We start from the raw sequence: 72,089 nt of genomic DNA, 5'->3' as shown, positions 1-72,089 counted from the left end.
TAACTCATTCCTGTCCCTCAGTGAGGGCCCTTGCATTTGGCTGTGGTGAGTTTTTACAATATAATTTGAAAATCAGGCATGAAAAGGTTTAGAAAAAGCAGTGAGACATATTTTACCTATTAACAGGATTTAGCAGTTAGGTATTAAAGCAATCAAGACTTTAATCTTTCATTTATATTATTATAATCTTTACAATGACCTTTTAGGTGGAAAAAAAAAAAAGAAAATAGTATATATGTTGGGTATTACCATTTCCCTTGAGTTATTTTCTGTCCTTGCAGTTTTCTTACACCTGCCATCCACCGTTTTTTTCTAATAGATAGAAGAGGAAATGCAAAATCATTCCTTAAAATGTCTTTTTCTTCAGGAAATAATTTGTTTTCCCTTGTGCATATGTTGTGAACAGCCTCCCTCCTGCTCATGATAGAGGGCTCACAGTTTTTGCCTCTGATGTATTTTAATGCCAGGAGAGTAGGCAGATTTTAAAAAATGCTGGGGATTTGGGGTGCTGAATTCCCTTGAAAATCTGACTTTAGTGTTTCTATAAAAGTGTTTATGGCCTCAGTTGAGACTCAGCTTATTTTTTGAGTTCCTGCCAACTACTAGAATGGAGTCATTGAAAACTCATTTTCTAAATTACCCCTTTTAAAGGCTGCCCAAACTGCCAGGAATTTTGTCTCAGTTATTGATTTATTCAAAATTAACTCAATGAGTCTAACTCTGGTGTTCAAAAGTAGTCATTAATTATCTAATGCTTTAACATAAAATGATCAATGGATTGAAGAGGATAGAAATACAATTAACTATTGATCCCTGGGATCAGGAGACGGTAAACCATGGGAGACTTCCAGCCTGCCTCCTGTTCAAAAGCCTGCCCTTGGCTTAGAGGAAACTTGAACAGATTATTACCAGAAGGCAGTCTGCCCAGGGGAAAGCACAGTCTCCTGGGAACCAGCACTGTGTCAGTTCTGGGTTTTTTTTTGTTTTTTTTTTTCATCTGGGCTAACATCCTTCATTATTATAGCTCATACCTCTTCATGATCTATAATGAGTGTATACGAGCACTTCTTCTTTCTCCATAAGAGGCGGTCTCAGGCTGACTGAAGCGCTGTCATTCCGACACCACAGGCCTTGTCATGCCGGCTCCCGCCTTCCCCGCCGGGCCGGCCGTGCCCGGGGCGGGCGTGTCCCGTGTGTGACGCCGGGGCGCGTTCCACGGTCGCTGTCCCCAGTGCCGGGCGCTGTCCGCCGCCAGTGCTGGTTCCCAGGGTCGCTGTCTGGGCCGGGCGCTGTCCAGTCCCCAGTGTCGGCTCCCCGGGTCGCTGTCCCCAGTGCCGGCTCCCAGGGTCTCCTTCTGGGCCGGGCGCTGCCCAGCTGCCACTGCCGGCTCCGTGCCGGCGGCATGGGCAGCGCGCCTCGGGCCCGCAGCGCCGGGACTGCGAGCGGCCTCCCGGACCTGGCCTCTCGGATCCGCGATTCCCGTCCCCACGGCCGCTTCCCCTCCCGGCCCGGGGCTGGGCAGAGGCGGCCGGGCCCCCGGTGTGTGTGCTGAGCCCAGCCCCGAGCCATGGTGCTGGTGGACCTGCACAGCGCGGCCGCCAGCGCCGACCTGGCCCGGCTGCGGCAGCACTGGTGGCTGAACAAGCGCCGCATCAATGGCTACAACAAGGACAAGCAGTAAGGACAAACAGCAGGCCCCCCGCCTGTTCAAAATAAGGGATTTGTCCAAATTATCTGACTCTGGGTGGAGTTTTTTATGTATGCTTTCAAGCCTAAGCAGCAAGAAAGGAGACAATCAGTGGAACAGCAGCAGCCAGCATCCCTCAGCCAAGGACATCCTGGAACTTACAAGTGTTAAGGATGTAGTAAATCAAGATATTGTTGTTTCAGTAGAACAGACAGCAGAAGCATCCCTTAGTGAAGGACATCTACAAAGGTTGCTATAAATCAAGATGTTGATGTATTTCTATGTATATACATTGCCAGTTTGGCAGAAGACTCAAGGTCCATGTATAGTCTAGCTGTATTTTCTTCATTATAATACTGAAAATCACACCTGCAGGTTAAAAAGACCCCTGCCCAGGGTGAAGACCCCTCCCCTAAGCATGCATAGAAGTTAGTTGTGGTTACATAACTTGTATGGAAACTATTAACCAGTCATATTAGAGGGGCTGTACTTGGGAAGCTGTTAATTCTGAACTTCTATGTATAAATAATAGCATGGAAAGTCTGGTGGGGTGTGCTTTATCTATGAAATACCATTGAGCACCCAAGCACATGTAACTCTGAAACACACAATCTGTGCCTCTCACAAGTGTGTAATTATTGGCTTGCTGCGCACCCTGTGACAAACCCAGTTTTGCAGAGAACACACCCACCCCGTCTGGAAGAGCCAGCAAAGCCCGGAGTTGTGTCTGGCAGCAGGGCCAGCCCCAGAGCACCAGCCTTACAGGAGCCCTGCCTGAGCTGTAATAGGAGACAGTGAAAGCTCCACTCTGCTCTGGCTTGCCCTGCCCTGCTCTGGAGCCTGGGCCCTGTACTTGATCTTCTTTTTGTCCCATCCCTGTTTATCCAAGTGGTCAGGCTGGATGGGGCTCTGAGCAACTTGGTTCAGTGGAAGGTGTCCCTGCCCATGGCAGGGGTTGGAATCAGATGGTCTTTAAGGTCCCTTCCAACCCAAACCATACTAAGATTTGATGATTCTGTGCAGCTCATCAGTCCTTCATTCAAGCAGAGACAGCTCCTTTCCAGGTGCCAGACTGAGCAGCGTGGTTCAGCAGGGCATGGATTTGCAGAAAGCCTGCACAGCGTTCCTAGTGCTGTCAGAAGTCCCATCCCATCACTCTTTGGGACAAAACTGATGCAGGGCTAATGTGGGGGAGCGGGGGTTCTCAGGGGCTCACACACTTGTTCTGCACTGTCTGTAGATTTACACAGCCTCCATTGCTAAGCAGTGTTTACCCTAAGTCAAGGACATTTTCAGTGTCTCATGCTCTGCCAGTGAGAAAGTACACAAAAAGCTGGAGGGAGCTTAGTCAGGTCAACATTCTGAAATGGGATTTGGCATCAGTCAGTGGGTTGTGGGCCAATGTATTGTACATCACAGTTTTTTCTTGGGATTTTTTATTTGTTTTTATTATTATTATATTTATTTTATTTCCTTTTTTATTTATCAATCTGTTATAATTTAATTGTTATTTAAAGTTTTAATTTTGATTCTCCTCCGTGTTCCACTGGAGCCGGGAGGGAGAGGATGTGAGTGAGTGGCTGCATGGTGCTTATTTGCCATCTGGACTTAAACCAGGACAATCACATATGTTTAATTTCTAGGACTCCTCTGCATCTTGCTTGCATAAAAGGCCATGCAGATGTTGTTCAGTTTCTGGTAGAAAATAAGTGCAAGCTAAACCCTTGTGACAAATTGAATAAATCACCACTAATAAAGGTATGCAGAAGAGGCATATGTTCTCTAATCTTTGATGGCATTCATACTTTCCAGTGTTGGGAAGGTGCGGGAGTTCTGACAGTGAGAAACATAGATGTTGGAAGTTATTCCTCCTTTGTGTCTTGTTTCCAGGCAGTAGAGCACCAGCACAGGGACTGTGCAGCTATTCTGCTGGAACATGGTGCCAACCACGACCACAGAGGTGTAAATGGTAACACCGCCCTTCACTTTGCTGTCAGGGTTTCTAGCAAACCTCTAGTGGAGCTCTTACTTGAGTATGGTGCAGATATTGATGCTAAGAATAAAGTAAGCTTGAACTTTGGGTAAAGCTGCTCTTGCCATGTCAGCTTGCTCGACTTCTCTCTGTTATTCTAAGAGAGATGATTTCTCCTTTCAGTGGGGATACACTCCGCTGACTCTTGCAATCACTGAAAACCGTGAAGAAATGGTCAAGTTCCTTCTTCAAAAAGGAGCTGACGTGAATGCTCAGGATGAAGTTTTTAGGTAACGGGTTTGCCAAAAGTGCAGGTGGGGCTTCTTAGTACTGTTCGAGTTGGATTGATGGGAGGCATAAGAATGAGCTTTGAAAAAGGACCAGGAGTCGCCCAGAAGGATCTCCCATGTGACTTGTGAAAGCAGACCCCGGCTCGGGTGTCGCTTTCTTCAGGGGGTGATTTCCACACTGGGGACTGCAAGAAAGCACTGTTTGCCATGCAAAATGTCCACATGTGCATGCACATGCAGGCACACAGGCCCTGAGTCTGCTCTGGGCAGGTGGTTGTCCAGGAGTCCTCCTGAGGTCCCACATGCCTGAATTCTCCAACATTTGTAGGCATTTGGCTGTGCCTTCACTCTGCCTGTAGGAGAGGGGAAATGAATTGTTTAAGGAGCAAGGAGGAATTAAAGTATTGGCTAGGCAATGTTTTCAAAAGCTGATGTATTTACTCTAATCTCTTGGATGCCCTAGGACCCCTCTTACAGTTGCTACTTTTTCTGGAAATGACAAAATAATACAACTTCTTCTTCAACATGGTGCTTTTCTTCCTGAGTCAGACAAGGAACTCAACCTATGCCAACCCTTCACCAAAATGGTTCAAGATTATGTGTAAGTCTTTTACATTATTGTTAGAACAACTGCATTCTCCTAATATCTGTGCTGATGTACCTCCCTTTTTGGTAACAGCAGTAGGGTTTAATGAGGTGCTTAGAGCTTTGTAGAAGCTAAGCTTAGGGATGTCTTCTGATGTATCTCTTTCCATGTCAAGAGTAGATTTAGAAGTTGAGGAAAACTTTGTCCCTTCGCCCCAGTTGTGTCTGAGAATTCACCTGTGTGCTTCCAAGTTACATTGCATTGGCAGCAACTACTTGCCTTTTGTTTCAGAGGGGATCTAACTGATGTCCCCTGTGTGCTTTACTAGACTGAGGAAAAAAGAGCCCTCTTTCACAGTGATGGTAGCCAAGGGGTGGGTGAATGTAGTGCATTATTCCTATAAGCGTGCCTTTTCTAGCTATAAACAATTGCCCATGAACTCATGCCACTGGATTTTGACTTCATTTCTTCTACCTCTGCCCCTTCTGGCAACCTGTATTGATTGGAAGCAGGAGAGAAGGGAGCTTCTGTAAACTGTGGTGTAAAAACCTCTTTAGGAATAAAGCATGCTTGAAGATTGCTCTTACAATATGTGGTGTTCATTCCTTCCCTCTGGGCTTCTGGCACAGTACAAATGTCGTGATAATGCACCATTCTGCACAGCAGCCTTGATCTGGAGAACATATTTAATTTCTTTTGTTGTTTGATTGTTTTGGGGTTTTTTGTTTGTTTTGGTTTTTTTTTGTTGTTGTTGTTTTTTCTGCTTATTAAACAAACCCAAGCCCCAGTCAATTCAGAGTTGTTACAAGACAAGACAGGTCTTGGAATGCAAGCACAATACTTTGTTGGTCTCTTGATAACCCACTTGAGAGCTCTCTAAACTCTGAGGTCCTCAGGCTAACCCCAGGAATTTCTGAAGCCCTTCAAAGTGAGGACCAGGACTGAAGGGGCTTTAAACCATCTTGATGTGGAGAGTAGCTGCACCATTAGCCTAACAGCTAGCTGAAGTAGAGGCTTTGGTGATGGCAGTCTTCCAGGAGGCTGGTTAAATGCATTGGCACTTGAAATGGAGAGGGGATTTACCAGATGAGCCAGACTATAGCAGGGGTGAGTTACTCCACAGATAAGACTAGGCACCTGTACTGTCAGTATGCCTGTAATGAGGATTTCAGTCTCCATTTCTGTGGGACTGCAGTAAGTTCTGTGTATGTGTGTGTGACCCTTTTGCAGCTGTCTATGAATATGAATAGAATGGAGCATGCATGGCTTTTGCTCTTCCTGCAGAGTGCATGGAAATCTGGGGGGATTTTACCTTATGCATCTTTTTCCTTTCTATATTTAGTACTGCTGATGAAAAATTTGGGAGCTCCTGCTATAAGACAGCTCCTGTCATTCCCTTGGAAACAGCTGCATTGGCAGAGTCGTGTAAGATACTTTTCTTTCAAAGAGCTGATGAGGAAAATCACTGGGGCTTGTAACAGAATGATACCCCATCAATGGGAAGCTGGTCTGGAGGGATGGGCCAAAGGACTGGAAAATAAACACTCAAGGCAACAACGTGCTTCTTATCTTATTTCTTAGGTGATGCACCCAAAGAAGAAGCAGCTAAAAAGAAAGACAATGGTCCAGCTGCAGACCAAAATAAAGTGTCTGTGTGCTCTATTAGAGTGCAGTCCTACAAAGGTAATTTCAGAGGGACTAGATGGTTAGCTTTGCAAGTCTCCCTGGAGTGAAGCAGGTAGAGAAAAGCAGAGTGACATAAGCACTTACAGAAATGACACACTTCTTATCTTTTTTTTTAGGAAAATACAAAGCAGAAGGAGCAGAGAAAAAGGAAGACAAATGCTCCCTCTGCAATCCTGAGGTACCTTCTCTGAGGGAGGCAGTGGGGTTTCCCTCACTCCCTGGATTCTGTTGTTTTTTTTCCTTTGCTGCTTCTGTCACAGACTCATAACTTGGACCTTGACATGCTGCTGCATCAGACAAGCTGTTCAGTAGGGACCAAGACAAACTGGGGTCCAGCTAATGTCCTGGGCCTCCTGGCAGCTGGCCCTCAAGCGGGATTTCTAGTATAGCACAGAGCAGTGAAGCTCACTGTGCAGTGAGCTGCACAGTGCACTGGTTACAGTGCACTGAAAACTGAAAGGCTTGCATTGTGAGGATTGCTGCTTTTCCATTACACAGCTCACTTCCCTAGATACATGCAGTATCAGCTGGTTCCCATATGATCTACAGTCTAGAGATTAATTTCTTTTGCCTAATACTCTCCAGACTGAGCAGGTGGACTTGATCCTGTTTTGAAAGCAATGCACAGCAGTGATCCAAACGCACTGGGTGTGCTTGCCCTTTCCATCACCTGATCCTCTCCTTAGGCCTGTTGGCTGGAGGAGAGGTTTTGAGCAGGGAAGTGGGTGTGGAAGCAGCCTGTGCCAGTTCTCATGTGTGTCTTTTAAATGGCACAGACTGATCCTAAAGGTCGAAGGAAGGTGCGGGCCAGTGAGTGGCTTCCTGCTGCAACCAGCACCAGGCCGTGTGCGCGCTCTGCTGCAGTGGAGCGTGGCAAAGGTAATTTCAGGGGGACTACATGGTTGCCTTTGTAAGCCTCTCTGAAGCGAAGCAGGTGGAGAAAAGCAGAGTGAAATAAGCACTCACAGAAATGACACACCTCTTACCTTTCTTAGGTGTCTTGCCAGGCGCAGCATCAGTAGAAGCTGAAAAGGAAGACAGTGATTCCTCCTGGGGTTCAAAGGTACTTTCTCTGAGGGAGGCAGTGGGGTCCCTCTGGCTCACCTGCATCTGAACTCATTTTGCTTTAATGCTGCTTCTGCCACAGCCTCCTTACTTGGACCTTAAGCAGTTGCTGCTTCAGAGAATCTTTTCAGTTGGGACTGGGACAAAGTGAGGTCCAGCTAAACTCTGGGCCCTCCTTGTGGCTGATTGCCAAGCTGGATTTCTAGGACAAAGAAGTAACTCCTTCTTCTGCTTACAGTCCTCTGAAGTCCTAGAAGGCTGGCATTGTGAGACTGGCTTTTTTCCATCTCACAGGTCTCTTCTGTGGGTCCAGCCAATATTGAATGGTTGTGTATGACCCAAAATTTAGGGATTTATTTCTTCTGCCTAGGTTTTCTCAAGCTCGGGCAGGGGGACCTTATCCTGGTTTGAAAAATCTGCTCAAGAGAGACGCCAAATGCACTGGCTGTGTTTGCCCTTTTTGTTCTTTCCTTGACCTGACCTGATCTCTCTCTTATTAGGCATGTTGGCTGAAGCAGAAGTTTTGTGTGTGGAAGTGTGTGCACAAGGAGCCTGTGCCAGTTCTCACATGTGTCTTTTAAATTACACAGCATCTCAGTAATCTTAGAGACAAAGCAATTAACCCCGTGCAGCGTCCTGCTGGAAAACACAGTAGAGTGGGCATGCACTCTCTTCTTGAGAAGCGTGACAAAGGTAATTTCAGAGGCACTAAATGGTTATGTTTGTATGTTTCTCTGGGGTGAAAAGAATTTGGAAAAAGAGAGTGAAACAAGCACTCAGATCTATGATGAACTTCTTATGTGTTCTTAGGGGTCTTGCAACCAGCAGGAGCAGCAGCGAAAAAGGAAGATACTGATTCTCCCAGGGATCCTGAGGTACCTTTGCTGAGGGAGACAGTGGGGTCCCTCTGACTCACTGGCTTCTGGGCTCATTTTCCTTTGCTGCTGCCTCTGCCACAAACTTGTAACTTGGACCTTAACCAGACAATGCTTCAGATAATCAGTTCAGTTAGGACTGGGACAAAGTGAGGTCCAGCCAATGTCATGAGCCTCCTGTGGCTGACCTCCAAGCTAATTTCTAGAATAGCACAGAGCAGTAATGCTCCTTGGAAACCAGTGAAAGGCTGGCATTGTGAAGATTGCTGTTTTGCCATCACTCAGATTACCCCTTGTCCCATCCTGCTGTAAAAGGGGAGTTGGGGATGTTTCTTTTTGATAGATTTCTCGCATGAAAATAAAACACGGGTGCAGCAATATTATGTCTTAGAACTGTTTATTTATAAAGAAAGCTAAGTGCTTCTACTGAAGGGGGATAGAAAAGAGAGCAAAGAGAGGAAAAGAGAGATGGGGAGAGAAAGAGAAGACAGGGACAGATCATTACCCTGTACCCCGGGCAGCCTGTTGGCACCAGCTTGGCAGATGGAGTGTGAGTGCTGCAAGCTGCAAGGAGTCTGCGTGGCTCCTGGGGTGGCCAGGAGTGATTCTCAAACCACAGCTGGCCGTGTGTCCCTTCCATGGGTGAACAGACTGCCATGGTACAGACACACTCATGCAGCTGCTGCAGGTTCTCTGGGCTGGAGTGTGGCAGCCGTGTCCAGCGGTGGCCGCTCTGTCGGGGCACACAGTGGAGCACTGGGTTTCCACAGCATTGAGCTGCATTGGGGGAACTGTGAAAGGGGGCAGGTGTAGAAAGGGAAACAGGACTGCAGGAAGGGAAAAAAAAGAGTCAGGGGGCAGCAAGCGAGCTGACCCTCTGGGAGAGCCCCTGCTGCCTCCAAGAAACCCAAAGAAAATGTTGTGGTGTGGTTCACTGCTTTCATGTGCTCATCTCATGGCCCAATTTCCCAGGCACTTTTTTCCTGGGTATGCAGGGGTCTGCCCCACTGGCTAGTGGTGGGAATTACTTGTAGCCCAGACATGGAAGTTTTCTCTTTCCTGATTGGCTGCCAGGTGAAGGCTCACCAGGGACAGGGTTCCCAGCAGGTGTACAACCCCTAAAGCTGTTTTTCACCTTGTGTATAACATATGCTCAGGCATTAATAAAAAACAGATTGGTTTCTCTCACTTCTCTAGGTGTGGTCAATGTCAAACTGTTTCCATATGACCTACACTTTAGACAATACATACTTTTGCCTAGGTTATCTCTAGGTCAGAAGGGTGTCCTTGACCATATTTTGAAAACTCAGATCAATAGGATGCTGAACATGCTGGCTGTGTTGGCTCCTTTTGTTCTTTCATCACCTGATTCTCTCCTTAGGCCTGCTGGCTGGAGGAGAGGTTTTGAGCAGGGAAGTGGGTGTGGAAGCAGCCTGTGCCAGTTCTCATGTGTGTCTTTTAAATGGCACAGACTGATCCTAAAGGTCGAAGGAAGGTGCGGGCCAGTGAGTGGCTTCCTGCTGCAACCAGCACCAGGCCGTGTGCGCGCTCTGCTGCAGTGGAGCGTGGCAAAGGTAATTTCAGGGGGACTACATGGTTGCCTTTGTAAGCCTCTCTGAAGCGAAGCAGGTGGAGAAAAGCAGAGTGAAATAAGCACTCACAGAAATGACACACCTCTTACCTTTCTTAGGTGTCTTGCCAGGCACAGCATCAGTAGAAGCTGAAAAGGAAGACAGTGATTCCTCCTGGGGTTCAAAGGTACTTTCTCTGAGGGAGGCAGTGGGGTCCCTCTGGCTCACCTGCATCTGAACTCATTTTGCTTTAATGCTGCTTCTGCCACAGCCTCCTTACTTGGACCTTAAGCAGTTGCTGCTTCAGAGAATCTTTTCAGTTGGGACTGGGACAAAGTGAGGTCCAGCTAAACTCTGGGCCCTCCTTGTGGCTGATTGCCAAGCTGGATTTCTAGGACAAAGAAGTAACTCCTCCTTCTGCTTACAGTCCTCTGAAGTCCTAGAAGGCTGGCATTGTGAGACTGGCTTTTTTCCATCTCACAGGTCTCTTCTGTGGGTCCAGCCAATATTGAATGGTTGTGTATGACCCAAAATTTAGGGATTTATTTCTTCTGCCTAGGTTCTCTCAAGCTCGGGCAGGTGGACTTTGTCTGGTTTCAAAAATCCTGCTCAAAAACAAGGATGTTTGTTTGGCTTTGTTTGCCCTTTTTGCTCTTTCCTTGACCTGATCTCTCTCTTATTAGGCATGTTGGCTGAATCAGAAGCTTTGAGCATGGAAGTGGGGGCAGAAGCCTCCTGTGCCACTTCTTACGTGTGTTTTTTAAATCACACAGCCTTTTTCTGCAATTGTAGAAAAAGTGTTTGCTGGTGGGTGGCGTCCTGCTGCAGACCACACACAAGGGGGAGTGCTCTCTGGTCCAGCGGAGAGCAGCAAAGGTAATTTCAAAAGGACTACATGGTTACCTTTGTAAACCTTAGTGAAGAGAACCAGATTTGGAAAAGGAGAGTGACACAAGTACTCAGAGATGTGACAAGTCTCTTATCTGTTCTTAGGGGTCTTTCAAGCAGCAGGAAGATCAAGAAAAAATGATAATTCTTGGGATTCTGAGGTACCTTTCCTGAGGGAGACAGTGAGATTCCTCTAAATAACTGGCTTTGGGGCTCATTTTCCTTTGATGCTGCTTCTGCCACACACTCATACCTTAGACTTTGATGGCATTCTGCTGCTGCAGACACACTGTTCAGATAGGACTAGGACAAAGTGAGGTCCAGCTAATGTCCTGGGCATTCTTGCAGCTGATGTCCAATGCAGATTTCCAGTAAGATAATGTAGCAAAGATCCATGTTTGTTACAATCCTGTGGAAACTGTGCAAGGCTGGCATTGTGAGGATTCATTTTTCCATCAAACATCTCTCTTCTGTACATGCAGTTAACATCAACTGAGTTCCCATATGACCTACAGTCTACAGATTAATTTCTTTTGCCTACATTCTCTGTGGCATGGGGTGGTGTGCTTGGTCCCATTTTGCAAACAATGCTCAATAGAGATGCTGAATGTGCTTGCTGTGTTTGCCCTTTTTGTTCTTTCCATCACCTGACCCCTCTTGTTAGGCCTCTTGGCTGGAGCACAGCCTTTGAGTGTGGAAGAGGGTGGAGAAGCAGCCTGTGCCAGTTCTCATGTGTGCCTTTTAAATTACGCAGACTGAGTCTGAAGGTGAAGGGAAGGCATCGGCTGCTGCCCAGCTGCCTGCTGCAAACAGCAACAGGTTGGATGCGTGCTCTGCTGCAGTGGAAAGTGGAAAAGGTAGTTTCAGAGGGACTAAATGCTTACCTTTGTAGGCCTCTCTGGAGTGAATCAGATGCAGAAAAGCAGAGTAAAAGAAACACTCATAGCTGTTGTGTGCTTATCTTTTCTTAGAAGTCTTGAAACAAACATGGAGAGAAGGGAAAAAGGAAGAGAGAGTCTTGCAGCCAGCAGTGGGTGAAGCAAAACAGGAATACAATGATTCTCCCTGGGATTCTGAGGTACATTACAGTGGAGGTCCCTCTGGACTGACCAGCTTCAGGGCTCATTTTCCTTTGCTGCTGCTTCTGCCACACGTTCATAACTTGGACCTTGACGTGCTGTTGCTTCAGACAAGAAGTTCTGATGGGACTGGGAAAAAACTGAGGTCCAGCTAATGTCCTGGGCCTCCTTACAGCTGATGTCCATGTAGGATTTCTAAGGCAAATAAGTTAACCTTCATTCTGGTTACAGTCCTCTCAAGTCCTAGAAGGCTGGTATTGTAAGAATCTTTTTTTCCCCACCTCACAGATCTCTTCTGTGGATCCAGTCAATGTCAAATGGTTGTGGATGACCCACAATTTAGAGATCTATTTCTTCTGCCTAGGTTCTCTCAAACTTGGGCAGGAGGACTTTGTCCTGTTTTGAAAGATCTACTCAAGAGAGAGATGCCAAACGTTCTATTTCCATCACCTGATCCCTCTCCTGTTAGGCCTCTTGGCTGAAGCAGAAGACTTGAGGGTGGAAGAGGGCGTGGAAGCAACCTCTGGCAGTTCTCATATGTGTCTTTTAAAATATGCAGACTGATTCTGAAGGTGGAAGCAAAGTGTCGGCCGATGTGCAGCTTCCTGCTGCAGACCAAAACAGAGTGGGTGTGAGCTCTGCTGCAGTGAAGCGTGGCAAAGGTAATTTCAGAGGGTCTACATGGTTGCCTTTGTGGGCCTCTCTGGAGTGGATCAGTTTTTTGGAAAAGCAAAGAGAAAGAAGCACTCACAGCAGCAACACTCTTACCTTATTTTTTAATCTCTATTATCAGCTGCAAGAGCAGAACAGAAAGAACATTTTATGTCCTCTTCTGAGAATAAGGTACTTTCTGAGCTCTTACACTACCCTTGGCAGAAGTCATGTTTCTTTGTGCTCTCTGCTCGAAGGCAGTACTGTTGAGGATTCTTTTCCCAGCTGTTTATCTTTTTTCTTGTTTGCTTAGCTTCCTACATTACAGGGAGAAGATCATAAGCTAAAGGTTGATTCTTCAACTCAAACAAATTCTGAGCAGGACAAACAGGTGACTCTTAGAGATAGATGCAAATATCCCTAAATAGAACCTATCAGTGTAAACACATGTACTCTTGCTGGTAAGTACATTTTGAAATAGTGCTGAGAGGAAGTAATTAATCTGGACATGAGCTGTATTTTGGACCTAATTTCATATGTATTTGAAGCAGAAGAGCTGCAAAAAGACGCTGCTTGAGGTTCAAAATGAGCTTCATTTTGAACATGTCCAGGGATGAGCACAACTCCCCTGGACAGCTTGGTCCAGTGTTCTGTCACAATACTTGGAAAATTTTCCTCCTGACATCTAATCCAGATCTACTGTCTTTTAATTTTAAATTATTGCCCCTTGACCTGTCACTACAATCCTTGGTAAAAATATCTCTCCTTGTTTTTATGTTAAAAGGCTGCAATCATATCTGCCCAGAGCCTGCTTTTCCCCAAACTGAAAAATCCCAGGTCCCTCACCCTTTTTCCATGGGAGAGGTGTTCCAGGCCCATTAACGTCTTTGTGGCCCTCCTCTGGCCTCTTTTCATCAGGTCCATGTCTGCCTTGTGCTGCGGGCCTCAAAGGGTGACACAGCACTTTAGGTGGGATCTCACAAGAGCAGAGTGGAAAGGGAGAATTGCCTCCCTCAACCTGCTGTCCAACCTCTCCCTCAACCTGCAGACCAATCTAATAATGTAATTTCATCAGTAAAAGCATCACTTTTGTTGTCATGTTCACACTGATTTTGCCATGCTTATGAAACACCATTTCCTTAGCCATTGGCCAGGCAGAAGCTTGACAAAATTCTCAGAAAGGACTCCCTGGAAGGAGCTCCTCTTGGAACTGTGAAGATCAACAGCAGGAAGGAACAGAAACTGCTGTTGGAGAAACTGGAGAGGTGTAAAACTAGGGTGTGGAAAATGCCTGTTTCTTGGCAGAGTCCCAAGACTTCTTTGTAGTAAACAGAGCAGGGAACTGATCATTCCTTAAGACTCTTGTGTAACATGGAGCTGTTCAGGGGAAGGAACAGCACTGCTGCCTTTGATCTTTGCCCGTTGTCACCTCTTGAAGTAACAGTGGAGGGCTGCACTGAGGTGATCTTAGTACACTACACAACTTTGCAACAGGAGTAAGTTGAGTGACACGTCACTGACCCAACTGATTTTATAAGTGACTACAATTAGAAAAATCACTAGTTGTGATGTCACTTTTTCCTTAATGGGAGAAGGGAAGGACGTGTATTCCTTTCAAAAAGCTGCTTCCCAAGCATCATGGAGCACACAGTATTTGCCTCTCCTGTGTGGTTTTTCAAAGAGGACGGTGTGTTGGCAGAGAAAGAATAGGCCTGTTGGAGGGTTGCACTGATGTTTTGCAGTATTTCTTCCCCCCATCACCATTGTTATGGAATTGTAAAGTCACTTTAGGAAGAGGAGGAGTTTCTAATCACAGTAGCCAGGAGGGGGCATGGCTAGGGCCCTGAGGTTACTCTATACCACCTCAAGTCATTGCTGAGGATGGAGGAAGCAGGGCAGGGTGGAGGGACAAGGAGAGAATGTGGTGCATGGGGAAGGGGAAAGAAGAGGGAGTCTATTCCCTTGTGGTTGAATAAGTGAGGCAGAGGGAGTGGTTGGGTAACGCCGGTCCTGAGTATTTTGCATATGAATCTCTTACTTATTCTGGAACACTTTTCTTATGAATATCATTGCTCTTACAGTTTTCTTATCTCATTGCTGTTTCCAGTAAATTGTTCTTAACTTAGCCCATGACCTTTACGTTTTGTGTCCCCAGTTCTCCTCTCCTTCCTGTTGCAGGGGTGAGAGAGAAGAGAAGGAGGGAGCAAGGGAGCATCAGTGTGGTTGGGAGAGTCTCAGTGGGAGCACAAATTAGGGGAATACCATTCCTAAACCATGACACCAGAACAGGCTACAAAGTGTGTTCAGAGTCCTTGAGAGAAAAGAGGAGAGGAAAAGTGTTGTGCCAATCTCTAGGAAACACTCCAGGAAATCAGTGTAGGAGAGGTCCTACTATAAAAGATGAAGAAGTAACACAGATTTTGAAAGTTAACATCAGAACTAAAAGATCAAAGCACTCTACTATTTTCTAATATATAAAAGCTTTCTACTGGGGTTTGTTCTTGTGGTTTGACAGCTCAAAGACCTGAAAGAACCTCTTAACAAGAATGAATATTATGCTGACTCAGGGAAGAATGCCCAAAAGGAGAAGGTAATAACAATTTTGAGGAACATGCAAGGCATCCTGGTTGATTCTTTTGATTCTTCAGCTGCAACTATCGCCCTGCTGGAAGAACGCATTCAACGGTAAGACAGTGGAGCAAGGCTTCACTTTGTGTGATTTTGTGAAAACAACAGAACTGTCATCTTGTATCCCAGTGAGATATTAACACATGATTTTCAAAGATGCTTTTTAGATGAGGTTCTTTTGTGCTGTTCTTTTGGGATTTGTTCTCTTGTGGACTTCTGTGATAAGGCCTGTACTTTTTTCAGGCTCCAAATGCAAACGGCAAGGCTGGAAGCCACAATCCAGCAACAAGCCAAGACTATTGAAGTCTTTGAGACAATCCAGCAATCTCTTACCTCAGTAAGCTACTCAGAGCCTTCCCTCTTCATGACCCATAGAGCCTAGTTCCATATTCATGTGGGAAAATTTTAAAGTTTTCAGGTTTTCCTAGAGGGAGTCTAGGAGAGATCAGACCATATACCTAGATAACCTGAAAGACCCAGTCATATTCTAGAAGCATGGGTGTGGGGGTACATGTTGGAAGGAAGACAGGTAGTAGGTGGTTTGGGAAGTTTGTGAATTCTTAGTGCCTCAGCCAATGGGGAAAGGAGGAGGGCAACATGTGGTTGGGAGTTTAGGATAAAAGGAGGCTGGATCCTCCAAAAACTCAAGAGACCCCACAGGGACATGGCCCACTAGACTCTCCCTTTATTGAAATAAAGTTGATTTTTGCAGGGCTCTTCTGTGGACACCAGTCTTTGGCACCGTGATTTTCCACACGCTATCAAAAGCTGTTTTGGAGTGAAGTGTGCAAAGTGAGCCAATCCCTGGGGCTGGGTCACCCTGCAGGTGTTTCCACCCTTTTGGGTGTCTCTTTGTTCCCACGAGATTTGTGAAATTTAGCAATTTTGTATCTAGTGATCACTATCTAGTGATTACTTGCTGTTATTTTTTGCCTGTTGTTGTTTCACTTGTCAATAAATTGTTATCTATTCTTTTATATCTTCTTGTGTTTGTTCCTTATTTTTGGAAAGGGACTGGATGGAACTAAGGGGAGGTAACTCATTTTAGATTGTTCACCTCTTTAAACTGTCTTAAACCAAGACATATTTTTTAGAACTACTCTGAGATGATGGTTATGGATGCTGTTCTTGGTGGATAGCTTTTCTAGATGGCCAGAAACCTTTGTCTGTTGCACCAACAAAACTCTAGAAGTAACAGAAATTTTCTTAAAGGAAATTATACCCAGATTTGGGGTACCACTGGATTTGTCTTCAGACAGAGAATTTCATTCTGTGGCTGAAACAGTTCGAAGTTTATGCAGAGTACTTGGGAGTTACATGGAATCTCCACTCTCCTTAAAAACCTCAGTCCAGTGGAAAAGTAGAAAGGATGACCAAAAACTTGAAATGGCAAATGAGTAAGATTTGTCAAGAAACTTCACTAAGATGGCCTCAGGCTTTTTCTTTGGCCTTATTAAGAATTAGAATACAGCCTAGATCTAAAGAAAGATTAAGTCCTTATGAAATTATTTAAGGCACGCTGTATCAAACTAACTATCTCAGGAGAAAGCCATGTGATAGGAAATGGTAATTTAAAAGAGCATGTATTATCTTTGGGAAAAGAGCTCTCAGTTTTGCATAGGTTTGTTGTTTAGCTTCTTCAACAACCTTGGACATTCCGGTACATCCTCATTAACCCAGGGATTAGGTATATGTCCACATGTGGAATGATGAAACATTTAAGGAAAAGTGGAAAGGACCATTCCAAGTTCTCCTGGCTACCCACGTGGCCATGAAAACTGTTGACTGAGACTCCTGAGACTCCTGAATTCACTACACCTGGACCAAGCCAGCCCCAAACCGGGAAACGCTTCACTGGGCTGTTCAGCAGACAGTAAATCCCTTACAGATAAGATTGAAATGAAATATTTAATAAATTGCACTCAGGATAAAGTGATTTTTTTTGATGGTTATAGAGTGCATGATAGTGTTTGTCTGAAATGAAATGGTTAATGAAGATCATATTTCTATACTTTGTCCAATAGTAGCTCAAAGGGATATAGCTTCTTCTGGAGAAACTGGGAACCTCATACTAGATTTAGTTCGAGGGTTTAGTGAGATGTGCAATTTGAGTAATATCACCACCTGTATACCTTTCACTGAGTCAGCGAGCCAGACAATTCCCCGAGGAATTACAACAGGCTGCAGAGACTAATCAGCTAAACAAAATTCTGCAGGAAATTGGGAATTAGTCACTGCAGGGTTGGCTACACTACTTGAGACCTTAATCCATATTATAATTATCACAGTCATTGTCGGAATTTGTTTAGGATAAATTCAGTGTCAGATATCAATTGAAAGTAATATATGGAAGTAGAGAGAGAAAACCTCTCTCCTTCCCAAAAGGGGAAATGGGCATAAATGCTCAAGAGCCAGGAATATAATCAATTGAAAAAGCAATGCTGGAATAGGAGATCACTAAAAGTACCCCTTGGTGGGATTGGTTTACCTCATGGTTAACAGATCTTAGATGACTTAAAAAATTTCTTATAATATGTTGGAATAACATTGTTGCAACTTGAATCAAGCTTTAATCTCAGCTTCAAGGGAAAAAAAAGTAATGAAAAGTACTTAAATATTCAGTGTTTCGTAAAAGAATTAGCTAATAATGGAAGAAAGTTCATTTGTGCCTAGTCAGTAAACTCCTACACATGGACTTTGAAAAAGTTTGTAGTATTTAATAACACTGCAACTATCTAGATGTGGACTACTTGGACTGAAAGCCTTCTATTTAATTATTTTTCTGTAGTTCCAGACTGGCATGTGTTATAGTTGCTCTTGGAGACTATTATTACAGAAACTGTGTAAAAACATAATGAGGTCAAAGAATCAGAAATTTTTGAAGTGTTCACCTCAACTTTAAATGCTAACCTTACTTCTCCTCTCCTCTGCGTGCTGCTTTGGCTGCAGGGCTGTGTCCTCCTTTTAGTTCATAGGGGGAATAGATAAAAGCATTCCTATCTTAACTGCTGCGTAATGTTTTGGTGAAAGCATTGCCAAGAGACTCTTGAGAGAAGTCTCTAGAAGAGACTCATTATGGTTCAGCTGCTGCCTAACTTATGCCTTCTCTGTGTGTGGAGCCACTTGATCTGTCTCCATTTCCTGTCATGTAGCAAGTAGTTTTGCCAAGAGTTAAGAAAATGGAGTATTTTTGGATTTGCTATTCCAGCAGCAATCCTTAGGTTAGGGATAAACATATGAAGGGTGACAGGGTGTAAAAAATTCAGTTATTGTTATCTTTTTGGTTTTTTTAAGCCAAAATCTTACTTTAACAGCAATATTAGCACAGTTATTCTGAAAGAGAAAAGCAGCTTAAGACACCAAAATTTTCTTCCAAACCTGTATATCTCCTGCTTCTACTGTCCATTTGAAAATAGCTCCACTCTGAAGTACACCTAACTGCACAATACCTACTTTGAGACTTAGTCTTCCAAAGCTCATTAAACTGTTTCTCCTAATGATAAATAATAGCAACCAAATGATTACAGAAGGAAATATCAAAAGGTAAAGATTCCACGGATAGCAATTTAGTATACAATGTCAATCATTTAAAGCTGTGATTGAAATTAGCTTTATGATAGAACATTTCTAAAAGTTTAAGCTGCAGTATTTCTAACAGAGCTTCAAAACTCCCCTTCCAAGCACTTCCTCCTGTGGTTTCTTTACCTCCATGCTGTTTCTTGGATTTGTCCTTTTTGTGGCAAATTCCCCCCGTGCCCCCCATAGCCAAAGTGCCTGGCTCTCTTCACGCCATCTAACACAGGAGACCTGTTGCTGTAGTGCTGCCATTCTCCTCAAACATGACCAGTTATTTTGCATTTCCACAGCTGGAATTTGCCCTCAGCCCAGGGATTTTAAGCTTAACTGACTTGCTGGCTAAACATTATAATTCAAACAACAAAAGAGCTGTAATGACTTAATACCCAAATATTTATTTCAAAGTAGTGCTGATTTCTGGTCAGAGAAAGAAGGATACATGGCTTAAAGTGACTGCAGGAGGAAGGCTGCTTTAATGAAGACAACTAATACTAATGACAGAGTTTTGAGCTTACACACAGTTATGCTTTGACTCAGATTCTTATTTTGAGGTTTGGAGGCTGCCTGTGCCTTGTTCAAATAGGCCCTGCATTTGTTAATATTCATATATGCAGCACACGCATTTCCACGGCCTATATTTAACTAGTAATATTTATGTAAAGCAATTTCACATGTTAAGCCACATGGTAATTCGGTCTTTAATTGTGGAACTGCTGTAAAACAACCCCTTTCACCACTGCTTGGGTCCATTGGAGCTAATTGAGACACTCAGAAAACAAAAGGAGCAGATGGCAGCTTCTTACACCCGACAGCGCCATCCTCCAGAGCTGTCCATATGATGTACCCGTTCAGTAAGGGGCTGTGGGATCCTTTCTTGCTTTCTCTACTTCTCTGCTTTTTCCTACTTTTCTATCTTTCCTCCTTACTGTCTTCCTTGGCTGTAAATAAAAGTGATTTGTGATTTTGGTTACCAACATTCAACCTTGTTTGGGTCTTAATCTTGTTGTGGGTATATTCAAATTCCTCTCACACCCCGTGTTCATGGTTTAGGATGCATTCCAGGGTTAAGACATGAGCATTTCTCTTGCTAGTATACCCATTTCAATAACTGATGTTACCAGCGTGTGTGGTGTCTTTCACATAATGATCTCAAAACATGTTAAAGTCATTAAATGACATACCTTACCCAGTGGTAAGTATGTATGGGAGTAATTTGTTCTCATTATTCATGTGGATTAAGTAAAATACAGAGGGATTAAACTATTCTATCCATAAAAGCAGCATGGAAACTAACAAGAAAACCTGGAAATCCAGTTTCTCCTAATCCCAGCTGCATGTGATGCTCACTTCCACTCACTAAAACATGAACCAGTGCATAGATCCCACTCTTCCTCCTACAGTTTCCAATAATGTGACAAGATAACCTGACTAGGATGCTGTTTCTTAGGCTGGTTGAAAGATTCTATAAGGGAAATAACATATTAGTGCATTTAGACAGAATCACAGAATGGTTTAGTTTGGAAGGGATTTGTGGAAGGTACCTGGTTCAATCCCCCTGCTCTGGCAAGACCGCCTAGAACAATTGTCCTAAACCATGTCTAGACATTCTTAGTACCTCCAAAGATGGATATTGCACAACCTCCCTGGCCAATCTGTGCCAGCGCGGACAAGAAAAAAGTGTTTCCTGATGTTCAAAGGGAAGCTTCTGCATTTCAGATTGTTTCCATTGCCCCTGGACCTGGCACTGGAAAAAGCCTGGCTCCATTTTCTTGTTCCTCTCCAGGTGCAGGACTTTGCACTTCTCCTTGCTGAACTTCATGAGGTTCCTGTCAGCCCATTTCTCCATCGTGTTGAGGTGCAGCATTGAGAAAGCACCTGATCCATATTCCTGTGAACCATCACTGTGGGATGATGTTAAATTGAATTGACTTGTGGGGGAGCATTTAACAATCTGTAGGCAAAGTTAACTACATGACACAAGACCATCTTGGCAGTGTGAAAGTTGGATATCCGGGAGTTGTAGAGAATTAATGGTCTGAGACTCACTAAAAAGAAAAAAGCATGAAATTAGAGCTAGGTACCAAGTAAGAGTGCTAAAGGGGAATTGAAAGCTGGAGAAGAGTTTTAACACAGGAACAGCAACGAGAGCTGGTGTACTCCAGCTCTGCTTCAACGCAATAAAACAAAGACAAGCTTCAAGACTCACATAAACAAATGGCGGCCAAAAATACTCAGAGCCCAGATGGCAGGGCAGAGGCAAATCTCTTTTCCACCATTCTCCCTGTGCCTTCATTTTGATTTTGTTTGTTGGGATTTTTAAGAGAGAAAGAAATGAGGAAATAGCATTTAGAAGGCAAATTGGAGAGAGCCATTATTGTTCTGTTGCCAGGATTAACTGGAACACATAAAATCTACTCAAGACAACCAGTGGTCACTTCTGGCCTTGCAGTCCAGTGGGTTACTCCTCAAAGTGAATGTACAGTTCCATCAGCTCCAAATGGTGTAACATATGGGAAATCCATGCAAAAATTTAAGGTGAACCATCACTAAAATGTACATAACTATGTGTATATCTGTTAAGGGGAAGAAGGAGAGTATGGTATGATGGGGTACAGAGGAGGGCATGCTTCTATGAGACTATATTTTGGATTCATTTATGGGGTTGGATGACTGTGGTCCTTTGATTTTGGTAACCAGCCAATGCTTGGTAAGATTTTTTGGCGCAGGTGTTTTTATTGGAAGGAGTTTTCCACTAAGAACAACAGTAAGAATTTGCTTCAGTACACCGTGAAGTTTAAAGAGGAGAGGTGGAGCTTATGTTCTGACCAGCTAGGATCATTATATGGCAGAATGAGCAAAGGAATAGATTTTAATGTGCTGAATAATAAGCTCTGCTCACTTTAGTGTCCCGATCAATGCTCCTGCTGAAGCTGTTGGTGTGACTTTTTGTAATAGGAAGTCCTGTGGCTCCTATGGAGCCCTTACTGACTTATCCAGTTGGCAGCTCTCAGTAGTCCTGAATTCTGATGGTACTGGATGTTCCTTCACTTTTGCCTATTAAGTAATAAGACATAGAGTGGAAAATCCAGGCTGAGTAGTTTTCCTTAGCAATGTTTGGTCACAGAGGTGATTGTTGTACAGTGGGCTGGGACTCACAGGCAGTGAGCTGAGAAACCTCTAGGCAGGACGTGAGCATGGTCAGCATGGTCTTACAGAGAGTGAGGGGAAATCCTGAAACAAACATCTGCATTGGCACCAAGCACAAAACCTAGAGACCAACCTGTAATGAGGACTGAGTTAGAATCCAGCAGTTTGGGGCAGTTTGATTTCTGCTGTTTGTGAGTAACACTGATGGCAGTATTTGAGGCTGACAGAAGTGAAGGTGCAAGGGTTTTTGAGCATCCCAGCTGTACCGCAGGAGGGAAGGTGCAATTTTATTGTTTGCTTTGAAGGCAGATCATGTGCAAGGTAGTAACTTCACTTATGGATACAGTCAAGTGCGACAAGAGAAGTGAAATGACATCTTTGTTTTGAAGAATCTAGGCCACTTGTCCTCAGGAGAAGAGAATAATAGGATGATGCTGACTATAATTTCTGGTGGCAGACTTCTAGTCTGCTAGCTCCTGGAGTTGAATCAGATCCAGAGACACTATGTTTTGGCATTTGCAGCATAGGTATTCCTTAATAAACTGTTACACAGAACACTTTTAAGGTCCATGGAAATCATTGTATTATCTTTTTCTTTTTTCTTCATGTGATACTTGACAGCTATTGGAATTCATTGGGTTTTTTTTAGAAACTCAAAAGCGGAATTGTGTAAATTCTGAGAGCTGAAAGACAGAAAGCTCCTAGCAGAAACAAAAAGGGCTTACAGCTGCAGTATTCTGAATCTCATTATTTTTAAAAGTCTACATTTGGGAAATTTCCCCTGTGTTTTTTTTATATGACGGTTGGTCAGACATTTCATGTTGCTGACTGGTAGCATCTGAAATCTAGGCTAGAAACAAAGAGCTGAAATTTAGGATGAGCTGAGGAAATTGGATGATTTTGCAGGTAGGGTAAGAAAGGCACTTCTATCATCAGGTCTGCCTGCCAGGACTTGTGTTGTGGCCATGCAGCTAAGCTATCCTTTGCTACAAAGACAATATCTCAGATCTTATCTGAGAAAAATCAAGGTTCATCTATCCCTGGAAAAATTCAAACTCATTTGACAAGGCTATGGGTGACTCCAGATGAGCTCCAGAGGTCTCTTTCAATCTAGATATTTTAAAGTTTTTATTCCCTTTTAAATATCATTATTGTAGCATATCATCCTCTGTCTTGTTTTGTGGGATGTCTGTTTGCATGGCAATAGCTTGATTAATCTTTTGTCATGGTTTAACCCCAGCTGGTAACTGAGCTCCACACAGCCTTTTTCTCAGTCCACTGCCATGAGGGCATGGGGAAGAGAATTCAAAGAGTAAAACCTAGAAAATACAGGGGGTTGAGATAAAGACAGTTTAATAGGTAAAGCGAAGGCTGTGCACATGAGAAAAGCAGAAAAAAAGGAATTTTCATTCACTGTTTCCCATGGGCAGGCAGGTGTTCAGCCATCTCCAGGACAGCAGGGCTCCATCACACATAATGGTGACCTGGAAAGCCAAACACCATGAATCCAAACGTCCTCCCATCCTTATTCTCTCTCCAGCTTTATCTGTGAGCATAACACCTTCTGGTATGGAACATCCATTGGGTCAGCTGGGATAACTGTCCCAGCTGTGTCCTCTCCTGACTCCTTGTGCCCCCCAGGTTCCCCTCTGGTGGAGTGGGGTGAGAAGCAGAAAAGGCCTTGAGCCTGTGTGAGCACTGAACGAAAACATCCCTGCGTTATCAACACTGTTTCCAGCACATGAACAAAACACAGACCCATACAAATTACTGTGAAGAAAATTAACTCTATCCCAGCCAAAACCAGCGCACATGTGAAGATTTGCAAATTAAACTGATAAAAGGCTACTGAGTATAAAATGAGTCAGATTAGTCTGTTTTATCCCTGACACAGAAGAAATACTCTGTCAAAGATGCTGCTCTGTGCAGCTTCTTTATTTCCTGACCTAAGTGGCTGTCATCTAGGGTCCCTGTCCTAAACAGGTTCCATTGTCCTCCTTGTTTGTCTTCCCAGACAAAGCTATCTACTTCCCTGGGTACTTGGAAGGATATGATACTAGTTTTGGTCATATCAGACTAGCAGTCTCTAGTTTCACAACAAAGTGGGTTGTCAGAATTTAGCCAGGCTGGAGATCTAATCTTAATCTGACATTTAAATGTAAGCTGAGGTCATTGAGGCCATATTAACTGAAACCAAAAGGCGGAAAAATCATCAAGACCTCTGTGATGTGAGGCTGATAAATTTTAATGGCCGTTCAGTGAGTTCAAGCATCTTTTAGAGGGGATTTAGCATTTCACAATAATTGCATCCTTATGAAATAGAAATCACATTGGATTGCTTGCAGGGGAGTGATGACAATTATTTTTCATTTCATGATGTAGAAGAAAATGAACCTTTCCTAAGTGTGTTCTTTCAGTCATAGTCAGAGAGTTTTATATTGTTTTATTGTCAATTGCTGTATTTTTGTTTTTCCATAGGGGGTTACTTCTAATATGGAGAGGAAAAAAAAAAGTTTGATTTTAAGGTTAAGAAATATTGAGCCATATTACTTTAAAGAAAATAAAATTATAATAGCACAGAAGCATGTTTTAGAATTTTATTTTTGTGTGATTGTGATGGTTTTGGCCGGGGTAGAGTTAATTTTCTTCACAGTGGCTACCATGGTGAAATAACTGGATAAGAACTTTTACCAGATATATTTGGGTATATTCCCTCTTGCTCACCGTGTTTGCAGCTTAGGACGTGTGCCCATATTGGGTCACCAAGAAGTTCTTATTTATTTCTGAATTCTCCAGTTTGGCTGCAGGGCTCAGCTGATGCCTGGATCCCTTGCCCGGTCACCCCATGCCTGCAGATGGAACATTGGGTTTCTTGTGACTGGTGGAATCTGTCAGTAGCAGGTAAATGTGCTCACAGCAGTGACTCCAGAATTCAGCAGGAGGCCAGGGTAACTACCAGCTGTCTTCTGCCTACAGAGAAGATATCTTGGTTATTTTTACAGATTTTCGCCTATGGCCTCTGTGGTCTTGACAGGTGTCAGAGTGTGAACATGGCTTTCATGTTTTACAAATCTTCCACAGTTTGAATATCCTAATGACTTTCTATTTTCTTCTTTTATGAAAACTTGTTTATCAGTTCCAGTCCTGTTTTGCCTGACTGATGCACTTGTCCTGAAGGCACCCGTCATTATACGTTTCATACATGATGTTAAGCATTTATGCAGCTTGAAGTCATAACCTTTTTGTCTTGAACCCCTTTAGGTTTCTTCAGACAAAATCTACACAGGTGCTGAGCCCCATGGTGTTGTGTGTTCTACAAATGTGGTACCAAAACAAGTTGTGATTCCCTGCACCGAACTGCTGAGGTTTGGCATTCATGCTGGGGAAGAGGACAGCTGAACCTGGACTACACTGTCCAGTTTAGGGGTCTCTGGTGCATAACAGAGACCAACAAACTGCAGAGAACACAGTGAAGGACCGCTAGCATGGAGACGTGCCCGACTGATGAGAACTGGATATGTTTAGTTTGGAGCAAAGGAAGCTGAAGGCTTGATTTAATTGCAGTGGCTCACTCTCATAATGAGAAATGTGAAGAAGATGAAACCATCATTTCCAGGATGTGTGCAGTGCAAGAAGAGGAAGAAATGTTGCAAAAGTTGTGACAAGGGAAAGGGAACCAGTATTATTTAAAAATCCTCAGCATGAGTGTTGTGTGGCATTAAGATGTGTTCTGAGAGAGATCAAGGGACATCTATCCCTGGAAAAATTCAAACTCATTTGACAAGGCTATGGGTGACTCCAGATGAGCTCCAGAGGTCTCTTTTAATCTAGATATTTCTAGAATTCTTTGGTAAATTATGTCTTCTGCAGAAATTATGAGACAGAAATATCACACTGCTACTACTGAAAACAATGGAAACAATGCTGTATACTTAAAGTGACCCTGGAAGAGTCACTAACAGTGAGGTATCTCAGAATTCTGACTGGGTGCAAAAATAAGGATTGCGCCCCAGTAATCAGTGGAAAACACTCAGTGCTAAAGGGGAACCAGAACAGGATACACCCAGTGGTGTGTTTGGAGGACAAAACCTGTTTTCTTGCTAGGTACTTAAAGGTAAACACTTTTCAGACAAAAAGAGATATGTACAGTACTGCATATATTATGAGGCCATGAAAACCCTAGTTTTCACGGATACATGTGGATACCACCAAAATGCCACAAGGGATTTTGGTGGCATCCATAAGTATCCGTGAAAACTAGGATGGGTTGATGGGTTAAGCCTCTGCCACAAAATAATATTTTGTTCTATTCATACAAGTATGACAGGTTATGAACCATTGGTTCCTCCCTTGCTAATAGGAATATCCCAGAGAAATCGTCTTCTGTAACCTTAGTCCTGTCCTGAGTGACCACCATTAATTTGCAGGTCTATTGTCAGTAATTAAATTGCCACTTTGGCAAGAACTCAGTGTAGCCAGGAACCACACATTGGCAAGGCTGCCTGTGGGCTTGTACCATTTACAGCGAGGAGTAAAAAAAGTACATTGCAAATAGGGAGCTTTGCAGCAAGAATAATGTAGCTTTAAATTATACCTTTACCTCTGATTAATTGCATAGAGATAAAAATTTCCAGATAATGGAAATAAGATTATATGGTTTTGTACTGCAGACAGTCTGGTGCTCTAAATAAGCGCCGCTTGATACATTAACCTTACAGAGATGTTTTTTGACAAACAGAAATAAAGGCAGAAAAGAAGCTGACTTTGAAAAATCCCTTTCATTAACACTCTGTCTTCTTGGTATAACTGAATTCTTGTCACAATCCACTGAAATTGTCATGTTACCCACAAAAGTGCAACACCTTCCTGCGGCAGAGCATGTTAACTGCATGGGAAAATTGAGCTAGAGTGGTGAATTGGAATTGGGTTTGGCTAGGAACAAAGTAAAAAGCAAAGCTAATCTTGTAATGAAGTCATGGTTTTAGCAGATTACAGTGATAAAGATTTGGCTGATGAAGTACTTATTGGGTTGTGATGTTAGAATTTAGTACTCCTGACTTTTAAAATATATTGTTTAATAAGTATAATCTGGCAGAAGGTTGGGAGGTCAAAATATAACATATATAAAGTAAGGTACAAAAGGATATGAAGGAAAAAAATCAGCAAATACTGTGTTTTCTTTTCTTTTTTTTCTGAGCAATCTGATCTAGTGGAATAGGGAAGCTGGAACTAGGTGATTTCCAACACAAACCATTCTATGATTCTGTTTCTATTTTTTTAGCTTCACTTTCATCTTTCAAAACTTTCCAAATTTTGAAAATCCTGTTTAATTTGAGTTTTTAGATAAATTTGTGTTTTTCAAAATTGAGGCATTTCATAAATAACATGGCAGTAAAATAAAGAAGAGGAGGAAATACCTATTTATATGTCATCTGTTCCATTGCATGCCCAGGGACAGCTTGCATGGCAGGTTGAAAGTGAGCTCAGTTGGGCAACCCATGCTGCCAAAGGGGCAGAGATCTAGATGAATGTATGACTGTATGAGTAAATTTCTATAATGACTAAATTTCTCTTCTAGAAAATATCTCTTCTAGTTTCCAAGCTTCTGTCAGAGTCGGCAGGTGAGTATTGTGAGGATTGCAGAGGAAAAACTCTGCCCAGATTCCCGGAGATTCCCAGAGATGTATTGGAGAATACTTGGGAGGTGAAATATTACTGAAAGTTGCTGAGGTACATCCAGACTCTTGGTCAAGGCACAATTCTGCTTTTTCTCCTGAGCTCTGCTACTGTTCCTATGCTGATTGAAACTGACTGTGAAATAGTGGAAGGAAAATTGAAGGACTGGGGACTTCCATCTGTTCCTCCAGTGAAGGGACAAAGCACATCCACATAAAAATGTATCCAATTGACAAAGCCATGGCTAAGCAGATGGTGCTGTCAGGAGGGTTTTCACTGCTTCATCCAAGGATATTTAATGAGTCATTCTTTGACTGATGGCAGAGTTTAGAATACGTGAAGAGGAAGTGAAACTTTGAAGATTATTTTGTAAATTTGTTGAGAAGAGTTTTAAACCAGGATCAAGAGTAGCAATGGACAGTGCCCTACAGATGAGTATAAACTCAAGCTGACTTGCTGACTTGGACAAAGGCCAAGAAACTAGAAGAGATATTTTGTTTTACAGAGTTTAGGAGTGTCAAAGGGGATTACAGAAAGCCTGCCAAACATTTAATGTTTCTGTATATGATAAAAACCATGGAGAATACATCTGTAAACCTGAAATTTTTCATGCAGAGGTTCAGAATGTGATTTAATTTACAGAATAGACTTGGAGAGAAAATTCACATAATTGGCATATTGATTAAAAATGTTAATTTAAAGGGTATAATGTGTTTATGGACAAAAGGGAGGAAGTGTTCCTTCCATGTCAAAGATGCAAGCTTGATCTGAGGTCTCCAATAAGTAGTAGGAAGTGAGTTATGCTGAAAATATCTGGGTAGGGACGAAAGGGACATACAGAACAAGTGGGTCACTAAACAAAGAGTGTGGATGAGACTTTCTGAGAAAAAAGACAATCAACCAAAACATAAATCTCATGATAGTGGGAAAATCACAGAATAAGTTGAGTTAGAAGGTTCCCAAAAGTATCATCAAGTCCAACTCCTGGCCCTGCACAGGACACCCCAAGAGTCCCACCATGAGCCTGGGAGCATTGTCCAAACACTTCTTGAACTCTGTCAGGCTGGTGCTGTGACCATTTCCCTGGGGAGCCTGTTCCAGTGCCCAAGCACCCTCTGGATGAAGAACCTTTTCCTGATATCCAACCTAAACCTCCCCTGGCACAGCTTCAGGCCATTCCCTTGGGTCCTGCCACTCATCACCAAAGGGAAGTGATCAGTGCCTGCCCCTCCTCTTCCCCTCACAAAGAAGTTGTAAACTGCGATGAGGTCTCTCCTCAGTCTCCTCCAAGCTGAACGGACCAAGTGACCTCAACTACTTCTTGACTTCTATGGCTTTCCCTCAAGGCCCTTCACTGTCTTTGTTGCCTTCTTTTGGACACTCTCTAGTGTCTTAATCTTTCTTACATTGTGGTGCCCAAAGCTGCACAGAATATCCAAGATGAGTTCGCCCGAGTGCAGAGCAGAGCGGGACAATCCTCTCCCTTTGCCAGGCTGGCCATGCTGTGCCTGATGCCCCCCAGGAGACACTTGGCCTTCCTGGCTGCCAGGGCACTGCTGACTTATGCTTAGCTTGCCATTGACCAGAATCCCTGGGTCCCTTTGTGCAGCACTGCTCACCAGCATCTCATGCCCCAGTTTGTCCATATATCCGGGTTTGACCCATCCTAGGTGCAGAATCCGGCACTTCCCCTTGTTGAACTGCATATGGATTGTGATTGCCCTGTCCTCTGATTTAGGAAGGTCCCTCTGCAGGACCTCACTGCCTTCAAGGCAGTCAACAGCTCTTCACAGTAAGAAATAAAGGAACACAGAAGTTTTACCTCTCCTGCTCAACGGGGGGAGACAAGGACTGATCTCTGTCTTTGAGGGACACACAAGCATGCACATGGATTTACTGCCTTGCTGTTGAGGACAAACCTTTTTAGAGCAGAGGGACACAAACTGCTCTTCACAACACTTGGTCCTCAGTCTACTCTGATCCACTGTGGCCCAAGGCACAATCATGATTTTCTATGATATCTTTGCCATTCAATGTGTGTGAAATAATGCAAGGGCTGTGTTACAGCTCACCAGACTGGTGCTTTCATGGCATGGAATGCAGAGCACATGCTGCTCACCCTGGAGATAACCTGTGAAGGCGGAGTCCTTCTAAACCAGGTTACATAGTTATTTTTCATGTAAAATTTTGGTTCGATTTTATTTTTAATGTACCGTCAAAACGCATAGAGCACCAGGAAGGCATTTTTATTATAATTCTGTAAGCCTGAACAAACAGATGAAGAAACTAAATAAAGGAACCAAGAAGGGAGTTTGGATTTAGCTACTGAGGAAAATTGAGGCATGATCAAAATCCTAGAGGCTTGGGAGCATTGCCTTATATAATCATGTACCAGAGTACTGTTATGCACTATATATATACACACCTAACTCCAAAGTAAAGTGACAATCACCTTCATTTCAAATAAATGGAAATTGGCTTAGCTCCCTCTATTGCTCCTTGGATCAGGCCTATACTCCCCCAACAGAGGCAATCTCCATTTCTGTAAAAGCATGGCTCCTACTTCCCCAGCTCCCTCAGGGCTGTCCCTTGGCCTCTGCATGGCAGTTGTGTGCTAGGAGAGCTCAGAGACCACTGCCTGGATCAGCATTCTCCTCTTGAGCCTTCAGGTATTGCTCACCTTATATGGCAGACTGTGAGCACCCCAAGACCACGCAGTTGTCATCGCTGTAGGATCTGGAGTCTGCCTTCCTTGTGGCATCTAATTTCTTACTACATGGTTTGATCTCCAAGAAATCCTGAGCTACTTATGAGACGTCACTTACAGCTCAAGGATCTGCAGTAGTTTCTTTATACAGTCTTATGTCTATTCAACTCCACAGGATTTCTGAAGCCAGCATGACCCTGTCTGACTTTCATTTGGCAAATGCGTACAACTAACTGAGACCATGGCATAACAGTTTTCCTCTCTTTACAATGGTGTTGCGTTTTAACCCCAAGTGGCACCTAAACCCCACACATCCTCTTACTCAGTCTCCTCACATTGAGATGTGGGAGAGAATTGGAAGAGCAAAAGTGAGAAACCTCCTGAGTTGAGATAGAGTTTAATAGGTGAAGCAAAAGCTACACACACAAGCAAAGCAAATTGAGGAATTCATTCACCAATTCCTATGGGCAGGCAGATTTTCAGCCATCCCCAGGACAGCAGAGCTTCATCATGCACAACATCAACTTGGGAAGGCAAACACCAACACTCCAAATGCCTTCCTCTTCCTTCTTGTCCCCCACCCAGCTTTATAGACTGTGTATAATGCCACATGGTCTGGAATATCCCTTTCAGTGGGAGATATTGGGAGCAGTGTCCCCAACCAACTCCTTGTGCACCCTCACCCTCATGGCTGGTGGGGTGGGATGAGAAGCACAAAAGACTTAAAATCTGTGTAAGCTCTTCTGAGCAGGAACTAAAATATCTCTGTGCTATCAACACCGTTTCCAGAACAAATGCAAAATTTGCTGCCTGCAAACTCAAAAAATTTTCACTGGGGGAAAAATGATGCAACAAAGGAACAGAGGAAAGTCTCCAAGTCACATTTTCAAATCCCTCCAAAATTTTCAGAAAGTGTATGTTTAGAAAAGATGGATTGTGACAAGCAGTTAACAGTGCGTTCCTGACTTTAGCTTTTTTGCATGCATGAGGTAATGTAATATATTGGCTAGGAAATCAAGAGAATTTCTGAACATTCAGGCAAATCCTGACCCTGCTGAGTGTACTGAAAAGCAAATCTCAAGTACTGGCTAAAAGATTATTCTAGGAGGTGATTTAAAATCTTTTAGAAGATGCTCCTAAATTTATCTTCACATATCTCACACTCCTTATGGCACTGGTTTTGTCTCCTTACTTCACCAGTGGAGCCCTTTTTTCATGCCCTGATTCATCCCCTTCATTCACACCTTTTTTCACTCTTAATGGTTTATTTGTTCCAAATGATGATTCCCGGGTGTTAGGCTAAATGATTCTAGTGATATAGTTCAATCTGTCAAGCAAAAGGATGCAATAATTAAGGTTTGGTCTAACTTAATAGTTCTCATGAGTTAAGTTAAAAAGGGGATATAGGAAAGAAAATGGAAAATCACACACTGACTGAATTCTTAATCATCTCTGGTGTATAAAAATACCCCAGAAAGAATTACTTTTTATCACATTCTTGGCTAAATGAAGCACATTCTAATATTCTAATTACAATATTAAGCAAAGTTATAATGATGAAAGGTCAAAGTAATCAAGAACTATCTTTACTCACAGTATGTGTTACCCATTCTTACACAAAGAGCTGTCTCTGCCAGCCCTCATCCCTTGCTGCCTGTGATAAGGAAATTAAGCAATTGTTTTTGAATGGAAGTAAGATCAAGTGACATATTATGACTAATGAAGATATTAACACTTGCACAGGGAGGACTAAGGAGAATGCAAAGGTTTTTCATTTTAGCTTTCTTCCTTGTAAAACTTTGAGTTCTCATTCACAGTGTATAGACTGTCTCTGCAACCTGAACCTTGCTCAATTGCGCTGACAGAGTGCCAGCCTTAATTCCTCAGGGACTGGAAGATTTTAGTTCCATCACAGAATAAACTGTCATTGAGGTAATGAAATAAATCTACTCTTTGCATTTCAGCTGTGGTTTGGTTGCTGCCCTTGATTACCTGTATGTGCCAATGCCCCGGGCCTGGGAAGTTCAGAGCTGTGACATCTTGCAGCTTTGCAAGCTGGTGCCTCAGCCTTCTGATCAGCTATACATTTACTCTGAGAACCTGGTTCAAGACCTGAGCTCTGTCTTTAACTTGGTGCCAGAGAGAGAAACAAGAGCTGTGTCTCCTTTCTTTTCAATTGCATCACTAACAGCTGAGTCTGAAAGTAAATCACTTGAATTGCATCCTTTTGTCCATAAACCTCCTTTGTATCCGGTGTGCTCATTTGTGAGCCAAGACTTGTTTTACAATGTTCTGGAAGCTTTATGTACACTCTGGTCTGATCAAATCATAACAATCATGATTTATAGCCCAATCTCTTCCATAAAAAGGTGGACAGTGAAAAAGAGAAATATTTAATGTAGATGGAAGATCTCAGCCCACACCTTTTTCACTGGTGAATAGCTGCAAGTAAGAAGCTGAGTTGACCTAATTTGCTTCAATGATAGTGACCTGTTAGCTCCTTACTGAGAGCACCTCTAGAGGATTAGGGTAAAATGAGACTTTTTATCCTGGAAGATAGTTTGATTGTCTGACTGATATTTAATATTTAGCATCTAAACAAGGCAGAACAGAAGTACACAAGTGGTGCTCTGCCAAACAAGGATTTTGTTGCATCAGAGGCATTATGGAGTAAATTGGTCATTTGTGAAGTCTAGAAACTGAAGCATTAGAGAAAATTTTCCTGAGTTTCAGTGGTGTATTGAATTTTTTCTGTATTTTATTGCTATACCAAAAATTTTTTGACTGAAAACCAATAGAAAAAATAGGAGGACCCATGGCTTGGGCTGTACTCTGAGTTTTATTGCATTAAAAACTTCTTTTCTTTCTTTTCCTCAATTTCTTTAAATGAAATAGAATTTTTACTTGTACTTTTACTCAAGCCTGAGTCCAAGACATTTGGAAACTGTGAAGATGTCCCAACAGCATATAGTTATATTTACCTGCTTTTGCACTTCCTATCATGAAACAGAAGTACCTGGTTGGAGGACAAGTTGCCACAAGCCCGAAGCACTCCTGTTTGCCTGGAAGGCACCTGGAAGGCTTTTATTTTTCTTGCTATGAATTCAGACTCCAATTATCCTTTTTCAAGCTCTTACCCCTGAAGAAGGAGACTAAAACCAGATTTTTCTGTGTAATTTCATACCACATTGGTTACCTGTGTGTGTCCAGAGCTTTGTAGAGATTTGCTGCAATCATTCTTCATTGAGCTACAGATGCTGACTCTGAACCTTTATTTTCCAGCAGAAGTGCTTGTGGAACTGCTGTCTAACCTAATTGATTAAGCATGATCTACCTTCTCTTGGGTAGCAGATCTCTTTTAGTCTCAGTTGCATTGAATTAGTTCTGCCAAGGAGCAATTACAGGGACAGTTATGCCATTGGATGTGAGGAGCAATGACCAGCCTTGGGCACAGGATAGGGACAAAAAATTTTCATCGGAGTCAGCTGCAACCAAAGACAAGATATGTGATATCTGGTGGTGTTTTGAATACGAGTCATGACTCTAGACCTTTGTAGAAAAGAGTGCACAGCAAGGTTTCAAATTAACTTTGAGCTACAAATACTGAAAAGTCAGGAATGAGTGGTTGTCAGGATTTAATCTAGCCTAAGAGGTAGTTGAAAGGGAGAAGATGAATGATAAAAGCCTCACACCTTTAAGATAGTTCCCTTCTTGATAAGAGTGGAGATATTTCCCTTTGTTATTTTGGGAACCATTCTTTTTTCTTCTTTAAAGAGCTGACATTGTATTAAATTATGTGTCAAGTCCTCCACAGATCAGCTCTGCCCACCACTGACAACCTAGTTGAATTTATTAAGCTTTTAGCCTGTGTTGTGTTTCTCAGCCTTGGGAATTGTTTGTTTTGGATATGAGTTTTCAACCAGAAAGTGGTGCAGAGATCTCTTCACCACTAGATACTAAAGACTTCTAAATGGCCCAAAAATACAAGTCAGTTCTCACTTAGCAGAGTCGCGTCCATAATTTAGTTGGAAAATGTTTTAGAGGTTTGAGATTCTATAGCAGGAAAAAGAAAAACCACTGACATGCTTTAAGTTACACTAGAAAAATATTATTGTAAATTTATTAATGTCTTTAATTGCTTCGAGTCATTCTCTTATTAAATGTAGTTCCTGGACTGCTAGGTGTTTGTATTAAAGATGTTTTTGTAAAATAAATCTGACAAAGCACTCATTATTTGAGCTGTTTTTTACAAGAAAAGTGGTGTTTTGGGAATATGGAAAAAGTTGAAAATCATATCAAACAGATCCTTAGTTTTGAGGCATGTAGAGACCACGCTTAAAACCAACCCTGAAGTGGCCCATGAATTACCCTTTGATTTCAAATTCTCCAGGAACACTACAACACAGCAGTGTAAATGAGAGGTTTCACTCTTTGGTGTCACTTTTTCCATAATGATATTGCTAAGATACATTAATGTTGCTAATTAATGAAAGTCAGTATTTCATTAATAATGTTGCAAAGCTTTAAAATCCTAAGTATTTTCCTTGATTTTTGCATGTCAAATGCCTACCTGATTTAGCTTGATTCCTGGCTAGATTCCCCACAGAAAATCCTCCTTATTCTGCGGTAGAGCAGCCCCTCTGAGTCAGGAGGGAGAGGCAACAGGGAGAGCTGCCCACAACTCCACACACAGTATGATTCAGATCTTTGTGGGGGTGTCTATGAATGCTGTGTAAAAGGCTCTTGCCTCCATCATGATGACATAATACCGGGTTTTAACTTACCAACTGTGGATGTGCTCTATTTGTTTCCAAACGAAAAGTGAACAGACTGCAGACACTATAAATATTCTATGTAGTTACTCAATAAACCCAAATGGCTGTAAATAAAAAGGACCTTTCTGAACTACTGAGTAAATAGTAATTTCTCAAAGCCCTTTTACCCCATCAGACCCCAATTAGAACTGCAGACTATGTCAGAAAACATTCAATTACTTTGCAGAAGATTCTGTGATTCTGCTTATATTGGCTACACCTCTCTATTATTCCTGTGCAAAACCTACTCTTTTGATGAGTTTCTGTCTTGGTTTTGGTTTTTGTTTTGATAAAAAGAAACAAAAAACTCTAGGAGGAGTCTTGCTGCCTGTCCACCAGTCCTTCTTGCTGACCCGAAAATTTGCTGTTCCTTAACTCCTTGTTTTGAGGGCTAGGTGTGGTGCTTACACTGCAGGGCATCAGATCTGACATCAGCTGAAGTCACTAGAAATAGGTTTAAGTCATAAATTAAGACATCAAAATGAAAATTAACATTTATAAGCCAAGTGTCTTAGCTCTCATCTATGACAGATCCACTCATAGAACCCACATGGCACTGATAACAAATTGTCTGACCAGACACAAGAGGTCCAACTGACCAGGTTATGCAAAGGCATTTTAAATAATCTGAAATATCCTAGAGTTTCTTGAAATGTCCACATTCCCACAGATCCCTGGTTATACATGCCTTAAAATACAGCCTCAGATATCTCAGGTATGATCCCACTACAGTTTGTATGTTATGGATTTATAGGAACATGATTCTAGATTTATCTATTTGCCTGAAGTTCCTGCTCATCTGTGGAGGAAAACTGAACCTGAGATTCCACACCCAGTACACTGGGAGGCTGTTTAAATGAAGGACTCTAGGGGAACAAAAATTAAGCTAAAATTACTGAATCTACTCTCTGCATCTTGAAGACCAGAGTCTAGAAACTCATCATGCAGCTAAAAAATGTGGCCCTGAAGCAACAAGGAGATGTCCCCAGGAAATCTTTAGGACCCCCTGCACACCCATGTGTGAGTACTAGGTGGCTTAATGTGCTTGATATGTAGATTAATCCACCAGCAAAAAGACATTGACATGACAGTTTTATGCGCAGGAGTTGGGTAAATCTAAACCCACATTGTGTTCCTGGATGTTTCAGAACCCAGATAGTTAGATGAAGAACGTGTACTATGTGTAGCAATTGTGCTCTTGTAGTTGATCCCTGAATACAGGGGGAAATGCAGAGTACATTTAGATATTCTATACTTCTCTTGCTTGTTTCTTCCTACTCCAGGAAAAGACGGTGGACATTTTGTGGCTGCACTGATAGAAGGAAATAGCAAATATTGGACAGAATTGGCAGCTGGATTTTTTTTTGTTTGTTTTTGTTTTGAGGTTTTTTTTAATGTTTTCTTTGCTCTCTTGGAGATTATTGTTTGATTTCACTCTGATCAAGAAAATTCCTTCTTCTTTCACCAAGACAGGAAATCTTAGGATATTTTTACTTACCTCTTGTTTACTTAAAATATAAACTTGTTGCAGATCACATGCCATATAGGAGCCACCTATGATGAAAAATGAAATTTGTAATGTGAAGACTCCCTCCTACTCCAAAATGCAGCATCCCTATTTTCACTGGCAGTTTGAACCTCACTGGGAGTGTATGTGTATGTATGTCTTGCATAAATGCATCAACTGATAGATGGCTACTGCAGCATGGGATGAGGCCTCTATCTTGTTTTGTGGCTGCATGGGAGATTTAAATGGTCTTTTCCCAGTGTCTTTAAATGCCATGCAGCCTGAGAATGACTGTCCTCTATCTCAATGCAGCTATTCAGTTAACAACTCAGCTATGGTTTACTCTGCCGGAAGCCTTGCCTTGCTCTATTATCTCTGTAATTATGGAGACTTGTACCTGTGTAATCTAGAGAAAATGTCATTCCAACATGAAAACCTTCATTGTGGAGTCTGGAAATCACGCAGCAGTTTAGCAGTTTGAAGTTTAGAAAATAGCACATTAACATTTAAATGAAGTGCTAAAATAACAAGCTGCTGCTGAAGTTCAAAGCCGAGGATGCGAATTTTTTACAAAGGGCACTTTACATCTTCAAAGAAGGAATCATGGACTTTTGAAAACCCTAAGTTAACTCTTGCAGCCAGTGCCAATCCAGTAATCATAAACGAAAAGGGCCATGAGAAGAAGTCCAGAGGCTCCATTCCAAGCTATGCAATTTTGCCTGGAACGAGAGCATCTGGAAAAAAAAGGTCTCTTAGACTTAGTTTATGCATCCTTTCAAAATCAGCTGATTTAACACATGGGTGACCAGGGAAGCCTCAGTAAAATCTGAAGCATTTTTCTCTACATGAAGTCAGTCAGTATCCTTCCATCAGCTCCTGTCTCTGAAGAACCATAGGAAATGATTCAGCCCTTATTGCTGTCACATCTCATACAGCAGAGGAGAAATATGGATGCTAGGAGCAATATTTTACCAAGTTTTCCTAAAGAGCACTCCAGTGCCTGCTTCTTCTTTTCCTGGTGCTTCACACTGTAGATAAAGAGGTCTACCAGTATGCCTAAAGGCAAAAGAAACCAGATATAAAGTATGAAGTGATAAAAACATGCTTGCCAACTGTTTTCTTCTAAGAGATTCTCAAAAATAAATTTTCCTAATTTTTTAATATTTTGTGTTACAATCTATCCAATTAAAACGACAAAGACACTGCTTAAATGCAACAGACAAATGAGCTGTGAGCCACTTGGAAAACAGAAATGTGTAAACTACTTGTGGCCTAATGAGAGATTGTGCTTGCTGCTTGCCTTCCAAAAGCACACACACACCTTTTACAATACAGAAATCCTAATGAAGTTATGAGTCTCCAAATACAAAAAAGGCCTTTAAAATTAGAGGAACATATTTTTAATACATATACTGGGGTTTAAAATAGAAATAGGCAGTGATGTTTGGGGAAGAATAAAATAAACTTCTTTCCATGTACTTCTGATGAGAGATAAAAGAGTTTAAAATGTCATTTGCATGACCGAACTGTTTACCCCTGTACCCTATTTCTGCCAATTTAAGTGAATATTTCATGATAAATTTAAGAACGTAGGATTATAGGATGGAGTGGGAAATTTCAAGTAAATTTTCCCACTTCCTGGAATAAACTGAAGTTTTGGTATGTCTTGGTTTCTTAAATATATCCCTCCTAAAGTCTCACAGTAGGTTTGCAACTTAATAAATATCAGTTTAATCCCATCCTGCTTGTGCAGTCTTTTATGGCATAACAGCTCCAGGGAGTTTGTATGTGTATGTGTGGTATTACCTGTTCACACAAATCTGTAGCTGGTATTCTTTACCTATTTTTAAAAATATGCTGCCACCATGCCAAAGTCTCCCAGCAGCTGGACAGGCTGGGTCTTCCTTTACCCACACGTATGGGCAGTACAGAACTGGTAAGGAACACAGATTGCAAAAGGATTCAGGTTCCTTGGGATCATAAGGAATTAGGAACCACAAATGGTAGAGCCACCATCCTCTCTTCAGCTGCTTCAGCATGGCCCATAAATGCTGAGGCTGTGGAGTGCCCCTAGGGTTTGGGTGGGGGCAAAGCCCAGGACCTCAGTGGAGCAAGTCCAGGAAGCCAGAACTGAAAGCTGACAGAAGTGCTGGCTTCTTGTCCTTACCCTGAGGTCATGAGGTGGTGTGTTCTAAACTTGGAATATTAATACTTGCAAGACATCAGAACAAACCTCCCTCCTTTGAGTCTTCCATAGAGCCATGAAAAATACTGCATGTTTTAGCTTTGTATCATTAAAATATAAGGCACCCCATTCAAACTACTTGTAAGAAATATCATCTAGAAAAAAAGAAAAAGAGAAACAATACAGAATCATAGAACAGTCTGTGAAGAGAAAGCGACCTTAAATGTCATCTCATTCCAAAATACTCCCATTTTATTCTGGTTGTGTCTAACCCCTGTGGTTTTATCACTAGTGTCATGACAATTAGGTGTTTTCTTTAGCATCTAGTCTTATGATACAAGTGCTAGTGGCAGCAGTAGGGCAGGAGGGGGGGAAATGCTGCTGATAGAGTCACCAAGGAACCCTGAGCCTACTGAACCATTTCCAGAAAACCTGGTTTTGCAGACATCTGCCTGTGTCCCAGAGGAGGCTGTGAGAGGTTCATCAGTGCCTGTATTTGCATGTGTGTTGGGAACTGAGGTCCTTTCCAGAGATCTTACTCTGAGGAGCAGAAACACTTCCTTGGTTGGACCATTTGCATTACAGCAGCACACAAAAAGTTCATCCTCACATCCAGTAAAGTCTTGCTTTTTAGTTGAATCTCTATTTTATAAGTATGATTTGTAGTGTCAGCAAATCTGTTGGGTCAAGGGAAAAAAGATGAGGTAGAAAATATGCTTACCTGGGTTTGATTTTTAGGAAGCCAGGTAGGACATGTTCTGCTACAGGGATTTCTACTGCTCTGGAGAGTGTTTAGTGTAGGCAAGTAATCATATGCATGGTGTGTGACATCTAGGAGGTTCTCATACCAGAGATTGAATTTCATGACTGTCCAGATGCCTTTCATGCTTTTAATTCATATTCGTTCCATGAATAAAAATCTGATACGTTTAAAATCCCTTCTCATTAGAGACAGCTTTTTTGGAATGAATTTGAGTAACAAAGACATATTATTCAAGAAGATCGACAACAAAAAAAAGCCGTGGTGTCTGCACATTGTTCCACTTGCTGCATACCAGCCTAAGGACAGACAGAATGGATCATGATTTGCATGCATATTCTTTGGTGATTCCTGCAACTTCAGATAGCATTCATTAACAAACTATGAAGAAGACCTCACTGTTTCTGATATCTTTTTTTAAATAACTATATGTAGTTGAAAGAGACACATTCAAATTTACTGTAAAATTCCTTCCTTTGCTCAAGAAAATGAGCATGTAAGGGAGAATCTATCAGGATACAAAGGACATGGGATCACAGCCTTGTTATAACAAAGCCCTCTGAGGTGGCACAGGAGTGGGGCACAGAACTTAATGCATCAGTAAGACATCAAATTATTTCAAATAGCACAATTTTTCATTCAAAAGTTTCGGTTCAATTCATGTACTTTTTGTATTGGAAAAGTTAAGATGATGGCAGAACTTGTTCAAGAAGCAAGTGTATCTCTTGGAAGGTCAGCCAGAGAACAAGACAGACCATATAACTCTAGAATCTATATGCTTTCCCCCTTCCCAAAATTGGGGTCACCTATTTCCTTGCATGTAATCCATTTGAGAGATGGTCACTGTATACAGGACATGATCATGTTGTTTGAGGATTTTTACAGTTCTATTTTTAAATTCTGCTCCACGCAAACTCCATATGCAGAGCTGACTTGAAGGCCCTACCAATTTATGATCTATACCAGAATGGGCTGTTAGGGCCATTGCATTCACTTTGTGTGTGCAGGAGTATCCAAATCAATCCATGAAGTAGCTTTTCTGATAGTTTGTATCTGATAATTGTATAAAATACTCTAAAATACAGAATATCTGCTTGAAATTTAGCAGCAGAACAGCTTTTATGGTGTTGCAGTGACACGCAATTTAAGAACAGTGCTACTTCAGGGCAAAGGGAAAAATCTTTGATGTACTAGGTTAAATGATGAAATTTTGCTTGAAATTCCAATTTCCAGCTGTGCTATTGTGTAAAGTGCTTAGACTAAAACTAATTAACCCTTGCAGCAACCTAGTTCTATGAATTTAAAATTTGCATTAATTTCCAGTGACATAGTAATTGAAGCATGGCAAAAAGACTGCATTTGATTAAATACTGAATTAGGGTTTACTATTTGGAAAGCATTGGGATCACTAGCTCTTGACTTTATGGATTATAATTCATAAATTAAGGCACGTGGGATTGGTGAATACATTAAAGCATGAAAACTCTAGGTTAAAATTCTAAAGTTATATATATGACATACACTTCTTTTAAATATTTCTAGTTTATTGCCTTTTAACCAAAGTGAATTATATAGGAAACAGAAAATAGATTTGCAGTATTTACTCTGGCTAAGCAACTTTTGACATGATGCTATAGTACTAAGAGAGACAACTGCTTGAACCAGATTGATGAAATGGACTTTCAGTGAAATTCAGCTTGAGAGTAGTGAAAAAGAGTGAATAAGTGAAAGTGAAAAAGAGCAGAATAGTAGTGAACGTGAACAGAATATAATAACATTTTCCATATAAAAATGTCCTTTAGAAGTCCCTAGAATGCTAATGAAATAGAGGGGGAAAAAATCCCAAAGCCTGCTCTTTCTTTTTGACTGATTGATTGATTGATTGATTGATTGATTTCTTCACAAAAATATGTCCTTCACAACTTGTTCTAGCATTTGATCAAAATGTCACTAAATGACTTGCCAGCACAGTCTCTCTCTCTCAACTGTGCATTCAGTTTGGATCATCAAGATTCGCTTGTGCCAGCTGACCTCAAGACATAAAATGGCACCTCCTTCTCCCAGCCACAATCTTGGACTGCTGCAACTGGAATGGAGAGGGAAAGGCTTCTTCAGGCTCTGGAGCACAGAGATCGGAATTTAATTTGTGCAGTAATCACCTTCTCACAGCACATAGAGACCTGGAGTGAACAAGGTGAAGGGCAACTAGGACAGTATGAACACATTGGTGTTAAAGGAGGGTAAGAATGCTGGGTGCCCACTTATCAGCAGGGTAGGGAACTTAGTGAGAAGCTACAAGGAAAAGCTACTGCACTCATTGCAGTTTTCATCTCAGGTTTTTCACTGGAAGGTTTGTCCTCTGGGTTCCCAGGTCCCTGAGCATTCTAGCAAAATCCATGGGAGCAAACCAGTACCCACTCAGAGGAAGAAAGTTAGGCATCATTTAAGCCTCTTGTGCACACATGAGTCCACAGAACTGGGTGGGATGAATCTAAGCTTGTTAATGACATTGTGATGCCCCACTGCATCATTTGTGAGGTGTTATGGCAACTGTGGATGCTCCTCAGAACTGGAAAAGGCAGATATCACATGGTTTTTAAGAAAGGTAAGAAGGTGGGTTCAGGGGACTACAGGCTAGTCAGTCTCACCTAAGTCTCCAGGAAGATGATGGGGCAAATAGACTCGTAATTGATTTCTAAACTCAAAAAGAGATGAGAAGGAGATTAAGAGCAGCCAGCACAGGTTTATCATAGAATCATAGAACCATAGAGTGTCCTGGGTCAAAAGGGACCCTAAAGGTCATCTATGTCCACTGGGACACCTTTCACTGGACCAGGTTGCTCAAAGTCCTGTCCAACCTGGCCTTGAACACCTCCAGGCATGGGACAACCGCAGGTTTTCTGGGCAACCTGTTTCAGTGCCTCTCACAGCAAAGATATTTTCCCCTAAAATCTAATCTAAACCTGGTTTCTTCCAATTTGAACCCATTCCACTGGTGTTGTCACTACTTGCCCTCATAAATAATCTTGCCCCATAAGTTCCCTCAACATACAGGAAGGCCACACTGAGGTCAACCTCAAGTCTTCTATTTTCCTGGCTTTAACTATTTTTCCAGGTTTAGCAAGTGGAAATCATACCTGACTTTCCTTACTGCCTTCTGCGAAGAAGTGATGGGTGCTGTGGCTGAGAAAGCATGTGGATGTTGTGCACATTGATTTTAATGAGGTCTTTGACACAATCTCCCATAGTCTCCTACCATTGAATTTGGAAGATAAGGGCTGTATAAGCAGACAAAATGGTGGGTGGGGAACTGGCTCTGCTGGTGGACCAGAAGAGCTGTGATTAGTGGTGCAAAGTTCAGTAACTAATGGGGTCCCTCAGTGATCAATAACAGACCCAATTCCACTTAAAGTCTTCAGTAACAACCCAGGTGATGGGGCAGAGTGCATCCTTAGTAAGTCTGTAGACAACAACAAGTTGGAGAAAGCAGTCAGTGTCCTGGAGGGCAGGGTTGCCACTTAGAGGGACCTGGACAAGTTATATGTTACAAGGACCATCATGAAGCTCCATAAGAGCAAGATGCTGCTTGTAGGATGGAATAGCACCATGCAACACTACGGGTTGAGGCTCACCCATCTTGGAAGGAGCTCTGGAGAAAGTGATGTGGGTCTCCTTTGTGGACAAGAAGCTCACCATAAGCCAGCAGCATGTGTTTGCAGCAGGGGGCTGCATTAGGAAAAGGGTCACCAGCAGTGCAAGGGAAGGGATCCATGCTGCTCAGTGATTTTAAGACTACATCTAGGACAGTGTGTCCTCTTCTGGACTCTAAAGTACAAGATTGATATTGATGTACTGGACTAAGCCCAGCAGAGACCACAAAGCTGATAAAGGACATGGAGCACAGGCCATATGAGAAAAGTCTGAGAAAGTTGGATTTGCTCACCTTGGAGAAGAGATGCTGAAGGACAGGCCGTGCTGCTGTCCACAATTAGCTGATCAGAGAATGATAGAGCTAGAGTCTTCTTGAGGGCACACAGTGATAGGATGGGAGGAAATGAGAGCAAATTACTCCAAGGTGGGAGATTCCAAATAGATATTACGGGGGGAAAAATCCCATGAAGACAATCAAATACTGCTGCAGAATGTCCAGAAATGTTGTGTAGTCTCCATCTTTGGACATGTACAAAATTGACTGAGCATAGACCTGAACAACTTGATGTTTAATCAAGTTTACATCTGTTTACAACTGTTAAATCAGTTTACATCTGTTTTGAGCAGGGCATAATGACTATTGGAATTCTGGAGATCCCTCCCAGCCTAAGACATAATTCTGGAATTCTGGCAGTATGCTTGAGATTGTGAGGGAAAATTTCTATCTGCTCATATACTGATTGCCACAGAGATATGAACATTTCAAAACAGAGGTAGTCTTTATTTTAAAGTCCCTTAACAGTTTTGAGATGTGTTTCCTAAGTAGTCAGGCAGCGTCTGTTTTATGGACAAAGTAAAAAGCATTTATATTCGCAATCGTGCAATCTTCTGTGTTTTGCCCTCACACCACCCTGTGTGTCCTATGAAGACTTCTGAAAATTAGGAATTGGGAAGTACATGTTTCTAGAGTAGAGTATCTTTTGCCTTGAAACAGGACTGTATAATTAAGTTTTTGCAAAGCCTTTTGGATTTTTGTTCCCAGAATATAATGATTACACTTATGGAAAATACAGGCAAATACAGGTTATTTGCCACAAGAATTTTAAAACTACAGTCACATGAATTGCTTTCACAGGCTTTTTTTTTTTTTCTCCATCTTTTTTCTTCCTCCTTGAACAAAACCTCAATGTTCATTAGTTTGTAAATAAAACACATCTGGCACCAACAGACCTCATTTATGAGGTCTGTACTATCAGTTCACATGCATTTAGTTGATTTTATCCCATGACTGCAGGTAAAGGGAACCTCACTAGGTTTACAGAAGAGTAAAATTAGTTGCTATGCATTTCAGACACAAAATATTATTTTTTTAAATGCTGTTATTGTGGCCAGCTCTACTTCTTTGTACCAAAGAGGAATTCTCCCTTTATGCTGCAGTTTTGAGGCTTCATTCTGCAGCCACTGAGCTATTTGGAGTTTTGCCTGTGCAATGCCATGAGATTAACTTGTTCTGTGAGTGAAACACAGCAACATTCCATAGCACCTTCCCAGCTATCCACAAGGAGTAAAACCCCCAGGGCTTAACACAAGAGTCTCTACAGTTGGTGAATGGGACAGTTCCACCTCTGTGACCGAGTCCAGAGGGTCACAGAGTGCATCACCTCCAGGTTTAACCTCCAACTCCAGTCAAATTAGGAGTGCTCACTTTTTCACAGCTCCTTCATGTTCTTAACCTGGAGTAATTTTATGCCACAAATTTATAAATATAGACTGAAAAAATAATCTTATTAGTCAGATGAAGGTGTTACTAACAAGACAATGAACAGCAACCAGTTGTGTGTCCTGCAGCTGACATTCATAGTGGTGTCACTGCATGTTTGTTGTAATGTGAGGTAAAATATTGATTTATTGTTATAGATAATAATGATGTGCAAGATCCAGTTAAACTAGCAACATTTCAATAGATGAATGAAAATAAATCATCTCCCTCATTTTCCATTAAATCTGTAAACATCTTTAAGTGCAACAAATTGTTCTGATGACCAAAACTGTTTTATATACATATTAAGAAATATATACAATCTTCCATATATATTTATTCATTGGCAAATTCCCAGACTGGTTCAATTCATTAAAACACAATTGGGAAATGAAAACAATAATTTTTATCCAAGTACTTTCTTAAAGGAAGAAGTGGAGAAACAGAAAAACGTTTCTGCTCCTGAGAATGAGCCAGGCAGAATTATTCCATTCAGTCAATAATTTAATGAGAAATCTCATCAAAGTCAACATTAATAGGACTGTGTCTTTAGTTTTAATTCTTCCTTGAGAGTGATATTTTCACTAGCACAGAGAGACAGGATAAGATTAATGCATTGTTTCAGTCTCATTTAGACTTTACCAGGCCTCCACTTCTCTCTTTACCGTAACAGAATTTACAACTGCACTTCACACATCTACATGGGAGTAAGCTTTTTTCTAATCGGAAATCTATTGTAAGAACATTTCTAGAATACATTTACTTCTTTTAATTAACAGAAAATACAACAGTTTTCAATCAAGGTAACACTAAAGGTTTGAAAACACTCCACATTTTCTGGAAACAGACTTTTTCCCTGAGGCCCTAGTTTTTCCTTCACTAGTTGCCTTGTGCAGGACACAGAGTCTACCTGACTATTTTTCCTCTTTTTTCTTAAAGTGCCTATATCAGATATGCTGGTGTAAATACTTTTATATAACAAAAGTAACAATTTCCTCAAACACACACAGATCTTTTCAGAGCTGATATGTTCCTCCTGACTATACTTTCAAATCATGCTACAACCATATCAACTCTCTTGATAGTGCATTTATAGAGTTTTCTTTCAAACTTAACTTTGGGAAAATGGATTTTGAATTAAAGTAAGAAAAGGGAGAAAACTAATTTAAGGCTGCTGATAAAAATATAGGTAGAAATATACATTTCTACACAAAAACTTTTCACCATTGAGAGCTGCATTGGGTTATCTAAATATAATTTTTATGCATTTGATTGACTTAAAAATTTAGATTTTATGGATTTGATTGATTTCCAGGTCAACTAAAATGCAATGCTTTGTAGTAATACATGGTATAAAAACTATTTTAACAGGCATGAGTTATTTTCCATACATCAGGACTCAACAAGTAGCAGTACCTGGCACAATAATAGCAAATTGGCTTTGCAGCTACCATACAGTACAGGGCCCCTTCCAGGTAATGCTGTGGTGATAAAATCCACACCTAAAAAATTAGCACTGTTGCAGAAATTTTCCTTCAACTGTGATGAAAGATGCGATTTTGGAACAGTTCTCTCTGCAATTGGCATGGGTTGCCTGGAGAAGCTGTGGATGCTCCATCCTTGGAAGTGTTCAAGGCCAGGCTGGATGGGGCCTTGAGCACCCTGGTCTGGTGGAAGGTGTCCCTGACTGGGTCAGAGTGGCTGAGACAAAATGATCTTTCTAGTTTCTTCCAAACCACGCCATTCCACGTCTCAGCGATTCTATTCAATTATTTGTGTGAGCTTAATTTAGGATGGTTGGGAACATATCAGAACAAGGATTCTGAAAGTGATACTTAATTTTTAAAGAGCAGATAAAATTTGTAAAATGACTTTATACAAATTTCAAGTTTGCTCCTCATGAGTATTGAGAGCGATAGCAGCTCATTTTTGTGGCCAAGGAAATGGTTCTAACATTTAAATTTATTTTATGGAGCTAAACCAATTGTTTTTGGACTCTATTCTGACTTGTTCCAGTGAGAGATAAACCAAGGTCTATCAACTTATTTCTAATAATAGTTCACCAATAAGTCAGACAACAAATTTTAACTTTCAAATCACAATTTTGACTACTCAGAGAAGTCAGAAAAACTGAACTATCAGGAATCAGGAATCAAATTTTATATGCTTTCTTACAAGTTTCAGAGACTTTTGAAACTTCTTATTTACTCTGTAGTAATACATGTATATTGATTTTGTGTTCCATATCTTGCTGTGGACATCGTGGAAAAAGACAATGCCTATCAAAATTGTTTCAGACTTACAAAATTATGTTTCAGGTAAAACCTACTTATTAATGATTGCTACTTTTAGCCACAATATTTTTATTTTCTGCCACAAGGTTATATTTGTCCCATATCTTCATTACCCCTATGCACAAAGTTTTCATCTTCTTATCAGCTCACCACTCTATGAGTCTGAGGGTGCTGGACTTCTGAGATTATCAGAAATCATGTGAAGAACAAGAAAGCAGTTAAAATAATATTCACATTTGTTACTTTGATGTACTTTACATAGGCTTTTGGCAAGCTAATAGAACATTTAAAATACTGTGGTTCTTTGATATTTTTCTATCACTCTAGCAATACAAGGGTGGTGTTTAATACATCTTTATGGCTTCAGAAGGAGTATATTTGCTGTACAAATTAATATTACTGCAGAAATATTTTTCATAATAGCCTGGTCAGGAAACCTGGAATGTAATGGCAACCTGAATTCCTCATTGTTCCATTTCAATCCCTGACATGGATTTACCAGAAACCTAGCTCCTCTACCCTGAACAGCATTGCTAAGAAATGCTAAGAGCAATGTGCATTTCAAGCCTCATGATAAAATAAGCTCATTGACTATGTGCTTGTGCACAAATCCTAGTCTGATTTTGAGATAGTACAACCACATTGTGTAAATTACTATGATGCTCTGGAGTATAACCCAAATTGTAATCTGATCTGCGCAGTCACTGTTGCAATTTGTTACCTGGAAAAGCAGAAATCCAGTCAGAATTTGAGATGAGTTTAAAAATAAAGCGGAAAATAATCTTTTATTTTATGAACTGCAAATATGAAGTGTAGGTAAACTATTTATGGCATTGAGATGGCCTGTCCTTGCCTGAAATGTGTGTGTGTGAGCTTCCTGACCTTTTTTAGAGTCAGTAAAGATACAGTTACTGAGTTCTGCTGATTACTCCCCTGATCAATAAAAATATCTGTTTCAAACGAAAAGGAATAATTTCCTAGGACTCTAAGAACTACTGTGAACATTTAGAAAATGGATTGAGTGCAAACATCTACACTGGGTTCATCCCAAATTAAGCAAGATAAATCCCTCTCTACCTATCCAAAATTAGGTGTTTGAACTATTAATCAAAGCTCTTTTTAAAGTCAGTGAAAGGAGACCAGCACCTCCACAAAGCAATTAATCTTATCTTTGGATGTGTGTTTATCATCACAGATGGAAGGAAACATATCTCCACTTCAGGGAACCCTGAAGGTTAGATAGGTAGGTTAGATACCAGCAGTGGGTTTTGTTCGAGATTAGATGTAGACGTGAGTTGAGTTTATCAGCTACCATTATAGTCAAACGGGCTTCTTCTTTTGGTCTAGCATCATTTGAGATGATCTAGGATATCCTGTCTGTGTTCAGTTGCCAGTACAGATGATTACAGGTCATATGATGTAATTTCCAGTCTGTCTCAAATGTGTAAGGTGTGCTAAAGTGCATCAAATGACATTTTATACAGATATTTTGGTGAATAAAAGAAGTTCAATGAAAATTCAATCTTTTCTAAACGAAGAATATTGTGTAAGGTAAATCTGTGAGAAATCAACCAATTACATTATCTACCATAAAATTAACCACAAAAGATGAAGCGAGTAGACACAGCGTATTCCCATTCTCAATGTATGTAAGTATGAAGAACCTGTGAGGAAAGTCTCTAATGTTAATATTTGCTTTTACGCAAATATTCTTCTCTCCAGTTTACAAATTGGATTCAAAGACACCATTATTGTCACAGAAATGCAATGTTTGGCTTACATGTGAAAAATAGTGTTTGTCTCACCCTCTGTTCAGACACAGAAGAGAGGAAAATACCACTCCAGAGCTTTGATGAGCTCTGACGAACACATAGACTCACTACATCTTCAAAGAAATGAATCCTGGTCTTGTATAAAGAATGCAAAACTCCCACAGAAGTAAAAAAATACCTCATTCATATGTCTGGAAACAGGATTCAGCTCTGAGAACTAAAACAGCTTGCACCCACCTGCTGCTTTAATTCTGAAACATCTTTTCAATAATTATCTTGTATAAATCACTAATCCAGAGCAATGTGCTTTACTATGAAGACAGTATTCCAGTCATAAAGTGTGATCCAAGGGGAAACTCCCCAAAATTAAGCAGGAATGACCAGAACATTACAACTATGATCTTGTTTTCTCCATGACAAACTCTTGTATTGACTATTACACATTTACAAGGTTTCAGTTTTCATTTGGTTATTGTTGTTTAAAGCTGGAGAAGGCTTGCTCTTCTGGCCATCAGTTCCTCCTTTGGATGTGTCCTGGAAGAAAAGCCTTGGCATCCACAGTGACATCAAAATTCGCTTATATTCATTCCGAAAATTCTGATTAAGAAGACCATATATTATTGCATTAAGGCAGCTGTTGAAATAGGCCATTAAGTAACTTATAATGAATAGCCATTCAGGAACTTTTGGTGCCATTTCCATAGGATCAATGGCTACAGCCAGTCCAATGAAGTTTAGAGGTGCCCAGCAAAAGGCAAAAATCACAAAAACAACAAACATGGTAAGAAAGTTTCTGAAGTCACTTGGCTTCAATCTTGGCTTTGTTTCTGACTTGACTCGTCTTCGAACTTGAAGCACTAAAACCCAAATTCGAAGGTAGCAGAAGCTGACAATGGTGATAGGGACGATGAAGTGAATGACCACCACAGCTATTGTGTAGTAGGAGCTTGCAGTTTGGACAAACGTGCATGAATAGATGCGTGGATCATACTTCAAAGAGCCAACAAAAAAATTTGGCACAGTTGCAATTACTGTTAATATCCAGACTAAGGAGACGTACAACATTGTATTCCAACAGCTGTACACTTTGTCATAGGCAAAACTATGACATATGTAGCAATATCTGTTTATTGCAATTGCAGTGATGTTGAAAATAGAGCCTATTACACTTAGTCCCATCACAAAGCCACTGGCTTTACAGTGCGTTTCACCCAGTGTCCATCCATTGCGGAAAATAGCTAAGAGCACCAGCGGGTATGGATACAAGGCCACCACCAGATCAGCCAAAGCTAGGCTCACCACAAATGCGTTACCTGGAAGGAAAGAAAAATACAGAAGCATAAGTCTGAAAGCAAGCATAGCTGTGAAGAAGAAGAAAAGTGTTTCATTATTTTGGACGTCTGCAATGCTAAATTATTGGTGATGTCAGCAAGCAGCTGGTATATAGGACCAACAGGGAAATGATATTACAACGTAACTTGGAGCGCCACGGAAATATCTGGAGCAACAGGGTGTTTCCAGTCTGTTGGTGACTGGATTATATCCTCCTTGCTCTTTTTATCTTTAATAAACATAGTCATCAGTGAGCCATTACATAAGCACATGTTGAGTTAAGTGTAGCTAACTCCACAGTTGGATTGATAAAATGAAAAAGAAAAAAAGTCTAAATTGTGCCAGGTAAGTAAGCCATTCTGCCACTCTATCCCATCACTTGCATGCTAATGGACTTCACAAGCAAAAAGGAGGAGGATATACAAAGACTAGGTTTATAGGTATTGGAAGGATGTCTTGTTTTATGTATACTCTAAATTACTGCACAATGTTCTGTAGAATAGATATTTTCTGCATGAATGGCCTAGCCATACTGCAGTTATTTTCTTTTTGGATTGTCTGAGGAAGAGTGGATCATCTTCACCATCCTCTACAGAAAGGCAAATTTAATTATACAAAGAAAAGTTCCTTGCATGCAAGAGGAAGTATTCATATTTTCTGATGATGATATTCAGGGAATATAGGTGATATGATTGGGCCTTGTAACCAGTGTCCTTTTCATCAGTTTGAAATTTCTGACATTGTATCTAAGGGTATTTTTATAAAACAATGAGATAGTAAGCTATATTCCTGAAAAATGTTCTTTAGGAACTTCACTTTAGAAGATAGAGGTACTAATGTTGAATTCTTGGCATTTAGGTAACATAAAATGTATATGGTTTGTATGGTTTTGAATATGACTTTCCTACTCTTCTTTCTTTCCTGGAAGTCCTTCACAGCATGAACTGATATGGAAAAAGCCAAGCAATTTTAAAAATTGGGCATGGAACATAATTATTTTTGGAAGGAGAAGTTAGGTGCTCCATTCTACATATTCTGAGCTTACTAGTCCTCAACTAACAAGTTCTCCATGTCATATTAAGAATGGCATTAACTGGAAGTCGTAAAAGCAACAACCATGTATAAATATGCTAATCAAAAATGACGGAATTTCACATTGACTCTGTTTTCTCCACCTGCTTTACATCTGTAGCTTCTTGAATTAAGGAATGGGGAGCTGTCTTTCTCCCATACACTTTAGGGGACCACCATGCTCACCAGAATTTGCACAACAGCAAGTAAACTTAATGGAAAGCAGGATTATCCATCTGCACCCTCAGAAACATAGCCTATCTCAAGAGCAGTGCACAACTTATTTCAGATAGTTGTATAAAGATAGTTCCTTGTTATGATAGTTCCTTGTTCCTTGTTATGATAAAGATAGTTCCTTTAGTAGCCTGTTTCCTATATTTTAAAAAGCTACACAAGTCTTTCCATAGCTGCAGCTGGATGCTTTGTGAGGAAAGACTGAACAAATTAGGGAGGTGATTGAGTGAGCCATGATAACTTCAAATGTTCCTATGATTGTTGTGATTCCAAGCAAGCTTCAGTTACAACAAGGAAGTTTCAATATAGACACAGGGAAAAAAAATAATGGCAAGAAGAAGGAAGTGTGGGAACACCTTGCTCTGAGTCTGCCACTGAAGATTGTAAGAAAATAGAAAACAAATATTTGTCAGTACTGGCCTAAATAAAGCTGATCCCTTTGTGCAGGAAGGATGAGATGACTGTGAAGGCCTCTTGTAGCCACATGGCAAACCGGACAAAAACAAAACTAACAAAAGAACAAGGGTGTCTTTATCAGAATATATTTACATCCTGGCAACAAGAATTTCTCTTACGTTTTTTCATCACTGTATCTGACATTAGAAAATAGAGAAGTCAAAAGTTGGAAGTCAGAAGAAAAGAAGGAAGAAAAAAAGGACAGGAAAAGGAAGGAAAGAAAATACTCTTTTTTCTGTTTTAGAATGTCTTTTGGAGAAAGAGAGAATTTAGTCTAGCGTGTTCACTAAGATTAATCTAAACTCTAAGGCCTTCCAGCATCAGCTTCTACCCAAAATGTAATTGTTCAGTTGAAATAGAGTGGGCATTGAGCTCTTTCAATCACATTTGTAAATAAACTGTAAAGTACATTTAGCAAGATATTTTCAAAGTTTTGAGCACAATTTAGGACTTCTTGAAAATTCCAGGTGCAATGAATAAATAGAGTGAGCAAGGAACTTGTCAAAAACTTAATTTACTGGTTTACAACTCAGAAGAAAAATGATCCAATATCTATAAAGGCCTCAGGTGATTTGTCACTTCTATGGCTTTTTACAGGGTTGAATGTTCCCACTGTGCACTGCAAAGTAAGCTCCAATGGTATTTTTCTGTCTTTGTGGATGACTACAGTATTAAGTTTAATGTTTATTACTGCAATGAATAATCTACAGAAGTAGAGAGAAACTTTTCTAATTCAAAAAACATAAATAATTGACATTTTGAGAAATCAAAGGTCTTAGACATTTTCTATGTGCTTGGAGAAAGTAAATGCTCCTTGACATACCTAACTCAGGGCTTTTAGAATGGCCTAAATTACATTAATAATATAACTTAAGAGGTAACTTTTTGCTGCTTGTAACAAAATAGAAAGCACAGAATTTTCATCTAGCTGGAATTATCATCATCGCTTCTGGAATTTACTTGATGAACTTTGTTCTCAGATTTCAGTTTCACTAGAGAGAGAGGTATTTTCATTTTTTCACTGGAGTGGAAATATCTCTTAATTACAAGCAGTAGCTACTGAAAGCCATATGTCTTGCCAGGTATTTAAAAATATGCACATCTGTGCTGTTTTAAACACTGATAGTTCTATGCATAAAAAAGAAAATAAGTTCTGATATTGAATTTGGGTGCAACAGAACTAGATAGGTATTTCATGAAGCATTCCTGCATACTAGTTTACTTACTACAACTAACAGGAGAAAGAGAACTGTCACACCCTCTTGTAATCTTGATATGACTTGATGTTGTGGGAATTTACTTACAGAACAAACTTTTTCGTAAGGCCAAAACATTTTAGGGCTTAGCATCTGCCTTCTGAGAAGACAACTGACTTTGAATTTCTTTACTAAAACCAGGAGCAATTGCAATGAGCAACTATTTTTTAAAGGTTTTTCTTCTCTCTTTGGTTTTACACTGGTGAAAATGCTTAGTTATATAACATATGTCATGGTGTTTGTGGGTTTTTTTAGGTAGTGTTTTGGTTGTTACACATTTGTTTAACAAGTTTTTATCTGTTGCATACAGACATCACCCTCTTCGATCTATGACATCAGGTGGAGCAGAGAATTAAGTCTTTCACACACTGACATTTGAATTCCCTGTGACAGTACAAGCCAAGACCTAGGGTAAGCTTTGATTTACTGAGACATGTTAATTTGGTGTAATGTTCAACAGCGTGTAGCTAACAGAAGGTGTAACATAATGCTCCAAACAAATGCCAGATGGGTGTTTGTTTTCTTTGTGAATGTGACAGTTTAAAGGCAGTGATATGCGCTTTTGTAGTTTTGTCTCAATATTTCAGATATTAGGGAGGTATACTGCAGGCTTTGATGTGAGGGAAAGGGAGAGGTGATAGATTTCCACTAGAACAACATATTTTAGAACCTTCCTGCCCTCCAGCAGATCAACACTCCCATCCAATTTGGTGTTGTCTGCAAACAACAGAGGGGGTACTCAATCTCCTTGTCCATATCACTGATAAAGATATTAAGCAGGACTGGCCTGAAGAAGAATGCTGGACTCACAAGAACAAAACCTTAGCATGCAAAAAGGACTTAGAGATTGTGGCTAAGTGACTTGCAGACTCCTGGACTGGAACAGGACTGTGTTCTTGGCCCTACATCTGCAGCTATGAGTTAGCGCTGGAAGCTACATTCGCAGGAGCTGAATTTTAGGCTTATTAGGCAGACCTCTCAGCTGTCGACACAGACACAGATTTACTGAAAGGAGGTATCTCAACTGCACTGTTGTGTTTGATATCATGATTTTGGCATGCTTGGCAACTAGGCATGAATGTAACCCAAAACAAAACCTCCGCTTCTTCTCCCTCTGGTTAAGTATGGGAACACCAGTCCTTGCTGCGAGTTTGCTGCCTTGAGTTTGCCAATAGACGACAGCTGTACAAGTGCCGTGCTGCTGTTAAAAGGCCTGAGGTTTGCAGTCCCTGGGTGCGCAGCTTGGTCGCCGGTGGCTCGCTCGGCGCTGCTGGGGACGGCGGTGACACTCGGTTGCCACCTAGTGCGGGAGCCACGGCAGAGACAGCGCTTCGCATCCCCGGGCAGGGCAGCGGGAAACGCCCGGGGCTGGCTCTTCCAAAGCAGAACGCTGATCCTTAATCAGATACCACATTTGCGGGGCCATGAATACTTTTCTGAGCTTCTGATACTTTCTGAGATTGCAGGAACTTTTCCACTACAGGGTATTTTCAGAAAGAAAAGGGGAAGCAAAAGAGCTAAGACAGGCTTTGCTACTAGAAAATTTCACTGTTGCCTAGCAGTTAGGACTCTTCCATGATAGAAGAACCCTTCTTTGAAAAAGACTTGAGTTTATTTCTCCCGTAGTCCCCAGAGAGTGCCCTACTCACCAGCCCTGCTGCTCTTCTGGGGTTAGCGTGCTTGTCTCTTTCTAGGTTATGTTCAAGAATTTCAGCCTAGAATCAGAATACACAGGTTACCACTTGTATTGTAGAGTGCTCTTTATCAGTATGCTCATCCAAAAAAAAAGTTTAAAAAAATCCCTCTCATTATTTAACAGCAGGGAAACTGAGATAGGTGCAAGGCACTGATTAGGAAGAACACTCCAGGCTCATGAATTTTGCTCTTACTTTTCTGTTAGATAATACCACCTTTGTTAGGCATCCTCTGGGAAGAGTGGCAGCACTGGTCCAACTTTCTTCTCCCAAACAGCATCATAGTGGCATACTGATGCTGAGGGATGGAGCAAAGAGAAGAGCTAGAGCTATTAAATAAGGCTAGTTGTAGTTGTATTAAAAGCAAATAGAAGGGAATGGTTGCTGCACTAGGTAGTAAATCCTTAACAGATTTTGCAGATGAAAAAAATTTTACTTGTGTTCAAAGGAAGACTGGAAAAGTACTTGTAAGAGTACTTATTTGAAGTACTACATTTGAATTTTACTTAACAGACATACGATACTAGATTTAGGAACTCCTCTGAGATGGAAGGAATCACAAGTTGTAATAATACAGAACCATTGTGCAGGGTCGCTCTGTTCTCTTTTTCTCCTCAGTTCTTGCTTCCTTCTACTGCTTAAGACAGAGTACGAGTCCAGCTATGCCTTGTTCTGTGTGTCCAGCCATCTGAAACTGAGCTGCATTTTGCAGCAGGCTCAGGGGAGAAGGTCCCCTATATCCATGCCCTAACAGTGAAGTCAGGCTCCTGCCTTGAGGGTAGTCTAGGATGGAAAAGGCCCATGTTGTTGCTGAGAGAATCATAGACTTGTAGAATCACAGAATGGTTTGAGTTGGAAGGGACCTTAGGTGTCATCTTGTTCTAACCCCCTGCCATGGGCAGGACACCTTTGACAGCATCAGATTGCTCAATGCTCCACCCAGCCTGGCCCTGAACACTTCCAGGGTTTGGGCATCCACGTTTTCTCTGGGCAACCTGTGCCAGTGTCTCACCACCTTCCCAGTAAAGAATCTCTTACTAATAGCTAATCTAAGTTTACCCTCTTTAGTTTCAAATCTTCCCTTTTCCAGTTTAGATGTCACACGGGGAGTGAAGCCAAGACACTGACTCTGAGGCTTAGTGCCATGGCACCAGTGGCAGCCCAGCCTCAGAACCTCCAGTTGCTGGTAAATAACAACAAAACCCAACTGGTTTTTCACTGGTTCATGAAATAAGTCCTGTTTGCTATATCTGCCAGTACACATCAGCTTAATTTTCTTCTTTTGAAGCAATCACAGCTGTTGATTGCTTCAACCAAGAAAGAATAGGAAACCTACTTGTACAACTGCAAGTATGAAAACTCATTTACTGCTGACAAAGGGGCTAATATGAAAAGCTGTAAAATACAACAGGTGCAATTTAGTTAGATCCTATAAAGAGCTGGGCCACCTATAATTTTTAATAACTTCTTTTATTCAATGTCTCAGCATTATATTGCATGTCAGAAAAATAAAAGTGAAATATGTCGCATTTTATAGGATGTTGCTTTGTTAAAGAAACAAACAAAAACCCTACTCCAAAACTTGTTCAAGATCAACTATAAAAGACTGAAATGTGGAACCAAACAAAGGAAGAATATTTCACTTATAAAAACTCTGGGAAAAAACTTCATTATGCCCTGACAGATTTTAATTTATATGGTGTGAAACAATAGTTCATTCCATCACCTTTATTATTACCTTCATCTTTGCTACTGTATCTAAACTATATTTGTGTCAAAGGAAATTATGTTGGTATTTTTCTTTATTACTGCAACAAAGCATTGCTCAAGTCCTTAGAATAACTTAACTTCCACCTTCTTTTATAAAAAAAGACAGGAAATTGAAAAATGAAAATAATTTTGTTCAAACTAAGACCATGTTTTGTTTCGTTAAGCTGTTTGGTTTGTGTTTTGTTCTATTTTAATATTTGCTAGCAGATTATTTGAATTTAAAAAACCCAAACAAACCAACAAATCTCAGACATTAAATAGTTCTATTTTAAAATATAAGGCATAAGATATTACTGAAGACACTGAGGCTATCAGACTGGTATATGAAGTGAATAAAACTGGGGACTATTGGAGACTATGGGGCACAATCAATCAGGACTAATTTGCCAAGAGATTTGATTAGCCATGATAAGGCACACCTTGTAGTTTAGCCCTGCAGACCAATTTAAGCAGCCCAGAATTTTTTGACCAGTGTAGATGTTGGGGTCTCCACTTAGAGAACATAAGTCATGCAAGTGGCAATTTCCTCAGTGCTTTGCTCAGCTGCTCCACAGGCCCGCGGGTGGAGGACTTGCAGCCCGCAGCTACTGAAACAAATATGTGCAAAGCATGTACATGTCAACTGGTTCCATCTGCTAAAAGAAACCAAGTCTAGGCCCATTACTCCTCCTATGTACTTTTGGGTGTTCCTGTGTTCAACTCCCAGACATGGTGGAGGATCCTGGATTTTTTAAAATAGGATCTGATACACTGCAGTAAATAGAGTACACGGGAACATCTAATTGGAAAATGTTTGTGTTGACAAGTTGCCAATGCTTCTAAACAACCCGAGTCCCTTCATTATAATCTTCTTTTCTTTTCTTGTTTCCTGTTTCACCAAGGAAGAAAATAGATGATAATAAAAAAAATGGCCATTATAACCTTTCAGAAAGGAAAAGTCTTCCCCTTTCTGTTCTGAGCTTTTGGAAGGCCTCATTACTGTAACATGCATAGGGAGATGAATGTCTTCAGAAGCTGTTGTCAGTCTCTGCCATCTGCTTCTTTTGGAAACAAGGTCTTAAAGCAAAGTACAGTGACATGATTCATCTTATAATGATACTCATAGGTTTGTAAACAGCATGTGAACAGATGAATAAATAAAATGCTTTTAAAGAAGATGATTGTGTATTCTCTTCTGAAGTATTAGCTGCTTTGTGTTCCAACTCAATACAGACAAAGTGTGTAATGATCATTTGCTGAATCAAGGTCTTTTCTGAGAGCCAGTAGAAGCCTTGAAAAATGACAAGACAACAGCTCTACTGTGGCTAGGCCTGCAAGTCATGATGATGTTGAGATAGGTAAATGAGGGGTGGTAGGCATGCAACCAGTATAGCCATAGAACCACAAAAGCTGGAACTGATCTCTGGAGTTCATCTAGTCCAACCCTCCCATTCAAAGAGGGACAGGCTATAGTGGGTTGTTCAGGGCCCTGTCCAGTCAGCCTTTCACTGCCTACAGCCACAGAGACTCAACAACCTCTCAGGGTGACCTGTTCCAGTAAGGAATCAGTGTACAGGATTTTTAATTTTCTCACTAGGGGATAGAGGCGAGATGCTGTCAATTTTGTCACAGATGAGGGATCTACTTGATCTACTAAATATCAGAGGGTACTTAAGATCGTGCCTGTTACTATGCATGCAGACACCAGACATGGTCATTAACAATGACCTAGACTTGCTAGGTCAGAAGAAGAGGCCCCAGTGCAGATTAGAATAGATGGGGCTTTGTTTTTCTTATACTTTGCCTTCAGATTCTTTGTGACACCAGAACTTTTTGAACAATCTTTGACTGGACAAAATAGCCTGAGCCAAACACAGAACCTGGACCAAGAAACGTTTCCAGACCAGTAAATCTACAGACCAGTAAAGGCACAGAACTCTGTGGGGATGGAGTGTGGAGTCTGGTAAGGGCTGCACAGAAAGAGGCAGGAGGCACCAGCTCCTAGCACAATCATTTTCAGAAAGCAATTCCCACTGGCTTTAGCAAGGCTAGAATGCTCCTCCTTACCTAAATACTCACCTACTAGGTTAGAATAATCTAACCTAGATTCTGCAGAATCCTGTTCCACATGCTGCTCTGATGACCTTTGAGCACTGTGAAGTGACTGCAACCAGCCCTTCAGACCAGCTCCTTGTGGCATTCTAGCTCACCCCAGTGAGTGACCTGGTGGCCTGTGACCCAGAAACACAGCTGTGGGTGACTTCTGTCTGCCTAACCTACTGAGTCACACCTCTTGTACTCCATGAATACACTTGCAAACTGGAGCAAACCAATATAGCTTTTACTAAGATGAGCTCAAATATATATACACATATATATACATATATAAGTATGTATATGTACATATATATACATACTACACAAGAATGTTTGAGAGTGTTCGAAGGTCACTGGCTTCACTATTGTGTTTGCTCTCCATAAGCAGAGCAGATATTCTTGCTTCATCTTTAACCAGGAAGCTGACTGTACAGCAAGTTTTATAGTCTTTATGGTCCTAGCATACCATGTGTTTCATAAGAGTGACTAAAGAAGATAGTATTGTTTTTAGATTATCCAACCAAAGGCATGATTACAGGATCTCAAATTAGTTAACTTTTCTTTCACTCTGAAACAACAGATGTCCAGTGCTGAAATTGGACTCTGGATTGTGTAGTTGAGGTTTCATACCCAGCACCATAATCATAGGTAAAATCTTATAAACTCTTTCAACCCATTTACCAGTAGATATTTATTTCTAGGCAAATCAATATTGTTACACCATCCTTTTACAAAGCCTGCCTCAACATCTGATTAATGTTTTACACATTTTACTTCTAATCACTGCAAAGGGAAGAATAAAAAAAGAAAGGAAAGTCTTGCTTAACATGATAACTGATTCAGAAAGTAATCTTTTGTCCATGGGCTCTAACCCCACCTGTGAATATAATAACAATTACTTTTGCAGTTGCTTGAAAAATATCTCAGGGAGACTTCTTGTCCTTGAGTAGGAGTGCTCTAAATTTCCACAGCACAACACTCACTTTCTGACATTATATTTTATGCCAGTAAAACACCTGGAGTATAATGGTGTACTGTCTGACTCTAGGCAGGGAAGTTTGAATTTTAAATATTCTTTCTTTCATGACCACAAATATAACAAGACAAAGGCATACAAAGATACCAGTCCCCTATTAATCAATTTTTTTTTCCTCTCTAACAATCCAAAAATTACATTCTGTGCATTCCAGTGAGTAACAACTAATTTCAAGCAAGGTGGTTGGAATGTTTAGTCTCTTGAATATATTCACAAGACTCTTAAGAACCTTAAGTGGCAGTTCACAGAAAGGAGGGATGGACAACTCCCAACTGGCACATATAGTGACTATGCCATTTACATGTCTTTCCTTGTCTTGAAGAAAAGCAGCATGTTTTAATATAACAGCCTTTTATTTCTCAGTAGAAAATCTGATTAGAGTTGACCACTAAGAACATATTTTAAAAGTCCTAAGGATCACAACTCCAATGAATTTCACCATGGACAGGATCTGCACAGAATGGGCATCTTGAATAGACACTTTTTTCCATTAAAGTGTGTGGATAATATTCAAAAAGCAGGTTATTTTTACTTGAATAAAAAATCAGCACATAAAAATGCTTAGATTGATTATTATTACATATATTCATAGGTGACAGCCTTCACACAAAACGCTCTTTTCCCTATTTGCACTCAAATAAAACTCTGTGTACACTTGAATTATTTGGAAGAAATTAACTGGTTTTAGAATGAGAGTACACTGAGATTTTGGGCAGCATTGGAGCAAAGCATAGAGACCTGAGGATGCTGCTTGTTGGTTCCCATCTTCTTTGCAGTGATATATTTTACAACTTGCTGCTAGCTCTAAACTTACAATTAGTTAACATAATTATATTTACAAGGGCTGAGATACCAAGTGGATATTTTTCTTGTTAGTCAGACTGTTAGTTCCAGGAGCTGCATGTGCTATCTTCTGACAGCAATTATTGCCTACGTTGAGCAAATACGGCAATATAAACCAACAGGTAAGCAGCTGTTGTTCTATAGCAAAAAGATGACAGTATAAATGGAACTATCATATAAATTATTATCATCTTCATAAGGTGTTTAAACATTGAAACTGATCCAAGTCCATAAAACACAACTGAAAAAATTAGTAAGTCTGTCAGAAGGTTAATGTTTTTTCTGCAGACATAATTTAAGCAGCATTTATTAAACAGTGTAATCAAATACCTCTACAATTAATAAATAATTAACAAAAGAATCCCAACAGTCAGGATTCTAGGCATTTGATGAATGTGCTTAAGGTGTTTTTATTTGCTTTCATGTCAAGATGTAGCTGTTCCATATGAAGCTGAAATGTCAGGAAAATGCTGCCTCTGATACATCTCAGTCCTTATCAGTATGGAGATCAAAAGTAAAATAGAAGATTCTGAAGCAGCTACTCTTGTTAGGGAGGATGCACCACAGTGTTGCACCCACAGTGATTTAGACATGTTTCTGTGGGATTTTGCTGTCAGGAAATCTGTTCTATGCCCATATCAAGGTGAAAAGTTAAAAAAGCAGAACAACTGCTTGGATTTGTTTTTGGGAAGATGAAAGTTGTGATAGCATTAGTATTCCTTTCTGCAAATGAAGAAATTGTTTTATCAGCTCAGGATTACGTGGCTGTTTTCATGTGTATTCTTGGGAACGGGGCAATGTACTTGCCAGTTCAAGGCACCAATATGCATTGGTAAAGGATAACTTCTAAGAAGCTAAAATCTGAAGCATATCTGAAGGTAGTGGTACTCATAATAGATCTGAATTGGAGTAGGAGTAGAATTTACTCCTAGAGGCAGAGAACAGGTTGTCACTGATTTAATGGAATGAGAGTAGTCTCCTATAACATCCTCAACACAATGATTAAAGTAATCTGGTGAATATATATCTGCTAAGAATAGATGAAAAAATTAGTCTTTTAAACTGAGTTGTCCTAGCGCTCTGCGGGGAGGTTTGGTCTCTTAGCTCTGGCTGATTGTGCCAAAGAGCACCATGAATCCTTGAATTGCTTCTGCTGGTCCATCCAAGAATAGAGCTTTACTGCAGAGAGGTCATTCCTCATGCAGTCAGTGTGTCTTACAAAAGGAATGTCAGTCCAGAATCCAGGAGAGAGCTGGCAGGAAAGGGAGTGTTCCTAAGACCCATTGGAACTGCCACAATACAGCTGCTAAGAGCTCCTTCTAATTTCCTGTATCTTAGAGTATGTTTGCGTTGGTTATATCGAGGAGATGAAAGAAACTTATTCACTTATTCATATTCTGAGCTGAAAAAAAGAAAAAAAAAAACAAAAAAAGCAAAAGCTGTGTGGCTGTGTTAGACTAGGCCTTAAGGGGAGCCTGAATACACTGTTGCAGCAAAAGTATCACTCTAACAGCATCCTTTGGTTTTCCTTCCCTTGAAACATGGGTAGAGTGGACTTGTGCCAAATGAAATACACAACATAAATACACCCTTAGATTCTTCTTCACAAGTTCAGGAAAACGTACTTCTGCATCCCAAATAAATCCTTATCATTCTATTTCCTATAAAGATATGCATACCAATAGCTCCATGTATTAAGTGGACTAGGATTTATTATTACATTCTAAAATAAAAGTATCTTGGACCTGATCTTGGCAATAAACTTCTTTTTTGCTTATCAACAAATGGATTACCATAAAGGATAACAGTAAATGGTAATTCAGAACAATGATAACTTGGCAATAATGTATTGCCAAGTGCTTCAAAGGAAGATACAAAACACCCTATGGCTGCAGAATAACCTGCACTAAGTTACAATTTTACCTTAAATGGCATTCCCTGTGGTGCAGATTGAGAGAGAAGTTATTTTTCTACTTTATGATGTTTCTGTACTCTTAAATACTTCTTTCAATCCTTCTAGGATCGTAATTACAAACTTTCTGTTTCTGAAATAATTTAAAATTCCGTATCCTTCAGATTTTTTCTCTTCTAGAACAATCTTAGGTTCCCACTTTTCACTTTTTTTCTAAATTTACCTGCAAGATTCACTCTCTTTGTTAAAGAAATGTTCTTATTTTGGAAATTAATAATACTGGCTCTTCACTTTGCTCTTCTACTTTTGGATTTACTTACAGGTTAACAAAGTTCAGAGTTATTAATTCATAAGTAAGTTTGAAGACTTATTTTCTCATTTGGTTACTGTTTGAACCAAGTCCCACAGAAAAGAGGACGGAATTGGTGATGAACCAATTCTGTTTCCTCTCCAAGAAGAGAATAGAAGTATAATTAGAATTATGAGATGAGTCACGGGCACATGAATGAATAGTTCTAGAAGTTATATGGAAAGATTTGGAGTATTGATCATTTGGAGGTATTTTCTGGGAAGAGGTTTCATGTCTTCATGGACAGACTTCACCTAAGCATATGGGATACCAGCTTGCAATCCAAGCTGGCAGAATGAATAAAAAGAACTTGAAGTTGAGAAATGGGAAGAGAGCTTGAGAAGAAACCATACAGTTTCTTCATTTAACACCCAGGGCAAGGGAATTTTGGCTTCAGGAAGGTGGTGGCAAAAAATGTAGAAAACAGGAGCTCAAACATTGCAGAGTTCAACTGGAGTGGTAATATAAAAAGCACTAGAGTCAGTTAAAGGGTGCCAGGAACCAATGCAATAAAATAGGGGATCCAAAACCAGTGAGAAATAAAAATAAAACTTTATGGAAACAATTCTGTTAGAATGGAATTTCACCAGTGATCAGAGAAGTGAAATACCAACCAAAAGGTCTATTGTCTTCATAAAAGAAGGAGAATGAAGAGAGAGATTGAGAGAGAGGGAGAGAGACTAGAGAGGGTATCCTGGTAAAAGACAAAATTACGTTGGGGAAGAGTTGCAAAGACAATGTGCAGTGAAGAATGCAGAAACCTGAAATTGGATGAGAACACCTTCCTTTTAGGAGGAAAACATTAATGAAGCCAATTTGACAATGCAGGTCCTCATATGTAAAGGGGAAAATAAGCACAGAAATGGCAGCTGAGTTCTGGACATAGACCCAGCAGATTTCTTCAATTCAGAGTCTATTTCCCAATATATCCCAGCCTTTGTTTTCATAAAGAACAAAGACATCCCTGAAGAGCCTGCCATAGAAAATAAGGTTGTATTGAAAGTAGATGAGATTATTTTGGTTAAATTAAATACAAGAATAAACAAAGCAGACATAGCTAAGAAGGGGGCTTGCACATTTTGATAAATAAAAGAAGCTAATTAGGAAAGTGAAATCAGCTGTATTGAGGAGCTTGGGGATTTGAATGTGGAAGAAGCTTGGCATTTCTTCATATTAAAGGTACAAAAATATTCTGTAACTTGCATCCAAAAGAGGGAAAAATAAAAGAAAAGGTTCCAGATCTAGATGGAGAAGAAGTTGTCTCGGTAAGGACAAGAAATGAGGATAGAAGTAAAAGATATGTCCACCAAGAAAACTGCTAGAGAGAGCAAGAATTGATAAAATGGAAACTGACTAATCCCCTAAACTTTTTTGACTTCACAAAAACTTCTAAAATTATTAAAATGCCCTTTCAGCACAGTGAAAAGAGGGAAGGAAAGACAAGTTACTGGGGGAGAGGGACCTTGAAAATTGATTTAAAATCGCTCCTTGTTTGAAGAAAGATTTTGCTAGGCCTTTTAATAAAGACAAAACTGGTGGTCTTGGTGACAAAGCAGGCTGACAGGTGAGGAATTAGCATATCTACACTACAATAAAGAGAAAATATCAGAAAGATTGAATTTTCTTGATGGCAGGAATTTTTTAACATCTGTTATCTCAGAGATAGTGTTGTGTTCTGAAAGCATTGAGAGCTACATGTGGGACCTGTAAAAAGGGGCTGAGATGTTCTCTAGTCCTCCCTGCCAGTAGGGAAGTGCAGATTTCTCTCAGGCTTGAGTGATTTGATTTCTCTCAGAGCTTGGCTCCCACATGCATCCCAAAGAGCAGTGTTGCCATGACTCACTTGCAGCTGTGGCGCTCTCACACTTTACTACCCATTTCCTCCTCCTTTGCTATGGTGCTGCACAAATGCTGTTTCTTTTTGCATGAATGGTGCTCGCAGTAAGTCAGAAAAGCTATTAGTCAGGGAGTAAAAAGAACAGCAAACCAGTGCTGCCACCTCTGGAAGATCAGTTTGTCTACCATAGAGTATGTGTTAACATGTCACCTGCATGTCACCTGTATTCAAGGTGGGAAATTGTTGAAAAGGAAGAATGAATTGAGAACTATTTGGGTTCTTAATCTCAGTTGTAGCCAAGATTGGAGAGACAAACTTGGAGGGATAGGAAAATTAAAGATGCATGGATAGAGAAATGGAATAAAATCAATGTGAGCTTATACAAAGTGGCTGCACCAACCAATCTGATCATCTTTATTTAATAATAGCTGGACTTGGACTTTCTGGATCTGGGAGGTTGCTCTAAACAAATCTAGCCTTGGAATCACCAGGGTACCACTTACAGTCTGTTGCTACCACTTCCTGGACAATGATGAAAGAGAATTGTTGGACCGGAGGGAGATAACCTACATTGAACTAATTTTGTCTGTTTCAGAAGTATTACATCACAAAACACAAAGAGAGCTAATGAAATTTTGTGATAATACAGAGTTGAGAGCCTACTGATACATGGATATGCCAAGATCTTTTTTTGCTTGAGGACTAAAAGACCAGAAAGTGGATAGAGTATAATAACATGAGATATGAGGTCAGGCACTGAAGGAATAATTGTGTAACAAAGGAAAAAGAAGAGCTGCATCAGCAAGTGACTGCACCAAGAACAATCACCCGTATTATGCTACCACATAAAAGGAAAATGTGTCTTCAAGGCATTCCAGGTCCATTTTGTCTATCCAGGAAAGGCCAGAGCAGAATAAAATGTTAATATTTTCTTGAGAGTATTGGTGGTACTTGATCTGCATTACTGTGAACAGGTCAGTTTTCTGTTTAAGGCAGATTAATTTAGTTTGGAAAGGTCTAAAAACCCCAGGAAAATTAAGAACTTAGTGACTTCGAGGAAACAAAAATTATTTGACTTGTCTACTACGGAAAAAAAAAAAAAGGTTGAGGGGTAAACATTTGTTTACTTCCCATTAATATTGCACAAGAGTTCTCAACGGGTGGAGAAACAATTCATTCAAATTAAATGACAATTGTAATTCTACAAATAAAGATATCCACTCTAAGTAAGCAACTAATAATCACAAAGTTAAAACAAAGTAAAAATGAGTTTGAATCATGGTAAGAGATAGAAAACCTTTAATCCAAGTGTTGGGTTCAATGAACTTTTGTGAATATTGAAGCTATGTTTCCACCAATTTCTTAGCATTGAGCACCTTTAAGGAGAACGTGAGAGAGAATATGAAAACCAAACACATCCAGTCCTGGAGCTAAGGATTCTGTGGATCCAGGGTTCGAGAAGTAAGGGGTACAAAAGCTGAAACCATCATAGTGGGATCTCACGATCTGCTCATCAAAATGTGTTCTTGTCAGCGTCACTGCTGGTATTAAAGGACAATTTTTCCAAGTGGTTTCAGAAACAGGTTTCTCCACTGTCGTTTTGTAAGAGATGGATTCCATCACAGGAAAAAACTACCCTTTATTCCAGTGGAAAGGAAAAATAATAGTGAAGGAATAAAGGAGGGAAAGAGAACTGGTGTGGCCAAAGAGATGAAGAATAACTGAAAACAGCATTTAACAATGGGGATAACTTACCTTCAGCTGTATCACAGAAATGTGGAGTGAAGGCTATGGAAAGAGCATGGAAAAATGCTACAAGACTTGCTTATATTGCTGAACAAGTTTATTTAGTAGATGGAAAAGCACCAATATTAAAATCCTACATGCAGGATTGTTTATTTTGTACAGATGACCATATGAGAAGCATTGTCCATCTCTAGAGCCACATACACATTAGACAGAACTAAACATGTGAATACACCAATGCTCTTACAGGTAAAAGAAACATGTCTTTTGATTTAATTTGTGTTGCAACAGCACCTTGCTATTCAAATGGAAATGAGAGTCTCACTGTGTTGTGTTAGCTGGTATATATAGAAAGGCAAATAGCGGAGAGGGTGAGGAGGGCTGACAAAATGCACTAAAAATACCACTTTCCACTAATGCATTCTTTGGCAATGCACCAAGGTTAGTATTAATATTCTGCCAAAAGTCAAAGGGTCCCAAGTCCTCATTACTATTTGAAATTATATTGAGTAAATGTGCCTAATTCTCACTTCTCACTGATTTTATGCTGGCTTTAGGACCAATGAAGTATAAATGGTTTGCTTTATCTCTCTCCTCTGGGAGATGCCTTGCTGGTTCCCACTTTCTAGAGTGCTTCCTACCAGGTTCTTACCCCAGCCCATAATGTTGCATTTATCACTACAGCTATACAAAAGTATCTTTAAGGTTCTTAAAAGCATCTAGTGTCTTTGATTTACTTGATGCACTTTCAGGATACTTGATCATCCAGCAGTGGTTGTTGAGCTCATGTAAACTTTAACACTTCAAAAGTTCAGCAATATAAAAGCTGCCATCAACTGGGCATGTTTAATTGCAGGCACACAAAATCAATAATTGTTTCTGAAAATTCAGAACACATTTGACATTTCAAATAGAAAGGCAAGCTGATTTAATTTTATTATTTCCACATACGAAGTTTTATTTAATTTTGTAGTGTGTTAGATGAAATTGCTCTCTTCCCAAATTAGAACTGATAAAAGCATTAATTTCTGTAAATTAAATCACTTTCAGAGATCAGAAGTTGCTCAGCCTCTCACAGAAAGACTGGGTGCAGTTATGTAAGACAAGCATGTTGATTCATACCAATTATGCTATGCATTACTTGGAAAAATCTTCACAGATTTTTCCCAAAACCAAATTTAAATGTGGGGAAGAGGCTCCTGTGTGATCTGAAACAATCATTCTGTTGAAAGGCTGTCAAAATTCCCATGTTTGAGGAGTGAATGAGCAATGTCCAGAAACACCAATCCTATCTATTCTTTATTTCTCTCCTGCTGAACATAATAGGGTACAAGCCCAGTGGCCAATGGGTCATTTTATTTCACTCCATTCTTGCACCTCCCAAAGCATGACCAAAAGTAAATCTATTCTAATGCTGTTATATATGCTTATATAACAGCATTAGAATAGATTTACTTTTGGTCATGCTTTAATTTTTAGGACAGTGATGCATAACTACATTGTTTCCTGTTATCAGATCTGTCTGTGAAGTCTAGAACAGAATAGTGTTGATAAATCCTGGAAAAACTGCTAGACCTGTATTGCTTTCTGAAGGTATGATTACTTCTTGTGCCACAGAAGTAGGCAGAGCTGGTTAATTTATTCCTTATACACCTGTGACTTATTTGAATTCCCAAACTCTTATCCAAGAAAAATCTCTCACTAACGTCTTCAAAGGGAACTGAGTGCTCATGATGTATAGCTCTTCCTTTTTCGTTTGATCATCTAAATGTCTTCCTGTCATAACCATTCCCCTAACTTCACCTTTTCCTTCTCTGACAAGGTCCAACACTCCTTTCATGCTCTTCTTCCTCACCATTTCCCTTTCTACTGCATTCACTTCCCTTGCAGATGCAAACACATCGTTTCTTGTTTGTTCAGAATAGAAACCTGCAAGTCCACCTGCTTTTCCACCTTCCTTTGTCAGAGGCTAAGGGCTCCTTTCCCATCCCCTCTATCACTCCACCCACATCAATTTCCAGTCCTCTTCCACTCTGCTTCCTCCCTAAGAAATTTTTCCTGAAAAGGCCTTCTGTAGATATTTACCAAACTATGCCCTTTCAGTTACACCTCCAAGAGTCATGTCCTCCTGATGTAAAACTAAGAACTGCCAATTTAAAAGGTATTTAACCTTACGAAGATTATGCAGAAAGAATTCCACGCTGTTTTTCACAGTACTTATCAAAGATAAAGAGATCTTTGGGACAGGGTCAGTGACATCACATTAAGGATTATCCTAGAAGGAGATCAATTAGCAGGTATTTGAACTAGGTAAGACGACTACGTTTGGGGGATTTTTTGTTCTGTGGTGTTGTTTTTGGTTTTGTTTTTTTTTTTTTTCTGGGGGGGGGGGTGTTGGTTTTTTTCCCCCAACAGTCCCAGGATGCCACAGAGTACTTTGATCACTATCTTGAAACTTACTCTTCCAGGCACCACTCTCTTCAAGTCCAAACTTCCCTGCGCTGTTGTTTGGGTGAAGGGAACGTTTCAGAAGAGAGTCCCTCTCTTCCCGCCCCTGGACGGGATTTGGTGCCTCGGGCCGGCCGCCCCCTCCAGCGAGAGCCCCGTTCCCTGGGCGCTCCCTGCCCCCGGAGTCCAGGCGCGAATCCCTCGTGAACTCGCCTTCCCCCGCCGCCGAGGGGCCGGGAGAGCGCCGGTGACTCACGGCGGGTCCCGCGGGACTCCGTGCCCGCCGCTGCTCCCAGCCCTTCCCGTCCCATCCCATCCCGGCCCCGCTCCGCTGTCCCGGGGCAGAGCCAGCGCTGCTGGGCGGCCGCGGTCCCGCTCGGGGCACGCAGGGCTGCGGCTCCGCGGCGTGCGGCGCTGCCGGGCTCGGCACGGCTCTGCTCGTCCCGCCTCGCTCCCCCGGGACGGACAGCCCAAGCACAAGCGCACGGACTCGCAGCGGCCACCCCATGCCTTCCGTCGCTCGGCCAAACCACCCTTGCAGACGCTCTCGGGTTCGGTGCTGCTCGGGGAGTGTGGTCTCTTATCCCTGTGTAAACGGGTCTTGCCGGCATCTCCCGCCTGCAGCGAGGCGTGCAGCGACTGGGGAGCGCAAGTTACCCCTCCATAAACTGCTTTTGCCCCTGAGTCCGATTTAACTTGGAGCAAGAGCGAAGGAGCGCCTGCTCCCCGTTAGCAGGAGCTCTAGTCACGGCGCGTGAGACACGACAGCGCTTGGGAAGCGACGCTGGGTAAAAACACCCCAAAACAACACCCCCGGTACCCCCAGGAGAAACGAGGCAGCAGCTCTCCCTCCTTCCCGGCGGCAAGGGAGCACCCCTGACACAGAGGACCGACGGCAGAGCCCTCTGGCTCCGAGCGCGGGGAGCGTAGCGCTCCGGACTCCTGCCAGCTCCCAGCAAAGTTTGGTTATCCCGACCTGCGTGCGCATGGAAAACGAGGGAACTCCAGTCCCGAAGGAACGAGGAGTTCCGGGAACTGCTCAGTACTACAAGAACTATAGTAGATACACCACAATTTCGGGGGTAGGACTCTATACTGCACCGACACCCAGCATCCAGCCGAGCGCGGCTGTGCCCAGCTCGGCGCACCAGGGAACAATCGGCTCCATGGAAGGGGGAGCCGGAGGCGCTGCAGGATCCGCACGCCGCGGGACGGGCGCGAATCAGGGCCAGGAGGCAAATCAGAGAAGTTGGTGAGAAACTACAGAGTTCTGTAGTTTGAAACAGGTTGTAAACGGCCCGGCAGAGATGAGGAGATAAAACCAGTACGTTTAGCAAGTAAAAACCGCAGAGCAACATTCTAGCACATACAAGGAGAAAGTGCAGACACACTTCAAAGACAACACCGCACTTTATTTGTTGCGTTCTGGTTGAAGGATGAGCGATGAGGAGACAAGAAGGCGATTTCGTGAAGACTACCGTGAACTCTGGTGCGGGCTCCCGAGAGCGGGCTGAGCCGCTTCCCCACGCATGCACAGCACCGTATCTTTAGGACTCTTGAGCAAGTTTTAAAAGCTCCTCCTTCACTCCTCCGACAGCTTTGGGCACGCTTTTTGTCGCCGGATGGCACCGATTCCCCTCCTCGGGAGCTCCATAGAGACCACATCACGCCTCATTAGGAACCACTGAAGGACCTGCGTTCCCGGACGGAGGGCAGCCCGGAGCCCGAGGGGAGCGCAGAGGCGGCGCGCTGGGAACGGCGACCGAGCGCATGGGGGTCACTGCACACACTACAGGGCAAGAACCCAGGGATGGGGGCTCTGCCTCCCCGCCTTCAGCGGGCGGCCCGCACGGACTCGGCAGGAGGGCTGGACTCCTCAGGACAGCTGGAAGGGAGGACCAGGATAGCGGCGGGGCTCCGGGGGCTCACTGCTCCCTGCTACCGCCGGGGCAGGGTGCGGGGGTCAAGCCCTTACCTGAGTTCCGAAGCTTGCGGTTCTTGAAGACGGAGAGGATGACCAGGAGGTTGCCCAGGATGTCCACCACGGTGGTGAAGATCAGCACGCTGGACAGCACCGGCACCACCCAGGCGGGCCGCGGGGCGCCCGCCGCCGCCGCCTCCCGTTCCGCCAAGCCCAGGCGGCCGCGCCCGCCCGGGTCACAGCAGTTCCTCAGGGAGCCGTTCTCCAGCATCGCGGCCACCCCGTCCCGGCGCCTCCCCGCGGTCACCGGCGGCGGCCCCGCGGACTGCCCGCGCGGGCGAGCGGGAACGGCTTTAAGGGGCGCGCCGGGCGCTGCTCCGCCGGCAGGGGCGGGCAGGGGCGGTGCCAGAGCCCCCTCCCCTTTCGCGGGCGGTGGGGGAAGCCCGGGGGCGGGCCCAGCCCCGCCTGCCGGGGGAGGGAGGGAAGGAGGAGGCGGCGGGGCCGGCGGGAGCGGCGGCGCGGGAGCGGCTGCCGGGGCTGCATCCGCGGGTAGCAGAAGCGGCATCCGCGGGTAGCGGAGGCAGCCGCGCTCGGCCACCCCCGGTGACAGCTTGCGTGGCTGGAGAGCCGCGGGGACAGGCGAGGGCGGCAGAGAAGCCGCTGTCCCAAACGCTGCTCCTGCCCCAGGGCTTAGCCGCGGACATCCGCCATCCGCCGCCGGGAGAGCGCTTGTTTGGGGCTTGTTTGTGATTTGGTTCTGGGGAGTTAGTTTTTCCCTGCCCCGCGGCTCGGACCGCGGTGTTCCCGGCAGCGCAAGGCCAGCGCTCCTCCCGCCGCTGTCGCCGCCAGGCACACGGTGCGCCCAGACGAGTGTTCCTGGCACATTGCTGCCGTCGGCCTGGCGGCAGATCTGAAGGGCTCGTACCCTGCCTTCGCCGTGGCCTTGTGCCGCGCGTTTGAACACAGCGGTCGGGTCGAGACCGAGGGCAGCGCCCTCAGTCGGGGCGATAGCTGCGAGCGCCACGGACGGGACGTGCCCGCGCCCTTGCCGGCTTCGGAATCCGGGCGCGCTCCGCCGGATTTTCGCTCCAAGCTGCAGCGCCGACAGAAGGGCACCGGCGGGCTGCACTCTGCAATTACGCTTGAAACATATCGTTTCCTTTTGGCCCCTCAAAGTGACAGCTGCCGTACGCTCATTTGCATTAAGTAAACGAGCGAGAGGCGTGCGGCAGGGGAGGGCACGGCCCGCCTGTCGCCGTGCCCGGCTGGCGGCGTGGCACTG

At 41.8% G+C, this 72,089-nt stretch overlaps 1 protein-coding gene across 1 annotated transcript; it reads right to left on the bottom strand.

Moving 5' to 3' along the window:
• Nucleotides 1–44,886: 44,886 nt before the first annotated feature.
• Nucleotides 44,887–71,078, bottom strand: MTNR1B (melatonin receptor 1B). Its single transcript, XM_063148846.1, has 2 exons — nt 70,862–71,078; nt 44,887–50,139 (listed from the first exon to the last, which is right to left on the bottom strand). Exons 1-2 carry the CDS (start codon nt 71,076–71,078, stop codon nt 49,271–49,273), a joined length of 1,086 nt encoding a protein of 361 aa, XP_063004916.1. The 3' UTR covers nt 44,887–49,270.
• Between the last annotated feature and the right edge of the window lie 1,011 nt (nt 71,079–72,089).

This window comes from Melospiza melodia, chromosome 2 (assembly GCF_035770615.1).
Source record: "Melospiza melodia melodia isolate bMelMel2 chromosome 2, bMelMel2.pri, whole genome shotgun sequence".
Lineage (NCBI taxonomy): Eukaryota > Metazoa > Chordata > Aves > Passeriformes > Passerellidae > Melospiza > Melospiza melodia.
The sequence above is the reverse complement of the archived record's forward strand: the minus strand, read 5'-3'. Positions and strand labels throughout refer to the sequence as shown.

Coding starts and splice junctions, on each gene's coding strand:
- MTNR1B (XM_063148846.1), bottom strand. CDS start 71,078: ATGCTGGAGAACGGCTCCCTGAGGAACTGCTGTGACCCGGGCGGGCGC. Junction 50,140..70,861: donor CCGCAAGCTTCGGAACTCAG/GTAAGGGCTTGA, acceptor CTTTCCTTCCAG/GTAACGCATTTGTGGTGAGC.